Source organism: Zingiber officinale, chromosome 8A (assembly GCF_018446385.1).
Source record: "Zingiber officinale cultivar Zhangliang chromosome 8A, Zo_v1.1, whole genome shotgun sequence".
Taxonomy (NCBI): domain Eukaryota; kingdom Viridiplantae; phylum Streptophyta; class Magnoliopsida; order Zingiberales; family Zingiberaceae; genus Zingiber; species Zingiber officinale.
The window spans coordinates 129,900,728-129,967,246 of record NC_056000.1 but is presented as its reverse complement, the minus strand read 5'-3'; the positions used below and the strand labels follow the sequence as shown (position 1 = coordinate 129,967,246).

At 37.8% G+C, this 66,519-nt stretch overlaps 2 protein-coding genes across 3 annotated transcripts; one reads left to right on the top strand and one right to left on the bottom strand.

Moving 5' to 3' along the window:
• The first annotated feature begins 6,726 nt into the window (after positions 1-6,726).
• Positions 6,727-11,393, top strand: LOC122010233 (L-aspartate oxidase, chloroplastic-like). 2 transcript variants are annotated; one of them, XM_042566698.1, is made up of 8 exons: positions 6,727-6,971; positions 7,428-7,561; positions 7,713-8,073; positions 8,318-8,560; positions 9,390-9,446; positions 9,534-9,614; positions 9,771-9,832; positions 10,056-11,393. In XM_042566698.1, exons 2-8 carry the CDS (start codon positions 7,428-7,430, stop codon positions 11,071-11,073), a joined length of 1,956 nt encoding a protein of 651 aa, XP_042422632.1. In that variant the 5' UTR covers positions 6,727-6,971; the 3' UTR covers positions 11,074-11,393. The 2 variants fall into 2 exon arrangements, with proteins under 2 accessions (XP_042422632.1, XP_042422630.1); XM_042566696.1 differs by having other exon boundaries at positions 7,422-7,561.
• Positions 11,326-12,721, bottom strand: LOC122010234. The gene is made up of 7 exons (XM_042566699.1): positions 12,375-12,721; positions 12,222-12,293; positions 12,074-12,141; positions 11,865-12,009; positions 11,712-11,792; positions 11,537-11,626; positions 11,326-11,463 (listed from the first exon to the last, which is right to left on the bottom strand). Exons 1-7 carry the CDS (start codon positions 12,594-12,596, stop codon positions 11,419-11,421), a joined length of 723 nt encoding a protein of 240 aa, XP_042422633.1. The 5' UTR covers positions 12,597-12,721; the 3' UTR covers positions 11,326-11,418.
• Positions 12,722-66,519: the final 53,798 nt, after the last annotated feature.

Sequence of the window (66,519 nt, the reverse complement as noted above, 5' to 3'; positions counted from 1 at the left end):
TATTATTTTGTTTCAACCTTTTGGTTTAAAAAAAATATATTGTCCTTTGCTGTGAAGCAAATGGAGAGAATCATCACAATTATGGTATAATTTAATAAATTTATCCTTTCTCTATCTTTATAACTCTTTGCACCTTTTTCCTTTTATGTGGATGAGTGATGCTCTTATTGCTAAACAAGCAATTAGTATTACTTGGATGAATTCCATAACTCATGGTATAGGGCACCTTCCTCTTTTTCTTCTCGGTTAGTTGGAGACAAGAAGAGATCAAAAGTGATCAAGCTGATCCAGGGGCGGAGCCACCCTTGGGCTAGGGTGAGTTCCAACCCCACTCATTTTTAAAAACTTATAAGTAAAATTTTATTTCAACACATCCTCATTTTATTTTAGTCTATATGATTTATACTATTTTCATTTCAGTCCTTAATCCTTATTTCTCCTAATTGAATTGTCAAAAATTTTAATTAAATATAAATTTTTCCTTATTTGCTGCTTCACCTCTCTACATATATTGATCTATCTACCCCAGAGTAGTTAGTGTCGCCGCCTTCCTTGTCTCTCCTCGCACGCGTCTAACCGCGACTTGACTAACATAATCGCGGTAAACTTTCTCCTTATTAACGCGCTATATTTGTGAGACATTGTCGCAGCCATAGTCGCAACCCTACCATCGCTACCTTCCTCTCTGGCCACCACGACATCACATTTATTGCTATCCCTATTGATAATTTTATCATCGCTGCTCTCCTTGCCACAAGCGACATCGACTCCGCACTATTATCATGACTCGGTCGCAACCATCGTCACCAGAATACCAATACCGATGATCAACCCCAGGTAACTTTAAATCTTGGCTACACCCCTGAGCAGATCTAAGCGCAACACAAAGTGACGTGGAAATAAAAGAACAATTTTATTTTATTTTTAATTATTTTTTGTTGAGTTGGGATTTTGACGGTAGTTTTGTATTTACAATGTTAGGCCTTAAATCTATTTAAACACATGTTTAGTTGTTTTAAAGGTTAGTTTTTGGAATAAGAATTTACGGTCACGCCGTTTTTTCTCAATTGCATATCTCTTGGTATTATGCAGAATTAACAGGGTTTAGAAGATCACTTCCATCTACTGCATCAGTTGGTATTATAGTGAGGTTGATCTTATAGAGTCAATCGTCGTCTCCTTCAGGAACGACGAATTTTACTTTTCTATTTTCTGATATTCGTGTGTGAATTAACAAGGTTTAGAAGATTATTTTCGGTATTTGTACACTAATCAATAAATTCAATAGTTTTCTAATACACCAAGAAGATCACAACGGATTGACAATGCTTTTGATGATGGTATGACCAACAAATTGAGGGTGAATTTTTTTGCCATGGAGAGAATGATAAGGAACAAAAGAATAATTTTAATCTTTTTATTATTTTTATCGAATTAGGATTTTAAAAGTTTTTTCATCTTAAGATGTTGAATCTATTTAAACACATGTTTAATAATTTAGTAATTTTAGGTTTACTTTTTGGAATAAAAATTTACAATCGTTGTTCTTTTGAAACGTCAAGTTTGATTATTCATGTCTTCATATTCTACTAAATCAATATAATTTTAAAAATTATTTTTAGAATCAACGGAAAAAATAGTTTGCACAAATAGATTTGTGATAGGTGGCTCCGTATGCCTAAGTGGTAGTTTTATATTAGCTCAATTGTAAAAGTATGGTTTATATGAAAATTTTAATGTAATGAACCACTTTGCTTGACTTTAACTCGGCAAACACCTGATCACTTAATGTCTAACTAAATCATTTTAAATTATTATTAAATCGATTAAGCCGATTGTACTGATGTCGGGTCGGAACGGACAAATTACTTGGGATGGACAATCTGACAATCAAGTTGGGATCGGTCAAGAAACGAATCTATCGAACTTTTGCTGGATTTGGAAATCTAACACCAATAGTTAGCGGTGGTAGGGCCCAGTGTTGGTCCAATAGCGTTGAATGCTTTAGGCAAAAATTATGAAACCCATTCGGGTTGTGTGATTGGCCGAGATGGTCGCTTTGTCCAAACGCAAATCTCCTTCGATTTTAAGACCACAAAAAAAAACAAAAACGGAAAAAGTTTTATTTATTTATTTATTTTAAATCTGACCGTGCGTGTTCGTCCTCTGCCCTTCACAACTACCGGAAAAACAGATGATCATGCGGCTCAGTTCATAAAGATATGAGATAACGGTTCAAAAATTGAAGAAGATGATTCGCTGAATAATATTAGTTAGAATCTTAGAGTTAATTATTTGATAATTATATTATGAATTTATTGTATCATATTTTTATATAAATAAAGGTATTTATTTTAATTATTATACTTCTTTGTATTGGTACCTAATAATTAAGTATAATAGCGTCATTGAGTAGAGGATTATTACCTATATCAATCGGTTAGTTGAACCGATAGTGAGATGATATAGGGAACACTACTCTTAATTATTCCTAATCGAGTATTAACATTCAGAGACAATGTTAATGTGACGAGACTAGCATGTAGGTCAACTCGATGACTTGATCTCACAAGTCATGGATATAGAGATATCAAGTTGATATATGAGTATGCATTGGAGAATGTATATTGAATGACCCGCCATGAGAAAGTATCATGGATCGTTATATGAGTGTCATATACTTTCTCATGTGGCTATTAGTATGACTATTAGTCCTTGGATATGAAGTCACCATGGTTCCCTGCATAAGGAGTTACGTACTTTGGTTTCGTTAAACGTCACCCGTAACTGTGTGGACTATAAAGGCGATTACTGGGTATGTAACAAATTATGCGGAGGGATGTGAGTGATGTAGATGAGATCTATCCCTCCTATATGACGAGAGTGACATCGATATTCTTGATAGAGTGAGACCACGAAGTGCATGGTCATGCCCAAATGAGTCAATATGAGATATTGAGCTCATTTGATTTAGTGAGTCTACTTGGAGTTCAAGATTTAGATTGGTCAGTAGATGACACGGTCTATGCCTCACATTGATCAATCTAGATGTCTAGGATAGAAGAACACTTGTCATATATTGTGAGGAGTCACAATTAGTAGTCACAAGGTGATGTTGGATCTCAACATTCTTGTAACTTGGGTAGTAATGATGTGTTGCTAGATACCGCTCATTACTTATGCTCCTAAATGGGTTTAGGGGCATTGCCAACGTTACAAGAACCTATAGGGTCACACACTAAAGACAATTAGATGGAGATTAGGTTCATATGATGAACCAAGAGGATTATGTTCATGTATTGAACCAAATTGGATTAAGAGTAATCCAAGTTAGGCTAATTGAGTTGGACTCAAGTTGATTCATGTACTCAATGAGTCTAATTTAGATTATGACTCATTGAATCAATTTAATTAAATGAATTAGATTCACTATATTAAGTTGGTTTGAATCAAATGGTTAGATTAGATCAACCATGAGAGAGATTTGGTCAAGTTTGACTTGACTTGAGAAGGAAGATGAAAGGTCAAGTTTGACTTGACCATTTGCCACCTCATTTGTGAGTTGGCAATAGGAGGACTAATGATAATGTGCCACATCATCAAAGCTAGCACATGTGCGTGCCACATCATGGAGGTTACAAACCCCTTTCCATTTAATGTGGTCGGCCACATTAATTGTAAGGGAGTTACAATTGTGGCTGACCACTCAAAATGAATGAGAATGAATTTTTTTCATTCAAGGCATTCATTCTATCTTCTTCCTCCTTGAGCTCTTTCTTCTCTCCCTCTCATCCTATCTTGGCCGAACTCTACTAAGGTGCTAGCACACTTTAGTTTGGTTTTCTCCCTCTTTTGTTCGTGTGGATACGTGTAGAGGATTGTCTACTTTGATAATCTTGAGATCCGACACTTTGGACGAGCGGGATTCGTGAAGGGCGTGCATCAAGGGTAAAAACTTTTAACCATCTAGAACTCTAATGTAGATCTAGAGTTAGTAAACTCGTACTCGAAGGTTTTTCGAAATTTTATTCTTCGCACGGATCCGGTGACAGGGGTTTCGGGGTTTCCGCGACGCGAAAAAGTAGTTTTCGCGGTCCGAAAAGTCCAACAAATAGACGATCAACTTTGGGGTTTAAGAAAAAAGTCTTAGCTAAAGATGATTGTCTGATTAACTCGATCAATAAAAGAGTAGTTGAGTGGATCATCTGATCGGCCAGACGAATGGACATCATGGACTGATCAGCCGAATCGACAAACTCGTAGCTGGTTGTTTCGGTCGGTGAGAAAACGAGCCGTTCGGGCCACCCGTCCGTCCGGCGCAAGGAATGATATTACACAGGAGGGGACAAGCAAACAAAATAAAATACTCCGTCTATCATTAAATATGAAAAAGTCAAGACAAAGAAGAACATTCCATCTATCATTAATACACAGAAATAAAAATAAATAAGTCTTCCTCTGATAATTAATATCATTAAATAGGGACAGATGAACCATCACAAATAAATATATAAAATGGTACGCTAGGTATGTGGAAAGGTAAGATATATCTATTTCTTGATTACTCATTCTCTTTTCATGATTCTGACTTGAGCGTTAGATGGCCAATGCCAGGGACGCCTTCCCTGGTTGGATTTTGCTTTGCAGGATCATTTTTTGAGGTCTTCATACCGTTAGTAGTCGTCTCATCCTCAGCTTTCCAGTTTCCCTCATTCAGACAGGATCGAACCGGGTATCCAGTCTATCTGATAGGACCGTAGTTTCGATCGATTGAATTATTCAATATAGCTAGTTAATCGTGCTATCTTAGAGTGACAAAGAAGACTTAGCTCTAAAGAGTGCTGACTTATTTTTAATTATTCATCAATACTGAGGGACTTGGTGTTCAATTGATATAATGATCACGTCGAATAATCTTTTGATCGTGACGATCAACTGAGGGACTCATTTTCCTAGGATTAACGTCTTTGCCATGCGTTTTTAATTGTGTATTTATATTTATCTCTCTCTATATTCGTAGGATCGACTCTAGTGAGACTGTTGATGTAACAATTTCACATTTTTTTGAGGAATAATTTTGTATTAACTTTAATTAGCATGCCAACCGACTGTTTAGACCTAGAAGCTCCATTTTATTTACCGTATGAATGATGATAGTGACAGAGGTGAAACTTTGTAAAGGATTTCCTCATGTCTGTCCGTGTAATTATATTTCCATTGAACTTTGTTTCAACTACCGACGGTTACAAGGGAAGTTAATATTACTTACTATATTTATAATGAAAAAAAGATGACATTGCCACCCTACCCACTTTTCTAAAATTGTCCAATACACTCAAAAGAAGTTAATTATGAGGACTTAACGATCATCCTAAATTTAGAGGACATAAAATAATTTAAAATAATATTTATATATGTCAAAAATTAAATCATACCTCTACAATGGTATGCCTTAGCATCTCCCACTTGGTTGAAGAGGAGAAATCAACTTCGACTACAAATTAATTCTTACACTTTTTGACTACCAATCAAATTCACTGGGTCCCACTCTCTCACAAGTGGGATTGCGCCATGAGACGAATGCAACCCCACGCAGCAAGGAAAATTGCGACCAAGCCCCCCATTTCCTAACAATTCTCATTGTGATCCTGACATTGTTGGGAAAAGTTTATGTTCTATTTATGAATAGTTTAAAATTATTAAAGTTTGTATTATATTTCTTGAAACTTAACAAAAAGTTGGGGGAAAAAAATTAAAAGTGCATTTTTTTAAATTGGATTCTTCGAGGAGCATTTTTTTTATTTATTATAAAAATATTATATTTCATCTTACTTTTAAAATTATTTTTATTTTTAACATTGTTGAAGTAGTTCTAACTGTTATATTATAAACACTAACATTAATTATATCATAAAGTAATACCGATCAATATTATATTATAACATATAATTCATAATTTTTATAATATAAATATTATATTTTTATAATTAATTCCACAAAAATTTTCTACTAATCACTAAGATAAATTTAAAAAATACATATGACGGCCAACACAGAAACCCAGAAGTCCAACATCCTTTAGTTGCGCTTTTCATTTCGAGAAAAAATTCTTACAAATATATCATAGCTGGGATCGAATCACGGATACCTGAGAGACAACTTGAATGCCATATCACATCACCATAGATCCGGAGGCAAATAGTATAGTAATAGTCTTAGTAATTATTGATAATCCCCATTAGCCTCATTGACTATTCCCTGGTATGACCACCTCGACTCTATGAAAATTTTCTATTGGCCACCAGGATAAATCGTGAAGCACATACGGCGACAAATCCAGGAGCCCAGTATCTTCGATTGCATCCCCTATTTAGAAAAAAAATTTCTATAAATATATTATAATCGTGATCAAATCATGAATGCCAATATGAATATCTTAACATGGCACTATAGCCCCGGGATAGTAGAAGAACCCCCAAAACAAATGTAATTTTGAAAAGTAAATTGTATAGTAATAGGATAGGATAATAAATGATAAAGAAATATTCCTTTCGTAATTCTAAGGGGCGCGCCTTTTTTATTTTTTATCCTAGAAAGTTTAAGGGGCTGTACTAATCTGTAAATCTAGAATGTCTGTGGCGGCGATATGGAAAATAGGCAAGTGGTTCGGCCGCGTGAATCTTCCGGGAAGGATGTGGCGCCCCGGCCGCCATCGAAGAATTCACCCATTCCATTTTGTTTTTTTCTCTTCCCTTTTCTGTCTTCAAATGCATCTTCCGTTTTGGGCGTGGATGAGCGATTCATCCATCCGTCCTCGCGAATCCAATTAGGTATTCTCTGCTCTCCTTTGGGTTGTCTGCCTTCCCTTCCCGTCCCGTCGCCTTGTTTGCTTGCGTCGCCGGCTTCGTCCGCTTTGAGTTCCTCGAAGAGAATTCGAACTTCGGCGAGGAGGATCGAGACACGCTCGATAGGTAAGACCTTCCGGTCCCAGAAAGATTGGGCCTTCAGCCTTCATTTCCATTATAGCGGAAACTGCTTTGTTTTTTTTGTGCGGCGGGTTGTTCGGGCTTTATTATCTTAAGATCCATTTCGTTGTCTGACCTAAACGTGTGATGCCGTCGCCAGATTTGTTTTGTACTGCCCTTGCAGGGAGGTCTTCTCTCTCTCTCTCATTTTTTAGAGTTTCTTGTACCACTATTGCTCTCTTTTTAAAGACACGATCTTTATTGGCTGGGTTTATAGCTTTTGGGCTTTCTGTTTATTTATTTATTTATGGTGAAATCTTTGAAGTGCGAAGTTGTTGAATTTAGACAGTCTTCTTCTGAAGTCTTCCGTAGCATCTATATATGCTCTCCTTAACCCTGGTTAAATTCTCTTCAGTATACTTGGAATTTTGGCAATTTGAAATTCTATTGGTGCAGGAGTAGATGGCGATTAGTCTCTTAGATGGGAGTGTCAATTTGCGAAGTGGATGGAACTTAAACATCAAGAACGATTATCAACATTGTTCTGGATTGTCTAATTTAGCATTCAAGACATGTCTCCTAACGGATGCTTCACGGTACATATCTCACATCCACATCAAGTCAATTGTTTCTTCTTGTTCATAAAATTCAAATGGGGTCATGGTTCATTTCTGAACTCTGATACATGGTTACCAAAGGTGAAACAATCCTACTACATTTAACAACCTGTATTATCTTCTCTGTCAGGTTTTGTACCATTTCCAGGTTTGGGCATGGGACAACTGTTCGCTCTGTCCAAACTCTATTTACTAGGAGGACTGCTGCAGATAGACATACTAGAATTGCGTGCTCGCAAGACAGCAATTGTGATACAAAGTTTTTTGATTTTATAGTTGTTGGCAGTGGTGTTGCTGGACTGCGGTATGCCTTAGAAGTTTCAAAGTATGGATCTGTTGCTATAATTACTAAAGCTGAACCTCAGGAGAGCAACACAAATTATGCTCAAGGTGGAGTTAGTGCTGTTTTGTGCCCTTCAGATTCCGTAGAGAGCCACATGCAAGACACAATCATTGCTGGGGCTTATCTTTGTGATGAAGAGACTGTTAGAGTAAGCTTCCTTGGTGTTTCTAATTTCACAATTTTATTCTTGATTCAGGCATATTGGTATCCTGTAGCTTTTTCTCTCTTGATGAAGTATGATCCACGTATGCTCATTGTGTATATTGTGATGGTATTTTAGTGGATAAGAATTCCGAAGCAGTGATCTGTGGCATCTTTTTAATAGTAGATGATTAGTTATTACAGATATCTGAGAGGATTGTCCAATTACCTTCTAACATTGCCAACTCCAGGTTGTATGCACAGAGGGCCCTGATCGGGTAAAGGAATTAATTGCCATTGGTGCTTCATTTGATCATGGCGACGATGGGAAGTTACATCTAGCTAGGGAAGGGGGGCATTCTCATAACAGAATTGTCCATGCAGCTGACATGACTGGGAGAGAGATTGAACGTGCATTGCTCAAGGCTGTTGATGATGAACCAAATATATTTTTGTTTGGTCACCATTTTGCAATTGATCTCTTGACTTCTCAGGTATGTTCTTATGTTACCGCATGCTTAATTGCTATGGAGGTTATCCAAGGTCTATCCATCACTTGTACTTCATCAAGAGCCGTAATTAAATGCCATCTCAAGCTGGACAATCGATACTGATTCAATCTCTTAATGGATAGGAAATTAATAAATAAAAAAACTGTAACTTCCTAATTGCAATAATTCTAAATTACAGTTATCAATGATTTTTCCCCTAAACAGTGTCATACCTGTCTTTTACTACAAAAGAAGAAAATTATGACCTGTAAATTACCCCCGGTTATAGGTAGTGCCTTGGATGAGATAAAAGTAGGTCAATGATGAAACTCTTGGGTTATGGATGATTTATTTTGAATGAGAAGCCAACTACAGGGTTGAATTCACTTGGGACCCCACTGAAAGAAGCTTTACCAATTACCATCCGAGAAAAGATCATCAGCAAATCTTCTAGTGTTTTCTGTTCTGGTACATGTTTATGCTGACCAACCAAATTCCATTTGTGATCTTGCATAAAATCTATTTTCTTTTTGTTGATCGTTCTTGTCTGGTTAATCAGGTATTTGTTGTCAGCTAGAGGAATGCTCTCTTTGGCAATAAATATTCATATGTTTAGACTAATTTTAACACTAGCTGTCTAGGTGCAATGCAACCATAAACCTTTCTTTCTCATCCAGGCATGGGACTAGCATTGGTGGGATTGTTTCTCATGGACATATATTAGTGATAAATTCATATGTAACTACACCTTGGCAATTCTCTTTACCTAGAAAAACAGTGACTATGTACCGAAAAGCAAGTGAATCACATAAAGAATTTCATGTTTTTTCAGGATAATGGCGAATCATATTGCCATGGTGTAGATACATTGAACACAGAAACCCAACAGGTAGCAAAATTATTTCTGTATAGAAGCTGTTTATCTGTTAATTCTATTCTAGTTATTGATGCCATTTCATGGTTGGTTGTTCTTTAGATTGTCCGTTTTATCTCTAAAGTGACACTGCTTGCCTCTGGTGGAGCTGGACACATATACCCTTCAACGACTAATCCCCCTGTAAGTATCATTTAGCCTTAATAGTTTTCAATGAGTTGAAGTAATTTGATTCATTCCTTGTTATTCTAGAAATAATTAGGAAAGAACAAATCTGATCTCGGGTTGCACAATAACACATTTGCTTAGTGTTGAAACTGCTATGCATTTTCTGCACAGGTAGCAACTGGAGATGGTGTTGCTATGGCACATCGTGCTCAAGCAGTGATTTCAAATATGGAGTAAGTGTCTATGCTGAACTAAAGTTGATAGCTTCGTCACCTTTTCTCGTTAAGAACTGTAATCAGCTCTATATAGAGTTCTACTCTGGATCAAATAGAATATATATGTTGAATGCTTGCTCTTGCAAAGTTTAACAAAGTATGCACTTATCATAATAGTTGCATTATAGCGATAATTTCTCTTTACTTCACTATTTAACATATTGTCATCTCCATTAACAAGATTTGTGCAGTTCCACCCAACAGCTTTAGCTGATGAAGGCCTCCCAATCAAACCTATTAATAGACGAGACAATGCTTTTCTGATCACGGAAGCAGTCAGAGGGGATGGAGGCATCCTTTATAACCAGTCAATGCAGAGATTCATGCCGCTATATGATGAGCGGGCAGAACTAGCTCCAAGGGATGTAGTTGCGAGAAGCATCGATGATCAACTAAAAAAGCGTGGAGAGAAGTACGTGCTACTTGACATAAGCCATAAGCCAAGAGAACAAATTCTTTCACACTTCCCCAATATTGCGGCGGAGTGTCTCAGATATGGATTGGACATAACTTGCTCGTCAATACCAGTCGTTCCAGCTGCTCATTACATGTGTGGTGGCATTCGTGCAGGGTTGCACGGAGAGACAAATGTTAAAGGTCTCTATGTAGCTGGTGAGGTTGCATGCACAGGATTGCACGGAGCTAATCGACTTGCAAGCAACTCATTGCTCGAAGCACTAGTCTTCGCTCGACGTGCAGTACAACCCTCAATTGACCATATGGCAGGATCAAACCTTGATACCCACTCTTCAACATTGTGGACCCGTCCAATGCTTCCGTCGTCCCTCAAAGGCCATGCGATCCAGGAGATTTTGTTTAGGACAAAGGCAACTAGAGTCGAATTACAATCTATCATGTGGGAGTTTGTCGGTATAGTACGCTCCACAAGTCGGTTGAAGACTGCGGAGTGGAAGATTGGAGAGCTGGAGGCCGACTGGGAGGACTTTTTATTTCGGAGAGGGTGGAATCCGACAATGGTCTGTCTGGAAGCTTGTGAGATGAAGAATCTTTTCTGCTGTGCAAAGCTTGTTGTGAACAGTGCTCTCGCAAGGCATGAAAGCCGGGGGTTACATTTTACAGAAGACTTCCCTTTTCTTGAGGAGAGTAAGAGGAAGCCGACGATAATCTTTCCAACTTCTATGAAGTTGACATGGAGTTCACAGCAGGTACATAAGCTCATAGCCGGTTTGCCTCGATGAAACATAAACATAATCGACAAATGGATCCTCGGTCATTATTTCACAAGATTGTTTCCTTCAAGAAACTAGCTTATGCCATATTGAAGCAGTACACTCAAGATTCACACTCATTTTTGAAGTTCACCTGTTCCACATGGCTAAGAAGCTCTATTGTACCATGATTTTAAGCATCATATAAGTAGTGGATAGTGTTGTATTTTAGTTGTCTGGTTTGCCATGTTGAAGCATTTTTGCGAAGAAACTCTATTGAACCATGATTTTAAACATAATAAACACAAGCCCAAGGGTTCTTGGCTTCTATTTACAGATCAATTCAAGCATCATTTGAATTGCTTCTCTTTAATGTCAGTGCATTTGGATGCGATGTGAGTAAGCAACTTCTCCAGCTGCCTGCAATGCCAATCTCAATCAAGCTCAAAAGAAATCTTTGTGGAAATGATGGAAAACAAGCACCAAACTTCACCTGATGACGACGGCACTGACGGAGTGTTCTTACTGTCCGGAGCATCACGACGACAGGCAAAAGTATTCCAGCAGTCCTCAACACCAGCAACTGAACAAGTGAACGAGAATTACGATCATGAAGTGCTCCAGAAGCTGATAACTACGATAGCTAGATCTCAGATCCAGAGTTTTACTGAGAATAAGGTGAATGAGTACTGCTCAGGTCCGCCAATCAGGAGAGGAAGGCAATGACGAAGAAACAAAAGAACCACGAACTGGACGAAACAGAGATGATGACAGTTGATATCAAAATCAAACGGATGATGATCAGAGAAAGGAACACTGACTGTTATGGCTATGGCTCGACAGCAAATTTTGCTCCTCGAATGGTCGTCGTCATGGTGGTGCAAAGAATCATCAGGCTCAGAAGGAGCAAGTGCCAGGATTTGAGAATCATGAAGATCCTCCTGTCTTGTGATCTCCCAGTTTCCTCTAAATGAGTATCGCCCAGGTCAAAGATCGACATGGATGAACCATGGAGCAGATAAGAAAATACCTGAAGTTCATCGGAGCAGTCCCATACTGAAGTAACCTCGGTGGAGCCGTATATCCTGGCTCGAATTGCTGAAGTTCATAACGATAAAAGCTACTGAAATAGAAAACATCAACTGTCAATTCAAGATTTTTGCTGGTCGAGGTTTCACCTGCAGGCAAATCTCGCACACAGTGTCGCCCTTTTCGTTGCACCATCTCTGGACACATTTTCTGTGAGCAAACTGGCAGTAGGAAGGAAGAAATTGCAGGATTCAATTGAAAAGATCCGGCTGAATCTTTCGAGAAAAGTAGTTCTTTTTTACCTTCAAGCTACCACGGCAAGAACAAGGAGTCTCCATATTGAAATCTTCGTCTTCTTCTTGACAGATTCGGCACTCGAGTGATTCCCCTACGGAGATCCTGTCTCCGGCGATCCTGTTCCGGGTGATTTCTCTGCCTTGGTCTTCCTCCTTGCTCCCGACGGTTGCTTCGAGCGTCGACTCCGTGAGGAGCCGGCCCGCCAACAGCGCGAAATGGTCGCCCATTTTTTCTGCAATCTTTGAATGAAGCAGTTCTCTTCAACTCCGAAGACAGCATCACCCCGTCATCGACAACAATCTCAGAAAGAAATTGCAGGAAAAGATTGCGAGAAAACCGAGATATTCATGATCATCACTGAAAATGGAATGCGAAAAGGTAGCGAGGAACAATAGACATGAAAAGGAGATTAAAAAAAGGGAGGGAAATAAGCACAAATGGCTTCGAACAACGCTAGCAACGAGGTAATATCAACGATCAAACGGACGTGAGCAAGAAGGTAAGCGCATAGACCCGACGGAAACAGAGCACCAAGAAGAACGACGCAATGGGAAAGTGCCGACTTGGTCAAGGAAATTAAACGGCCGAAGAAGGAAGAAGAGGAGGAGACTTGCGAGGAAGGAATTGGATGTGACGAGGCGAAGCAAACAGAGGAGGAAGCAAGAGATGAAGTGAGGAGGAGGTGGAGGTGCTACAAGCCACCAAAATGGAAGTCAAAACTAAGACACGCTCTACACCAAAAACCAAAAAAAGGAAAAAAAATTGATAATCTTAATTAATCTCTCATTAATTATTTTTATATGATCCATCTGGTCCTATGGAAATTTTTCATCAATCAACAAGATAAATTAGGAAGTGCACACGACGACTAATTTAGAAACCAACATCCTTTAATTAGGTCTCCCATTTGGAGGAAATTTTTTTATAAATATATTATAATTGAGATTCAAACAGTAGATACTTAGGTGACAATCTGCATATCCACATCATTTAGAAACTTTTCTAAAAGGGAGTAAATAAAGAACTAAGGGGATGCTTGGTTGGGAGGAATAAGAGTGGGAAATGATAAAAGGATTGAAAGTGGATGTTTGGTTTGAGGGATTGATGATGGATCTCACGGATTCAACCTCCCAAATATAGAAATAGACCATTACCTAATAAAATGGGAGGAATGAAAATCCCCGATTCTCATTCTGTATTTCTATCCTTCTTATTCCTATTTCGATTCTCTTCCGGGAACCAAGCACCCCTAAAGTTAATCATCAGAATAATTTTTTAATTTTTACCGTAATTTGACGGTTGGTCAATTCTACAAATCAACCATTTAATAACAAATTCGGCTTATGTCTTAGGGGTTTCAATGGGTGACTCATGATTCCAATATTTTTAGAAATAGTTAATTATTCATCTATAATATCTAATCAACTAAAAATATGTCTTACTGTCCCATCATTTTACTCAGAGCGTTCAGTTAAAAACGAATTGATTGAATTAAATTAATCAAAATTAAAAAAAAATATTTTTTATAAATTAAATTGATTAAATTTTTTATTAAAATCAAACAAATTAAATCGATATAATATCAATTAATTTGATAATCGAACGAATTAATTATTGTTTTTATGTCAGCGGTTAGATTTAATCATTCATATTGTTATAAATGCTATGCAACTTATTGTAGATGTGATGATATATTCATGAGTTTTTAAGTTATCACACTCAATTGGTGGCAAAAGGTGAATACGCTCGCCCCCAACGTCTCCGTCAACCCGTCCCAAAGTTAACACGGAGGAGATAAATCACAGACGACTACTAACCTTTAAAATAATAACTAACACATATAAGTTATCACACTCAAGAGTGATCATAGGGATGTCTTTTCATTACTTCTCAGTAAGCCCTATGAATAAGCATCTTTGTAATGTCATTTTATACTATCAAAGAGTGAAGTAAAATTCTTCTTCTCTTCTTCTCTTTAAATTCCTTGAATTTTATACAAGCTTAACATCAAGATCATATTCGACAATCACAACTTTAATTTATGGTAAATCTCACCAAACTTAAGTGTGTGGCTCTCAACATTTTGGAAAAAAAGTATTTATCATGGATTCTTGATGCTGAAATCCATTTAGATATAATTAAAGAAAATAATGGTCTTTATAAAATCGAGCCAAGGCAATGATTTTTCTCCATCATCATCTCCATAAAAATTTGAAAATCGAGTATTTTACAGTAAAAGGTCCACTTGAATTGTGCAAAAGTTTGGAGGAAAGGTTTAACCAGTAAGAAATGATAATACTCCCTAAAGCCCGTTATGATTGGATTCATTTGAGATTTCAAGTTTTTAAGTCAGTTAGTGAATACAATTTAGCCATTTTCAAAATTAATTCTCAATTAAATTGTGTGGAGAGAATATTATTGATTGTGATATGTTAGAGAAAGCACTCTCTACTTTTCATGCCTCAAATATGCTCCTACAATAATAACAAGAAAAAAGTTTTAAACAGTACTCAGAACTGATTTCTTGTTTACTCGTGGTTGAACAAAATAACGAGCTATTAATAAAAAAAAATCATGAATCTCATCTAACTAGCTTTAGTCCATTTCTTGAAGTGAATGCTACAACTCACAACAATTCTGGACATGGAAGAGAATGTGAAAATAATTGTGGTTGAGGACATGATCATGGCCATGGCTGGAATGTTTACCATAATGATTAACATTCAAATCATCAGAAGTGGAAAAATAATGAGACAAAATAAGGAAAAGGTGGATCTAGTTAGAATGTTGAGAATAAATGCTATAGATATGGAGTGATGGGACATTGGTCGCATACCTATTGTATGCCAAAGCATCTTGTTGAGCTTTATGCAGCTTCATTGAAGGAAAAGAAGAATAATGTACTGGGAAATGCTCTATCTCAAAATAATGATCCTAATAATATTTTTGAGGGTTTTAAAATTTTACCCCAACTAAAAGTTGGTGATTTTCTGGATAGCGCTAAATTTGATGATTTTAATTAATGTAATTGTTTGCATTCATTAATATATATAATAAATTCAAGTTCATTGTTTGTTTGTTTATTTATTTATTATTTTTTTTTTTTGAAGACATATGGATATTATTACATCTAAACTTGGATCAAAGCTCAAAGAGGAGGATCTCTGTCTCCTAGATAGTGCACTACACATACAATTCTCCAAAATAAAAGATATTTTTCTCATCTTATTATGAAAAAGTAAAATGTGACTACTATATTGGATAGTATAACCCTAATCGAAGGCTTCTACAATGCAAACATTTTACTTAAAAAAGGGACTAATGTCTTGATCAGTAATGCATTATTTTCACCCAAATCCCATCAAAATCTATTAAGTTTCAAAGATATTCTTTTTTAATGACTATCAAAAAAAATTATTATGTTTCAATTCTATCCCTATTTTATTATATTAATTTTAAAAATAATTATCTTAGGTATTCTTTGTGTTGCAACGAAAAATACTAGCACTGCCGACTCACATTGCCTTACGCTAGCACTCCGTTGACATTAATGTCGACATCGACGCCGACGTTGATGTCGACTTCGACGCCGACGTTGACGTCGACTTCAATGTCGACGCTGACGCCGATTTCGATGTCGACGTTGATTTCGACGTCGACGTCGACTTTAACAAATGAGTTACGATTGGTTGAACTAATAAGTTTTAACCAATAAATGTATATAAGGTATGTAAGATACACAAGGTACTTGAACACATAAGTCGTTAATAAAAATAAGGATAATTTTATAATTTTATATATTTAATTTTTATTATCTTCATTTTCTTCTAAAATACATCAATACATATTACGTTAATGAACCTTCCTTACCAAACAAAGAGTTAGACTTTGTCTCTTAATCCTCTTCAAATTGAGAGGAACGAGAGATTAAAAAGAAAGGAAAATTCAGAAACAAAGATAATAAGAAAAGATTAATTCAAAATTAAATTTAATTCTAAAATTAAACTTAATTCTTTTTCCATCCAAACCTTTTATAAATCTCCCATCGAGTTTTGATCACATTTAAATCCATTTCCACTAACCCGTAATCCATCTCATTAGCCTTAAATTTGGTTCAAAATTAAACCATGTTGATTCAATAACCAAACCCCTTTGTGCAATAACCATATCTCTTTTAATTAAAAAATCAAACCAATTTAATTCATTAATTAAATCAAAGAGTATCCAACTCGTCTTCAAAAGACATGGCCTAACCATTCTTTCATTTCGGTAATATTTTTTCATATTTATCCTTTATCTAATTCAACCAAATTTAATCTCTCTCGATCTGAGAATCTAATTCTCAAACTCATTTTATGTTTCTCATATAAACTCGTAGTATAATATCAAGAAAGGAAAGTTAGAAAAAGAGATTACCTAGAGTAATCAATCCTTATGTCATCTTGACCCTCTCACGAAACAGTGTGAATTAGAAGTTCAATAGATCATTCATTTGTAATAGATTGCAAATCAATTGTCATATAATTTTTTAAATCCAAAAAGAGTAACAAAATCATATATTCCAGTAGAAAATGCTTCTATCAAAATTGATGTCTCTGAAGGATCCTTCCTAACAAATGAATCTAAACCATGCCTAAAGTGTGAAAGACTAATAGGTTCGAAGAATAAAAACCCTCAAAAAAAAAAAAAAAAAAAAAAAAAAAAAAGAGAAACAAATGGATAAATTAATCGTATAGAAAAATAAATAATTTCATTCAAGAAGAAAAACTTCCAAAAGAAGTTGAAAGAGATAGTCAAGAAATATTAATAAATTACATTTCTACAATGAGAACATGGGATCAAGCAAATACAAATATTGATATATTTGCATACAATGTGGCAATTGATATTCTAAATGAGAACATTGAACCCCATGACTTTAAAGGAATGCCAATCAAGAAGGGATTAGCTAAAATGAAAGGAAGCAATTTAGACAGAACTAACATCTCTATCAAAATGTGAGGTTTTTGAGTCCATTGTAAAAACACCTGAAGGTGTTAAACCAATAGGATATAAATCGGTATTCATACGGAAAAGAAATGAGAAAAATGGAATTGTACGATACAAAGCTCGACCAGTTGCATAAGACTTTTCACAAAGACTTGGGATTGACTATGAAGAGACATTCTCCTATAATGGATGTTATTACTTTTCGTTATCTTATTGGTTTAGTAGCACAGAGAATACTTCATATGTAGATGATGGAGGTTGTTACTGTTAGTGCAGTTGGTACCAATGATCAAACTTGAGTTTTGTTGAATGATAAGTGAATTAAAGTTAGATGTGTTGTTGATCTAACATTGTTACTAAGTGCGCAAGGTTGATTAACTTGACGAGTCAAGAGGATCAGACACCAGGTAGGGAGTTCAAATGTGGGATTTTGACAGGAGGTTGGTGTTAGCAATTCGAGTTGCAAAAACCGCTTTTTGCGTTGCGGAAACCCCATGGATCCATGCAAATATAAATAAAATTATACATGTACATGTTTTGTCTACACTAGATCTACCTTAGATCTACATGAAAAAGAAGTATATCCTTGTAGCGATGCCCTTCGCTTATCCAGCTTGTCCAAACGGTTGCCGGATCTCATATAGTGTCAAGTGTACACTCCTCTACACGTATCTACACGGACAAAAGGTGGAGAGAACCACTTAGAGTGTGCTAGCACCCTTAAGTGATTTCGGCAATGGAGGAGAGGGAGAATAGAGAAGAGAGGAAGAAGAAGAAGGGAGAATCCTTGAATGAGAATTCACTCACCACTAATGTGGTCGGCCACTTAATGGAGGTTTTATACCTCCATGTAATACCAAGAGTCATGGCTCTTGGTCTTCCTCATGAGGTGGCACATAATGATGTAGCCTTGATGATGTGGAACACCATCATTGGTCGGCCCATGCCAAGTCACCATGACGTGGCATTTGATCAAGTCAAACTTGACCCTTCATCTTTCCTCTCAAATCAAATCAAACTTGACCTCTTATCTCCCATGGTTGATCAAATTTAACATTTGATTCAAATCAATTTAATTTAATGAATCTCTATTCATTGGTTTAAATTGACTCAATGAATCATAATCTAAATTAGACTCATTCGACACATGAATCAAATTGAGTCCAACTCAATTAGTCTAATTTGGATTACTCTTAATCCAATTTGGTTCATCACATGAATCTAATCCTCTTGGTCCATCATATGAACCTAATCTCAATCCAACTGCCCTTTGTGTGTGACCCTATAGGTTCTTGTAACATTGGCAATGCTCCTAAACCCATTTAGAAACATAAGTAATGAGCGGTATCTAGTAACACATCATTATTACCCAAGTTACAAGAATGTTGAGATCCAACATCACCATTGTGACTACTAATTGTGACTCTCACAATATGTGACAATGTCCTTCTATCATTGACATCTAGATTGATCAATTGAGGCATAGACCATGTCATCCTCTAATCAATCTATGTCTTGAACTCCAAGTAGACTCACTCTAATCAAATGAGCTCAATATCTCATATTGACTCATTTGGGCATGGCCATGCACTTAGTGGTTTCACTCTATCAAGAATCATAATGTCACTCCCGTCATATAGGAGGGATAAATCCCATCTACATCACTCACATCCCTCCGTATAATTTGTTACACACCCAGTAGTCACCTTTATAGTCCACCCATTTACGGGTGATGTTTGACGAAGCTAAAGTATGCAACTCCTTATGTAGGGAACCATGGTGACTTCAGGTCCAAGGACTGATAGTCATACTAATAGTCACATGAGAAAGTATATGACACTCATATAACGATCCATGATACTTTCTCATAGCGGGTCATTCAGTATACATTCTCCAATGCATACATATGTGTCAACTTGATATCTAATATCCATGACTTGTGAGATCAAGTCATCGAGTTGACCTACATGCTAGTCTCGGCGCATTAACATTGTCCTTGAATGTTAATACTTGACTAGAATAATTAAGAGTAGTGTTCTCTATATCATCTCACTATCAATTCAACCAATCGATTGATATAGATAAGAATCTTCTACTCAAGGACGCTATTATACTTAGTTATTTGGCACTAATACAAGTAAGTATAATAACCATAAGAAATGCCTTTATAAATATAGGAATATGATATATCGAGCCCATACAACAATTATCACATGATCGGCTCTAGGGCTCTCACTAACAATCTCTCACTAGCACTAGTGCCAATCAGTATAGGCTCTAAGGCCCAATGACCCAGTGTGACCATCATGCTTTCTCTGTGCCAAAGCCTTGGTCAAGGGATCAGTGATGTTCGCCACTGTGGGTACTCTACAAATTTTCACATCTCCTCTATCGATGATCTCTCGAATGAGATGGAAGAGCCATAGTATGTGTTTGGTCCGCTGGTGTGAGCGAGGTTCCTTAGCTTGCGCAATTGCTCCATTGTTGTCACAATAGAGCTCTATAAGATCAGCTATGCTAGAAACCACCCCAAGCTCAATAATGAAATTACGGATCCAAACTGTCTCCTTTGCCGCTTCTGATGCAGTAATATACTCGGCCTCTGTTGTAGAATCAGCAACTGTGTCCTGCTTCAAACTCTTCCAGTTCACAGCACCATCATTCAAGCAAAACACAACCCAGATTGCGATCTATAATCATCCTGGTCAGTTTGGAAACTGGCATCACTGTAACCCTTTATAGCTAGCTCTCTATCGCCTCCAAATATCAAGAAATATTCTTTAGTCATTCTTAAGTACTTAAGAATATTCTTAACCGCTATCCAGTGACGTTCACCTGGATCTGACTGGTATCTGCTCGTCATGCTCAAAGCATACGAAATATCAGGACAAGTGCATAGCATAACGTACATGATAGATCCTATGGCTAAAGCATAAGGTATCATCCATGCGGTCTCTCTCCTCTCTAGAAGCGGGACTTTGAGTCTTCGAAAGACTCACACTATATGACATCGACAGAAATCCTTTCTTGGAATTCTGCATGGCAAACCGTAGTAATACCATGTCAATATATGTACTTTGACTTAGGCCAAGCAATCTCTTAGATCTATCTCTATAGATCTTTATGCCTAGAATACAGGCTGCTTCACCTAAGTCCTTCATTGAGAAACAATTCCCTAGCCAAGTCTTTACAGACTGCAACAAAGGGATGTCATTTCCAATGAGTAGTATGTCATCCACATACAATACAAGGAAGACAACTATGCTCCCAACAACCTTCTTGTAAACACATGGTTCATCTTCATTCTTGATGAAACCAAACTGTTTGATCGCATCATCGAATCGAAGATTCCAGCTCCGAGAAGCTTGCTTTAGTCCATAAATGGACTTATGCAGCTTGCATACTCTGCCAGTATGCAGTGGATCTACAAAACCCTCAGGTTGTGTCATGTACACATCATCGAGCAAGTTTCCATTCAGAAACGTGGTTTTGACATCCATCTGCCAGATCTCATAATCATGGTATGCTGTAATAGTAAGCATGATCCGAATGGACTTAAACATCGCTACTGGAGAAAAAGTTTCATCATAGTTAATACCATGAATTTGCTTGAAACCTTTTGCTACCAAACGACCCTTATAGGTAATAAGTCCATCCATGTCAGTCTTTCTCTTAAAGACCCATTTACACCCAATGGGTTTGACGCCTTCAGGTGGATCAATCAAATTCCATACTTGATTGGTGTACATGGATTTCATCTCGGATCTCATGGCCTCTAGTCAATTTTCAGAATCTGGTCGTATCACAACTTCCTGATAGGAGGTAGGCTCATTCTCAACGAGCATAATGTCGTCATGGTTAGACAAGAGAAATAAATATCTCTCAGGCTGACGACGTACCCTGTCAGACCTGCGAAGAGGTAGGTCTACTTGAATTGGTTATTGCTCCTCAACTCCTTGTGCAACAATCTCATCGTCCACAACATTTTACGGTTCTAGTTCAACTTCCATTAAGGCTTCAGTCCTATAGTCCATATCTTGAACTTCTTCAAGATTGAATGTACACCCACTAGTTTTTCTAGAAACAAAGTACTTTTCTAGAAATACCATAGTCTTAGCCACAAACACTTTGTGGTGACTGGGAATGTAGAAGTAATATCCCTTCGTTTCCTTGGGATATCCTATAAAATAGCACTTATCGGATTTGAGTCCTAGTTTGTCTGAGACTTGACGTCGAACGTAAGCCTCACAACCCCAAATCCTCATAAAAGACATCTGGTTATCTCTCCCAGTCCATATCTTATATGGTGTCTTTATCACAACTTTGGATGGAACATGGTTAAGTGTGAAGGTTGCTGTGTCTATAGCATATCCCCAAAAAGATATAGGAAGATCTGTGTGACTCATCATAGATCGTACCATATCTAATATGGTATGATTCCTCCTTTCGGATATATCATTCCACTGTGGTATTCCAGGAGGAGTGAGTTGGGATAGAATCCCACACTCAGCTAGATAGTCACGAAACTTATGGCTAAGGTATTCATCACCTCAATCCGATCGAAGTATTTTAATACTCTTGCCTAGCTGGTTTTGTACTTCATTCTTGAATTCTTTAAACTTTTCAAAGGATTGTGACTTATGTGTCATCAAATACACATAACCATATCTACTGAAGTCATCAGTAAATGTAATGAAGTACCTATAACCACCTCTGGCAGTGACATTGAAAGGGCCACATACATCACTATGTATAAGTCCTAACAAGTCAGTTGCTCTTTCGCTGTATCCACTAAAGGGAGTCTTGGTCATCTTACCCAGTAGGCATGACTCGCATGTCTCATATGATTCAAAATCAAATGAGTCCAACAAACCATCTTTATGGAGCTGGGATAAGCGATTCTCATTTATATGACCTAAGCGACAATGCCAGAGATAGGTTCGGTTCATTTCATTTGACTTGAACCTTTTGGTACTTATGTTATAGATGTGGTTCTCTAAGTCTAGAATGTAGAGTCCGTTTATCAGAGGTGCACTACAATAGAACATATCTTTTAAATAAACGGAACAACATTTGTTCTTTATTATAAAAGAAAAGCCTTTCTTGTCTAAACAAGAAACTGAAATGATGTTCTTTGTGAGAGCAGACACATAACAACATTCATCTAATTCTAGTACAATCCCAAAGGGCAGAGATAGAAAGTAAGTTCCTACAGTAACAGCAGCAACCGGTGCTCCATTGCCTACTCGTAGGTCTACCTCGCCCTTCGTCAATGCCCTGCTATTTCTCAGCGCCTGTACATTAGTACAAATGTGAGAAGCATATCCGGTATTTAATACCCATGATGAAGAAATAGAGAGATTGACTTCTATAACATATATACCTGAAGTAGAAACCTCATTTCTCTTCTTCTTAAGATCTTCCAGGTATACTTTGCAATTCCTCTTCCAGTACCCGATCTGACCGCAGTGGAAGCAGGTAGCATCCTTGGCAACACCTCCTTTAGGTTTCATTACCTTACCTTTGCCATTGGCTTGGGACTTTCCCTTACCTTTAGGCTTGCCCTTGCCTTTATGCTTTTGCACCATCAAAATGGAGTTGGGCTTTACCTTCTTAAGGTTGAGCTCAGCAGTTCGCAACATGCTTAGCAGCTCAGGCAGTGACTTATCAATTTTGTTCTTGTTGTAATTCATGACAAATTGACTGTAACTTTCTGGCAAGGATTGCAAGATCAAGTCAGTGGCCAGTTCTTGGCCAAGTGGGAATCCCAACCTCTGTAGGTTCTCTATGTACCCAATCATCTTGAGTGCATATGGACCTATGGGAGTCCCATCTTGCATCTTGCACTGAAACAGTGCCTTAAAGATCTCGAATCTCTCGTGCCTTGCTTGTCCTTGATATAGTTGACGAAGATGCTCAACCATATCATAAGCAGTCATCAACTCGTGTTGCTTATGAAACTCAGAGTTCATGGTTGCGAGCATGAGGCATGACACATCTAATGCATCATCTTGATGCTTCTTATAAGCATCTCGGTCGGCTCGCGTGGCAGTGGCAGGAGGTGCCTTCGGAATGGGCTGCTCCAGGACGTACAGTTTTCTTTCTTGTGTGAGAACGATTCTCAGATTCTTGTACTAGTTCAGGAAATTAGCTCCATTAAGCTTGTCCTTGTCAAGGACAAAACACAGGGAGAAAGTGTTTGTGTTTGTCGACATGACAATCTACAACATAAATAAAACAAAAAGTAAATATCATATTCCACTAATCATTTAATTAGACCTTTAACTAAATGATGCTCCCACTGAATTATAGGACTTTTGTAGAATCAAGTCATGGATGTGGTCAAACCACACTACTAGATTCATACCAATTAGCTATAATTCTCGTGGGCCAAGATCCACATCATACTACGCCTTGAGTTAGCTTTGGCTAAATCGCCCAAGACTTAGTATGATCGGTAGATAGCTAATTATCAATTACATCTCTATGCAACTCTTGTTTATCCAACTGTTGGGAAATGCCTATAGTTTTACTCGATCCAATTGAGTTAACTAGTTATACTCAATCTAATTGAGTTTGTACTCACCCAAGCTTTGATAGGCGAGACCAAGATTGTCCCTCCGCACCCTACCAAGATAATATACGTTGCTCTGCTTTGGCAGATTCAACAACAACAAATGATCGAGGTAGTGATGGGTATCAAAAATTGGTAGGCATTTCGAGTTGACTTGATTAAGATCTAATCTAACTATGAATGTGTATCATATACGCATTAAGGCACTAATTGCCCTACATTAGCATGCATCCCATACACACAAGCAAATTAAATTGTGATGAGGTCATGGCCCTACTACGATCTTCTCAAGCCAATGAGAAGATCGGACGGTCAACCTAGGGATAACGACTTCTTCAAGCACCTCCTTTGACCGCCATGTGTTGACAGCATCCTGCTCGTAAATCCTTCTTGAGTGGACCTTCCATCGCTTCATTTTGTAAATTACAAATATAAAACTCGAGTTACATTCGAGTCTAAAGTCTATTTACAACAGGAACATAAATAAAGGAGGCACGACGCGCAGGTCACATATCATATACAACACGCACAACACTAAAATGGCGCACAGACCATATTATGAATTACAACACAATTTTAAACCAATCAAATTGGGAGTTTGGGCCATGACCATCACAATATCATACATAATTCTAAATTATGTATTTTACATAAATTTCTATAATTTTACTACTGTTTTTATCAATTTTATGAGTCACAATTCCGCGGCGGTCCCGTTTAGCAATTTTCGGGCACGATCGCGAGACAATGCCCCTTGCGAGGTTAGGGGCAGCGCCCCTTCTCGCGAAATAAATATTGTGAGTGCCCTATCTTGATCTAATAACGCCTTAAGTCGCTGTCCCAAAATAAAATAATTTTGTTTGGGCGAGACCTTGCCGTTTCGGAAGGTTTTTTTCGGTATTTGAAGCCTACAAGTGTCCAAGCACTTGTTGCTTCGCCTCTACGAGAAAAATACTCACAAAATTTATAAAAATAGAAAAATTATAGAAACTTACAGATCTAAATCCTTTTTCGTAAAAACAAATACAAACATGTACATGCTTCGCACGTGGCTTTGATACCACTATTAGCAATTCGAGCCGCAAAAATCATTTTTTGCATTGCGGAAACCCCGAAGCTAGCCACAGATTCGTGTGAAGATAAATAAAATTGTACATGTACATATTTTGTCTACACTAGATCTACCTTAGATCTACATGAAAAAGAAGTATACCCTTGTAGCGATGCCCTTCGCTTATCCCGCTCGTCCAAACGGTTGTCGGATTTCGTAGAGTGTCAAGTGTACACTCCTCTACACGTATCCACACGGACAAAAGGTGGAGAGAACCACTTAGAGTGTGCTAGCACCCTTAAGTGATTTCGGCAATGGAGGAGAGGGAGAATAGAGAAGAGAGGAAGAAGAAGAAGGGAGAATCCTTGAATGAGAATTCACTCACCACTAATGTGGCCGACCACTTAATGGAGGTTTTATACCTCCATGTAATACCAAGAGTCATAACTCTTGGTCTTCCTCATGAGGTGACACATAATGATGTAGCCTTGATGATGTGGAACACCATCATTGGCCGACCCATGCCAAGTCACCATGACGTGGCATTTGATCAAGTCAAACTTGACCCTTCATCTTCCCTCTCAAGTCAAGTCAAACTTGACCTCTTATCTCCCATGGTTGATCAAATCTAACATTTGATTCAAATCAATTTAATTTAATGAATCTCTATTCATTGGTTTAAATTGACTCAATGAATCATAATCTAAATTAGACTCATTCGACACATGAATCAAATTGAGTCCAACTCAATTAGTCTAATTTGGATTACTCTTAATCCAATTTGGTTCATCACATGAACCTAATCCTCTTGGTCCATCATATGAACCTAATCTCCATCTAACTGCCCTTTGTGTGCGACCCTATAGGTTCTTGTAACGTTGGCAATGCTCCTAAACCCATTTAGAAATATAAGTAATGAGCGATATCTAGCAACACATCATTATTACCCAAGTTACAAGAATGTTGAGATCCAACATCACCATTGTGACTACTAATTGTGACTCTCACAATATGTGACAATGTCCTTCTATCATTGACATCTAGATTGATTAATTGAGGCATAGACCGTGTCATCCTCTAATCAATCTATGTCTTGAACTCCAAGTAGACTCACTCTAATAAAATGAGATCAATATCTCATATTGACTCATTTGGGCATGGCCATGCACTTAGTGGTTTCACTCTATCAAGAATCATAATGTTACTCCCGTCATATAGGAGGGATAGATCCAATCTACATCATTCACATCCCTCCGCATAATTTGTTACATACCCAGTAGTCGCCTTTATAGTCCACCCATTTACGGGTGACGTTTGATGAAGCCAAAGTATACAACTCCTTATGTAGGGAACCATGGTGACTTTAGGTCCAAGGACTGATAGTCATACTAATAGTCACATGAGAAAGTATATGACACTCATATAACGATCCATGATATTTTCTCATAGCAGGTCATTTAGTATACATTCTCCAATGCATACCCATGTGTCAACTTAATATCTAATATTTATGACTTGTGAGATCAAGTCATCGAGTTGACCTACATGCTAGTCTCAGCGCATTAACATTGTCCCTGAATGTTAATACTTGACTAGGAATGATTAAGAGTAGTGTTTTCTATATCATCTCACTATCAATTCAACCAATCGATTGATATAGATAAGAACCTTCTACTCAAGGACGCTATTATACTTAGTTATTTGACACTAATACAATTAAGTATAATAACCATAAGAAATTCCTTTATAATTATAGGAATATGATACATCGAGTCTATACAACAATCATCACATGATCAACTCTAGGGCTTTCACTAACAGTTGGGATGTTCGATTCCCGATGGGTTGAAGTCCGAATGTGTGATTTTGACATGAGGTTGATAAATCCAATTTTGTTATGAAATGTGTATCAAAAGAATTAAGTGACTAAATTCATTCTATACTAATGTAGCATAGAGATAACTCAGGTCGTCTCCCAACGAATGTAAAAATGATGGTATCTTAGGATTGATTTGTTATTGCTTTTTGGATTTTTAATAAGAAATTGGAGTTTTGGATTTTGTTGAGTTCTTAAACTAAGGAATGAAATAGCAAGACAATTATGAAACTAAATCTAATGCAATAAAAGAGATCCTATCTATCTATTAATCATGAACCCACAACATACTATCACTCTATGCTATGTATTACACCATTAACAGATCCAAATAGATTGGAAATTGAACAAGAGCACAATAAGAACAAACCAAACTCAAAGAATTGGATACTCATTAGATCAAACTAACCATTTGTCAGATGGTAGGAGATCTACTCATATTCATGAAGATGAGTAGATAAGAAATAGATCCACAACTTCATATAACCTAAATAATTCAAATCTTTGCAACCGGATAACATCAAAATAAATTCAGATTCATATCTCCATCAGTGGAGCTAACAAGAATTCAGATGAACTTACAGAAATAAATCAAAGCTTCATCCAATCTCAGCTAACTCAAATCTATAGAATTAAGTAGGAAAACAGAACTAAACTAAATTGGAAATTACAGTAACAAAAATGTAGAAATGAAAATAGAAATTTAAGGGAGGAATGATAAATCGAGGTGAGTTGGGAATCCCAAGCACTCACAGATTAGTAAAGAACCGATTAATTCAGACGATCGATTCTTATCCAATGACAACATCAGTGTTAAATTTAGAAATATCGAAATCAGTAGCAGCAATAGAGAATTAATGGAAGTAGAAGCAAACACTCCTATCCAATTGGATGTACTCAGAGCTTCAACGAAAGGAAGATAGATGGCTAGAAGTCAAAGGAACGCCGATGATCGGTGGGAGGAAGATGGAGAAGATGAAGTCACACCCTCTGCCTCGCCTTCCTAGAATTTTGATCTCTTGGAAATCGTCGGTGGATGGAGAAGAGCTCGGAGGATGATGATTGAGGAAGGGAAAAGCCCCTTAAACTCTGTTGATGGTGCTCTGATCGTCTTCTTCCTCTCCTCTGCCTCCTCGCACGCGATCCCCGTTCCACGAAGCTCCTGTAGCAATTTGATGAAAATCTCGTACTATAGCTTCTCATAGATTTTAAAACTGATCTCAGATTTGGATGGACGACTGAGATTCTCCCAGATCTTGATCAATGGTTGGATCGGTTCAGATTCGATTCAAAAACTCCAGATATTGATCTATGGTCCTGATCTACCCTCTCTATGACTTGGATGGAACAGATCTTTGATGGATGACACAGATCTCCTCGGATCTCGAATGGACGACCTAAATTGTTTCGAACCTTGATCTCCCCAATTAATCTCAGAATTAGTCCATCATCCTTTGATGCCTACAAAGATAACATTCAAATATTAACATCAAATATCATAAATATGAGAGAATTTTAATTAAGTCCAAAAATATATACAACTTGTGAAATATGATATAATCATGGATTTAGCACATAATCAACTCAAAAACTCAAGTATAGGATCCTAAATAATATGACAAAATAATAGTTATAAAATCTCCTACACTTATTCTTACACGTCCTGGGCAAGCAAACAAAATAAAGAAACAACTAGAATCCATCTCCTTAATAATTTCCTAGCAATACTTAGAAGATAGTAAAAGGAATTTAACTAAGACCATCTAAAGATCAAAACAATCATGAATTCAATCCAAACAATAATCAGTAGGTATGGTGATTTCAATCCAATTGAAAAATTAAGCAAGATGCAATCTCACAAGGTATTCACCTATTCTAACCCTCATACTCAAACATGTATAAATGGTGCTCACTTAATGTCACTCACAACACTTCACTACCATATGCTTGCTCATTTTCTACTTCTCTACCACCATAAAACATAGCACACATGACTCAAAAGGATTTATTATGAATTGCAATAGAGTCAAAAAGATACTAAGTGGAGCAAACAAAATGATTGAAAGAAAAGGAAACAATGAGAGAGTGAGAGTATTGGAAGAATAAACTTGATGGGTTAACCACTTGGTGTGCATCAAAGAATATCTTGTAGGGGATAGTTCCTGTTCAATCCACTATAGTTCAACTTTAAACCAAACCAATCTCACACAAGCAATGAACCCAATTATTAATGCAATGATTTCAGTTTCCTTCTGCCTCTCATTCTTTTGATGACTCATCTTTCAAGTAGCTTCAAGAATTTAGTAGTGTTACTAACATTAGCTAGGAGTTCTCCAAGTAGTGTTACTAACATTAGCTAAGAGTTCTCCAAAGTGTAATTCAACTATGCATTTCACATTTCAACAACTAGATTCAAAAGGTTAAACTCAAAACTAAAAATAGTTTCTGGATTATGGGTTTCTCAAGTTACAGTTTCAAAACTTCGAATTGAAAGGAGTCTTGGCTTGAAGCATGAAGAATTCAGCTTCAAAAGGCCTCAATGAGCACTGAAAAATCAAAATCATTGAACCCTAGTAGTTGCTATTCAAAAATAGATTTGATAATTTTTATATTGCAATTCAGAATTGTAGTTTCAGAATTTCATATTTAAATGAATTTAGGGTTTGAATTCATTCCTCGAGCCTTTCCTCTTGAGCATACTGATCAGAATGCCAATGTGTAATCACTTCAGTTTGAACCTTTCAGTAGAACATTTACCAAACTCTGGATAAAGTTTCAGAATCTGTAAGTTAAGGTAATTTCATCCTGTATCATGGAGAGTTCAGCTTAATAAAGACTCCCATTTAGCACAAAGATGGTAGTAGGTTGTTTTCTAATTTCTGCTGAACAAAAATCTCAATAAAATTTGGTACCAATAGGTTTTAAATGTCAAATTATAGAACCTCTTAATTTCTATCAATTCCTGCTCCTAATTTTCTATGGCCTTCAAATTCCTCAATGGCTTAAGGAATTTGGCATCTACACTTCCATAATCTTTCAGAATTTGATGTGGGCTTTTCAAATGTTGTACTACCATCAAGCAGAATAAAATTTTAGAACCAGTTTTAAGGAATCAACTTCAGTCCAGAATCAGTTTCAAAAATCTAATTCCAGGAAATTGTAGGTTTTGGATCATAAAAGGATCTAGAAAGAAAAGAATACCAAATGACACTAAAGAAATAACTCCAGCTCAAAGTATTAAGGTTACCAATATATGAAATTTCAGTGATGACTAACAGTGCCATTTGGCAGTTACAGTTTTGAGTTTTTCAGAATTTGAAAATCCAAAGAGTCTTGCCTTGAACCATAAAGAGTTATGTTTGTCAGTGTATCTCGTTTAACAATGAATAAATAGGAGATTGAATTCTAACCAAAGCTGATCGGAAACATCACCAACAATTGGCACAAAACAAGTTTGAGATGCCAAGTTACAAAATTTCTGAATTCCTGTCAATTTCACTTCTTTATTGAATTCAAACTCCACAATGGCTTAAATGATGATATCTATACTCCCCTGATCTTCTAAACTTGATGTACATTTTCACAATGACTACAATATAGAAATAGCAAATATTGAAAAAATGGGAGTCTATCGCATGCAGAACAAAATTCTTCAACTGTATTTCTGACACTATTCTTTGTGCACTTCTTTATAAGCATAGATTTTGATTGCGTACCAATGATATACATTGAGCCTCTTCCTGATTAAGAACCTACACAAAGAGCTTGGCACACAATGAGCTTAGGTTGATTCTTTAATTCCAGAGACTGCCCTGCAATTTATTTATTCTTGTTCTGATTAGCTTAGGGTCTCTTTTACAACTTGTTGCAACTTGGAATTCATTCCCTCCACATGGTATTGGAAGATCAGATTTTCCTCTTGGATTCCTTATGTTCAGGAGCTTGTACAAGTTGTTAAGATGAAGAAACAACTAATCCCTGCATTGATCAGAAGCTTATACACAGACTTATCAAATACTGGATACCAAAAAGTGACTGTTCAGATTCAACTTTGCCTTAAGAATATACCAACCCAGTAGAAGAATATCAGATCCAAGTTCAGTAGAATTCCAAGATTTAATCACATAAGATAATTGAATAGATTTCAAATCATTTCAAACTGAAATTGCAAATCTGTGTCTGATCTGTAATCAGATTGCTTCTTTTTACAGCAACCACCAAATTCTTCTTCCCTAGCATTACATGCTCGCCGATCCTACTATACAAACTTGTCATAATGTTACCTTCAGCTGCTAGGAAGCTTCTAAAGATGAGGGTTCTGAATTCCCAACTGTCAGATCGACTAAATACTTTTAACCAAACACCTGAGAACTCTCAGCTGCACAGATTCCAGAATTGCAGCAAAAGTTCAAAACTGGCTTCAGAAAATTATAAATTTTGACACTTGACAGGATTGGAGAGATTGTAACACCAACTAACAATGGATGGATAGAAACTTCACTTGAGGTTGTGACTGATAAGGGGCTGCAATTCAACTTGGAACCAAATAATTTCTTCAATTTTTTATCTTTTGTTTCTGTAAAGCAACCCTCTACACTCCAATCTCAGAAACGAAGTTGATAATTCCTTTGTTTATCAAGTTCACTTCATTGGTAGAAAGGTTTTGATCTTTTCATAACTATTAGACACTCAAATTGATATTCTAAAGCTTTCTCAATAGCAACCGTAGGAGAAAGAAATAGATTTAGGAAATTCTATTTATCAAGTTCAGAATTACTATCTTGTGGACTTAGCTTCAGCAATCTACACTTTCATCAGCTGCAGCTCTTGCATTCAATCTGTAAAAAGGACTCAGCTACACTATCATCAATTTCAGAACATTACTAAAATTAAACTCCCCAATTTCTGTAGTGCACAGTTGCAAAATAACAGCTTGTACATTTCAGAAATCAGAATTAGAAATAGATAGTATTAGAATTCACATTCATTCTATCAAAAATCTTCAAGACCTCTGATTTTATCCAAATCCTCCCCCACACTTAAAATTTTATCCATCTCGAACAATCCAACTCATCAAGAAAATTAACCAAAATTCTCAATGGATAAAAGCAAAGCAAGGCGACAAAAGATTTATTCAACTAGAGTTCAAAAGGAAAAGAATTCAAAGAATGGGGATAGAAATCAAAGCATAGGAAAGAAATATCCTTCATCATGTTCATGCATATAAATGTTATTGTGATTTCAAAAAGAAGCAAAGCAAGTTCTAGAGTTCAATTGTCATGAGTGCATATCACACAAAAAGATAATAGAGTATAGACTTTAGTTAGTCCTCTCTAGGTAATTTTTGGCAATCAAACTCAATTAATCAAAATGGAACCAATCACCACACTAACCAATAACATTCAAGTATAGAATTCAATCATGTTCATAGGCCTAAAAATTGACGATCAAACTTAAAAAACTTCTACCATCTTAAAAATATTACTAGAACAATTTCATGGAGAATTTTATTCAAAATGAAATGCTATGTAGACTAAACAAAAGTGCAAAGTATGTAAGCAAAATGCAAATGTAATGTATGAAACTAAAGAAAGTATAAGGCAAAAAATAAAAGCAAAGAACGAACTCCTCTTTTTTCCCGGTGGTTGCAAATGATTTAAAAGTAGCATCTATTGGTACAGCGGGTCCGGCAAGAGGGGGGGGGGGGGGGGAATTGCCTGTCAAATATAAAAATAACCTTTCCCGATCTCTTAACTCTGATTAGTAGCAATTGCACAATTCTAACAAGTTAATTGAACAACTACAAAATAAATTAACAACTTATAGGAAAGAGGCAAAAGAGTTACTTGGTTACAACCTAGGTGGTTGTTAATCCAAGGTAAATAAAAGCAAAAAAAAATCTCCTTTGTTGAAGGCGAAGAAACCTCTTACACTCATTGAATGCTCAGAAAGTTGTTAGGAAATTAATACAGAAGTTTATGATTATTTTCTAGGTTCAGGGGTCTCTTTATAGCATTTGGAAAACTCTATCTGCAACTTGAAGGCGTCTCCAAAGAGGTCTAAAGCGTCTTCCATTGGATAAGTTTTATCCGCTGTGGATAAAACTCTATCCGCGAATAACGACTATCTGAAGGTGCCTTCAAAGGCTAGAAGGCGCTTTCCTACTATTCATCAAAGCACCTTCCAAGCCATGGAAAGCGCCTTCTAAGAGGCATCCAAGGCGCCTTCCATGGACCGGAAGGCGCCTTCCATAGGGCAACTTAGTTCAATAGCTGATTGCTTTGCGTGGGTGATTCTCTGGCTAATTGGAGTTGAGCTCACCCGAACCCAACTCCGACCTTCTCCTCGAGCAGCCTTCCTCCCCGGCTTCTCGTCCCTCGGACGGCCGCGCGCGTACTTCTTGTAACGACCCAAAATTCCTCAGTATGAGTCCTAATAGTACTTAAAAATATTTAGAAATACTATAGAAATATTCTAGAGATTTTTAGAAATTTTTAGAGTATTTTTATGCAATTTTTGGAGTTCGTTTGGTATTTTTACCAAAAGAAAGAAGTTGAAAAAAAAATAAAGAGGTTCGGCTGAGGATCGAACCGGAGACCTCCGGTTAAGAAAAGCCTTAAGTTGTCTCGGCTGACCAAGTGCCCAAGCGAGCGTTGCTGATTAAAGGAAGAGTGAAATTTATTTAAGTAGTAGTTAATAAACAGAAAATAAATAGGAATAAAAGGGATTCGGCTGAGGTTCGAACCCGCGACTTTCGGCTCGACCCGAATCTTAAGCGAAGCGCGATAGCCAAGTGCCCAAGCGGGCCGTGCTATTTAGAAAAGATAGGGAAATTTATTTAAGAAGTAATAGTTAACAGAATGCTGGAGTTATAAAGGGAGAACTTAGGGGTTATGTTCGAAAAAAACCTAAACCCCTCCTCTCCTTTTCTCTCTCGCTCGCGACGGCGGAGCTCGGGTGGAACCGAAGGAAGCTAGGGTTTTTGTCTCCGGCGGTCGGCCAAGGTTCAATCCGAGGGATTCTTCACGCGGTTGCGACTCTTCCGACAAGGTGAACGCGTAGGCACAAGAGGAGGCCGAAAAGCTCGAGCTAACCGGAAACCCTAGAGCTCTTCTTCTCGGTTGTGAGTCCAAGAAACAAGGTAAGAGCTTCCTCACCTGCAGTAGAGTAGCTTCGGATTCATGTTGGCCTCGTGTTTTTGGTTTTGAAGTATGTTTTGGAGGAGGTTTGTTTTTTTAAGCTGCTACCGTGAGTTTTATAAAGAAGAAGAGAAGAGATTCGAAAAGGACTAAGCATGTAGTTAGATTTCCCCGCTCTTATAATCTGCACCTTATGTTTAGATTGTTTTTATTTGTTGCTATCTCAATGTACACAGTCGGTTCATATTAAGTCTTTCAAGTTTCGGGTTGTTTTGAAGGTTGCTGCTATGAAACTTAATGCAGAATTGTTAGATTTGGAGTTTAACAAATTGGTTAGTTATGAATAGCTATGTGTAGCATGTTGGGTTTCTTTTGCTTCCTTGCCGTGGCACTACAGATAGTTTCAACAAGTATTGATTTCTGTTGCTTTGTGAAAGTAGGAGTCTTTCAACAAGTTTACATAGAATTTAAGCTTCAGTAGGTTTTAGTGTTGGTTGTGCTATGTTTTTGACATGAACGACCTTAGGTTTGGAGTTGCTGTGCAGTTCGGGTTGTGCATGAAAAGGTTGTTGTGCAATTCGATTTTTGTGCTATGTTTATAGATATACACTGCTATAAGTCTTAGTGAGCATGCCGTGGGTTGTTAAAGCTTCAACAGGTTTTTTTTAGTGATGATATGTATGTGAACAGATTTTGATTTGTTTAGCATTGTAGATTTTGAATTGTTTAGCATTGCAGTTTTGGATGGTTTAGCATTGGAAGATCCAATTAGATCTCTAGTAGCTTAATTAGATTTGCAGATTTTTGATTGTTCAGCATTACAGATCTGAGTCTCTTTATTCTAGCATGTGGTTTGATTTCTTTTGTTACCGTACCAAGCTTGAACTCTATTATGATTAGCATTGCAGTTTTTGTTAAGTATTATAGTATAGATCTGGTTAAGTATTATAGTATTTTGAGTTTAAGAGAAGTATAAGAAAGATAAAGAAAATAAAGAAAAAGGCCAAGGCCTTAAGTAGATCCCAAAATCAAGACTTTAGGGATTTTGACACACAAGATGTTTGTTAAAATGCCGAGGCATTATATATTAGAAGTAATAAAAGATAACAAGTATTTTACTTTTTTAAGAGGCTAGTACCCGACTTCCGAGGTTGTCGTTAAACAAATCCAGGTGACCAATTCCGAGGTCTTGACCCTGGTAAGACCGAGGTCTTTACACTCGTAGGGTTGGTGGGTCGCTACCACAGTTGCTATTAGGGAGCGCGCTTTGGTACTAAGCCTGGGCCCAAGAAAGAAGTTTATTATTATTTTGAAGTATTAAAGTATAAGTTTTTAAACAAAAGAAATAAACTTCACATAGTTTAAAATTCAGCAAGTTTAGTTTTCTTATATACTGACATGTTGTTTAGATTTGTTTACATGTTTAGTATTTCAGTATGCTATGTTTCTTTTGCTATTAGATGAGCATTCAGTTTCTAGATTTCTTTCAGCTTACATGCATACTCGAGTTTTGTGAGTTAGATAGCGCTTACTAAGCAATTTTGCTTATATATGCATTTTCCTCTTACTGCAGATAAAGGAAAGGAAAAGCTATAGCAAAGGAAGACGACAAGGAGGTGCGCACGGATGTGTGATGCCTGGACTATAGAAGCCTTGGGATTAGCATTAGAATTTATTAAGATTGCCATGTATTTAGAATTCTCTCATTTAAATGGTTATGCACATTAGACCTATTATCTGAGTTGTATAATGGTTGCATGCATGTTCAGATTAATACATATATTTCATCATGATTAGATTAATTTATAGTTTTAGTTGAGAACAGATGCATGAGTTGAGTGTATAGATGAGTCATTTAGTCTTCCGCTGCTAGTTAATTGCATGTTTTGAGTTTTTGAGAGTTTTAAGTATAGATATTTTCATGCGAACAATTTTAGTTAAGTATAGTTAGTAGTCCAGTAGCGCTCCACCCTCGCAGACTAGTAGTGAGGAGGGTGGGGTGTTACACTTCTTGTCCGCTGGTGTACTCTTCCACAGCATTTCATCCTTCAGATGCACTGAGTCCGTCGACTCCTTTCCTGTGCTATCTTTTTCGCTAGTTGCGTCTTCCGCTCAACTTCTTATGTTTCTAAACTCCTGCACACTTAGACACAATGATCAAATACAACAAAACCTAACTAAACTTGGTTGAACACATCAAAATAACCACAGAGTACTAACAATCTCTCCTTTTTGATGTGCATCAACCCAAGTTCAAGTTAGTGTTAAACAAACAAAAAAAATAGTAACATGATGAATGAATTGGAATTACAATGAATTACGCAAGTGAATGAATTAAGCAAGTTAATAAAATTGCAAACAACTACTCCCCCTTAACTTATATCTATGTCTCCTCCTTTGATCACATAAAAAAAATGGAAAAAATAACATAAACTGTTAGAAAAATTTTGATACAAATTTCTAGGGGTACATAACAAGAATGTTCAGCAAGCAGATATTATTTCTGAAAATATTGCTAATTTTATTAGATGTGGAAAACACATAGTTTAATGGCATAAAAATAAAAATTTTCAAATATCTATTTACTTTAAATTTTTAATTTAAAAATATGATTTTTGCAAAGTAATTCGTAATATTCAAAAAATTTAAAAACAATTGTAAGGACAGAGAATATCATGTTTCATCACAAAAAAGTAAAGTTTTCAAAATTAAATTTGAAATTATTTTTAATTTTTAATATACCGTTTTTGTTAATAAATTAATAGAAAGTAACTTAATGGAAATTTTTTAAAAATATTTTTATAATTAAAAAAAATGAAATTTAGTCAAATAAAGATTTTGGAACCCAATATAGGTTCCTACATACTGGATTTATTAAATATTTTGTAGGTACATAATTTCTAGGGATTTTCCTGATTTGTTCCTGGTGATTTCTAATGTACCAGTTGATTTTACTATAATTTCTATTGTTATTTGTACATTTTGATTTTTGACAACAATTCAAATACAACCATGTATAGTCCACTACAAAAAAACCTGCAAATACCGATGGCATTCCCGACTGAATGACTGAAATTTAATTCAGTCGGTGTTTACCAACTGAATTTAATTCAGTCGGGATTTACCGACTGTATTATCTTTAGTCTGTAATATTCTGACTGAATATATATTTCAGTCGGTAAATACCGGCTGAATATAATATTCAGTCGGCAAATCCTTTAACGGGTTCGGGTATTGATGTTTATCGACGGAATGTTAATTCCGTCGGTAAATACCAATATTCGGGCACTCTGATTAGTGTTAGGGGTTACCGACGGATTGTAACATTCCGTCGGTAATTACCGACGGAACCATAATTCAGTCGGTAATTGCCGACGGAATTGTGATTCCATCGGTAAATGCCGACGGAATTGAATTCTGTCGGTAAAACAGAGTAAAAATTAGGGCACGGTGCGACTTTCCTCTCCGCGCGAACTCAATCTCCTCTCCTCTCCGCATCCTCGGCGATCGGCAACCAGCAACCAGCGATCTCGGCGTCCAGCCTCGTGTCCTCTCCCGTTCTCCGTGATCAGCAACATGCGACTCTGGTATGCTCCTCTCCTCCCTCTTCTCTTATGTTTGACGCGCACGCCGCCTGCTACGCAGGCGCCTTCTACCCAGGCGTGTGCTCCGTCGGCGGCTGCTCCCCAGGCGCCTGCTCGTGACAGCCGACCGCCGCATGCCCCTGCTCGCGGCAGCCGGCTGCCGCGTGGCCGGCCGCCCAGGGCTTGATACATCAGTCCCCTACTCGCAGCAGGCCTGCCGTCGCAAGCCCCTACTCATGGTAGGCAGGCACCGCAAGCCCGTGCTCGCGGCTGGCCACAGGCCCGTGCTCGCGGCTGGCCGCAGGCCCGTGCTCGCGGCTGGTCGCAGGCCCCTGCTTATGTTCTATGAATTAGATTTGTTTTACTTGCATTATCTTTTATTTAGTAGATTTAGTTTCATTATATGTATTGTTATTTCATTTAATGAGCGTTTATGCAACAACATAGAATTTTGGTAATATGATAGGAAGATCATGAGATGAATCTGAGCTCATAATGCTTTATTAGGTAACAATGTATATAAACAAAGCTTGGATGTACAATCGATTAGAAAATGGATTTCTTAGAGCTGATTTTATTGATGAAGTTGAACAGTTCGTGACCTTTGCTAAAAGTCATCCAGAATGTATGAATGGTGCCGAGCTACGATGTCCCTGCAATCATAAAAAATGTCAAAACAGAGCTTTCCGTGATGAGGATACCGTAAAAATACATTTATGCAGAAATGATTTTGTGCCAAATTACTACAATTGGTACTGTTACGGAGAGCCTTATTTATATGAACCAATTGGGTCTTCTGGTGGTTCGTTATCTGGGACAACTGTTACCTCTCCTGAAACATCAACTAATATTGATATTACAATGCAATCAATGGTTAATGATGCGATGAATGTAGTTGATTATTCCAATATAGATGAAATACCAACACCTGAATATCAACAACTATATGAGATGTTAAAGGCTAGTGAAAGAGAAGTGTGGGAAGGCATTCCTTCCGATCATTCTCAACTATCAGCTACTGCAAGGTTATTGAATATGAAAGCAGAACATCATTTTTCTGAAAGATGTTACAATGACATTTGTCAATTGATGTCAGAGTTGCTTCCCGCTGATAACATAATGACTGATAGCTTCTATGAAACAAAGAAATTGATCAGAGGTTTAGGTTTGCCTGTAGAGAAGATTGATTGTTGTATAAACAACTGTATGATATTTTGGAATGAAGACAATGATCTGAATTAATGCAAAATCTGTACTCACCCTCGTTTTAAACATCGTACTCGCATACCAGGGAAGAAGAGGAAAAATATTGCTTGGAAAGTGATGTATTATTTTCCGTTAACTGCTAGACTTCAACGCTTGTATTCATCTATAGTTATGACTTGCCGCATGACGTGGCATCATGAGCATGAGCATGAGCATGAGCACGAAGGAGGTATAATGTGTCATCCTTGTGATTCTCCTGCATGAAAACATCTTGATACTGTATTTCCCTCTTTTGCAATGGAACCACGTAATGTGAGATTGTGACTTTCTAGAGATGGATTTCAACCATTTGATCAGTCAGGACAACAATATTCATCTTGGCCAGTTATATTAACTCCTTATAACTTACCGCCATGGATGTGCATGAAAGATGAATTTATGTTTCTTACCGTGCTTATTCATGGTCCAACCAATCCCAAAGATAAGATAGATATTTTCTTGTAACATTTAATTGCCAAGCTGAATGAATTATGGAATATAGACTCGATGACTTATGATGTTGCAAGTAAAACAAATTTTACATTGTATGCTACCTTATTATGGACGATAAGTGATTTTTCAGCATATTCAATGTTGTCTGGATGGAGCACGACTGGTAAATTAGCATGCCCACATTGCATGACAGAGTCTGATGCATTTTCATTATCTTGTAGTGGGAAGGTATCTTGGTTTGATAATCACTGTAAATTTCTACCAGTTGATCACCCTTTTAGGAGAAATAAAAAAAAAATTCTAAAGAATGTTGTAGTAAAAAAACCTCCCCCAACAGTCCATGCTTCAGGTGAATAAATCATTGAACAAATTGATAGTTATGGATTTCTCCCAGTATCTCATCCTAATTCTGAAGAGATAAATAAATATCTTGTTAGGATGTGCAAGTGCGGTTGGAAGAAAAGGAGCATTTTCTGGGAGCTGTCTTATTGGAAGTATCTACTCATTCGACATAATATAGATGTGATGCATGTTGAGAAAAATTTCTTTGATAATATTTTCAACACTGTGATGAATGTGCATGGAAGAACAAAGGACACTGCAAAATCACGTGAGGAATTAAAAGAATTAGTCAACAGACCAGAGTTACATCAGAATGAAACAAACAATAAGTTTCCAAAAGCGTGTTATACATTGGACAAAGATGGTAAACAAGCTTTATGTAGTTGGTTAAAATAAATTAAATTCCCAAATGAATATGCTTCGAATATGGCTCGATGCATTGATATGAACAAGTTAAAGATGTTTAGAATGAAGAGTCATGACTGCCACGTGTTCATGCAAAGACTTATTCCAATAGCTTTTCATGATTTACTTCCCAATAATGTTTGGCAAGCACTTACGGAGTTAAGTCTGTTTTTCAAAGATTTGACAGCGAGGTGTATTATGACAACCGATATGCTTCGGCTAGAAACAGAAATTCCTCTCATACTTTGTAAGCTGGAGCGCATATTCCCACCTAGTTTTTTTTTGATTCAATGGAACATCTGCCAGTACATTTACCATATGAGGCATGAATAGCTGGTTCTGTTCAATACAGATGGATGTATCCCTTTGAACGGTTTTGAGAAAATTAAAGAATAATGTTCGTAATAAAGCAAAAGTTGAAGGGTCAATATGTAATGCTTATCTGGTTGAGGAAGCATCTTCCTTCTACTCCTATTATTTTGCTGATCATGTTAAAACCAGACGGAACAAATGTCCTAGAAATTTCGATGATACTCGGAATATAGACCCATCGATGGTTTCTATTTTCTAACTTGCTGGTAAACCAATGGGTGCATCTGTTTCTAGATGGTTAACTCAACAAGAATACCATGCTGCAAGACCATACATACTCTTAAACTGTCATGAGGTCAAACCATACATCAAGTAAGTTAACTTCCCCACTTTAACTTTAATCTTGTTGTATTTGTTTTCTTAATATCCAAATTGCCTCAAATTAACCTTAATTCACAGCTTGTATGAACAACAATTATATCTACAAAATCCATCAATGAGTGCAAGTCAGGTTGCTGAAAAGTTAGAGACTGAATTTACATTATGGTTTTAAATATATGTAAGTTAGAGAAATTTTCATAATTCTTCATAAAATTAAGTTCGGTCCTAATTTATATCATACATCTTTTGATAGGTGAAAGATAGCAGAATATCAAATGTGCAAGATGATAGAATATTGAATCTTGTATCAGGACCCCTTCGCCAAATAATGGTCTACTCTGGTTACTATGTTAATGGTCTTAAATTTCATGTGACACAACGAGATTCACGGAGATTAACTTATAATTCTGGTGTTTGTGTAAAGGGATCTATCGACACCAATAACACTGAGTTTGATTACTATGATAGACTTGAGGAAATTATAGAGATTGAATATCCAGCATTACCTATAAAAAAGTGTGTGTTATTCAAATGTTCATGGTATAATCCGACCTCAAGAATAGGTATCAGAATACATCCAAATTATAATTTAGTTGAGATTAATGCAAATAGAAGGTTCAATAAGTTTGAACCTTTCATTTTTGCAATACAAGCGGGTCAAGTTTTTTATCTTGAATATCTTACGAAGAGAAGAAGAGATAGTGAATGGTTGTCTGCTTGTTGTATGAAGCCTTGTTCGATCATAGAAATGCCGAACACCATTACTGCTCAAAACCATGATGCATTTCAGAATGATGAAGTAGAGAGACATTCAATTGATTCACAACTCCCATCTACATCACAATTACTTGTAGATGTCAATTCCACTGACGAGGAGCTAGATGATGGAGAGACATCTGGCAGTGAGGATTTTGCTGACATAACAGAGTCTAGCGATGACGACTTACAAACTGTTGATGTTGAGTAGAACTGTTTCCAGAGTTTGACATTGATTAAATTTTAGCATTATTGTTCATCAAGTAAGGTATGCTTCAATCTTGTTTTATTGCCTGATTATCATGTTTGTAAACTTTATTATGATGTGTTGTAATGCTATCTTGTAGATATTATATCTCATGGCAAATCATCCAGCACCACCACTTCGTGGATCTACAGTTCTTAGGGTTGTTGGAGAGTCGTAAGTATTTTTTAATTATTAGTAATTCATGTTCTTTTTTTAAACATATAGCTTATGTTTTAAAATTCTTTATATACAGATTTACTCCTGACGACCATCGAGTATCCACATACATTACAAAAAAATTTAAAGAAAGAGTCTGCATTGCTGGTACTACATGGAGACATGTAGATAGTGAGACTAAAGATTTTTATTATAACGAATTTGTGGTAAGTAACTTGAATATGTACAATATATTTAATCTTTAATATACTAAATTTTTAATTTCTAATTGCAGAAAAAATATACATGGGAGGAAGGACACGAGGTAGAATTTGCAGCGACTTGGAATATTTACTGTGCCAAGTTATACAAGGACCTTTTATATTATATGAGAAAGGATGGCACTAGACCAGCTTATGTATCCGACGAGATTTGGAGTTCATGGACGACCACTTGGTCTGCAGAAAGATGGCAGACAAAGGCTATAAAAGCTTGAGAAAATAGGAATATAGAGCCATGTGACCCGAGTACCGGATCTGCTCGGCATACATCAGGATCTCGATCTATTGTTGAGCACGCCATGGATATGGTGAATTGAATTTAATATTTTTTAAATTAAATTTTTATTTATTAACAAGCTTGTATATTTGTGAACCAACTTTTTTGTGCATGCAGGAGCGTTCTTTAGAAAGACAACCCACTTGCCTGGAGGTCTTTCTTAAGACTCACAAGAGAAAGGATGACACATATGTAGATCTTCGATCGAAGAACATTGAGGTTTGAATTTTTAACTTTATTATAATTAATTGTTATTCATTATTAATTAACTCTAGTAATTGTGTACAAGATATAAATTGTATATTTTTTTTCTACACAGGAGGAAATGACAAGTAGAGTTGCTCAGGCATCTCAGCCACCAGTAGAGGGAGGGGACTTACAGGATCTATCCACCCAGCAAATAAATGAAATTTATTATGATGTTGTGGGTGGAAGGACAAAGAACTCCTCCCTCTACGGTCTTGGCTCCTAGACCAAGGTGGTATTTGATCGCTTGAGGACTCCTAGGGGTCGTGTCAGTTCCTCTTCTTCTTCTTCTGAGGTGGAGTCATTAAGAAAAAAAAAATCAAGAATTGAAGACTCAGATGACTACCATGGATCAGAGGTGGGAGGAGAGATGGGCTGCTTAGGAGCAGGCATTGCCCCAGATGCGAGCAGCCATTACTAGATGGGACCGATCATAGCTGCCCCAGTCACAGGATCCCCAGTCAGAGCATGGTATTGAGTCACAGGAGACTCGAGACCCATTAGACCCTGCTGATGATTAGATTTTTCTGAGGTATGTTCAATTACAACTAAATTTTTTTCTTAGTGCAATCATTCTAGTTGTTATTAATTCAATATTAATGTTGTTTGATTGTGAACCGAACATCTGGTTTACTTTCTTCATCATAAAATTTCTCATAACCATTGCATAACCATTTGGATTAATTGTTTATATTTTTAAATTATACTATTAACTATTAAGAATGAGCGTTTCTGTAAAAGCACTTCTCACAACTTTTGCTTAGTCTCTTTTTCTTGTTCTTCTCAAATATGTTTGATTTTTTTTTCTTTTTAATTCACCAGACTTTTTCATCCTTTATTTTAATTATTTTTGTATTTCTTTTGTTATAATTTTCTTTTTATTTTTTTTATCGTATACCTTTTTTTAATGTTTTATCTAGTCCTCTATTTTTTACTTGTTCAAGTTTATTTTTAATTTCATTCTTATTTACTTTATTATTTTTTCTGTCATTTGTCTTATTATAATGTTTCTTTATTGTATTTTTAATTTTTCTTCTCATGTTCCACTCATGTGCAGTGTACAACTTAAGTTTCGTTTTTTGTTAAAGCATGAGTTGTGCATTCCATCTACTTCTCATCTTTTTCCACAGTGCACTTTCAACTTTCAGTTTGTTGCTATATTGCTCTCTTCTAATCATTTGTTCTTGCACTATTGTCTGTCTGCTGCGTACTTCTAAGTTTTTGCTTCGTCTAGTGTATTTTCAAATTCCATATACCAAATGCATGCTGAAAATAAAGCTCACACTACCATGAGCATGCTGCATCCATCTTGCTTTCCACTATGCTTGAATGTGATTCATTGATTCCTTATCTCTTATAAGATAGAGTAGCCATTACAATTTCATATTCTTATTAGGTTTCAGATTCTTAACAAATTTAGATATTTATCTTAAATTGTATTGCATTTTGCAGGAGTCCATATTGATACATTCACCATCGTACTATCATTGGATATCTACAATATAATACATGCATTTTATTACATGCAAAATTAGTTATATAGTACAATTCTTGAGTTATATATTCCATTTATATCGATTCAGTCTGATTATAATCTCTTATATTTGACTTTTACAGGATTATATTTGGATATATGTGTAGGTGATGTATCATGGTAAGTTTGGATATTTTGTATTTGACGTTGACTTGTCAGTACTTTTGGATGTTTATGATTGTCAGTACTTGATATTTGGTTATGTTTTATTTTGTATTGAATTTGGAGATATGGCCACTTGTTAGTATGTTTTGTATTATTTTTTAGACAGTTTTATCATTTGTTTGTGAGCATATTGTATGTTGTGTTGGTTGTTGATTGTGTGGATTGTGATTATATATGATTTGTGTTTGTGTTACCATCGTTTGTGATGATTTTTATTGTATAAAAATTGTATATATGATAAGTGGGAAATGCAGAGCAGATATTTCAAAATTTTTACTGGAAATTACCGACGGAATTTCGCATTCCGTCGGTAATCTATCGAACTGCACCAGGATATTTACGATACATTGCCGATGGAAATGTTAATTCCGTCAAACATCACCGACGGAATTTAAATTTCCGTCGGTGATTCCCGACGGAATAATGAATTCCGTCGGTGATTTACTGACGGAATATGATTCAGTCGGTAAGCTCCGTTACACGCCGTTTGCCCTTTGCCGATGGGTAAGTTTTCTGTCGTTAATATATACCAACGGAATTCATACATTCCATCGATAATTTCCGACTAAATATATTTTTCGTCGGTAAATTGAGCCCCGACCCAATTCTTCCCGATATCAAAAATTCCGTCGGTATTCCGTCGGAAAGCTCATTTACTGACGGAATGCCGACGGAATATTCAGTCGTTATTCGTGACTATTTTTGTAGTGGTCATTTTCTAGTTTTTCTATTCGTGCTTTCAATTTATCATTCTCTATTCTTAGATTATTATACATTATTATGGGGCATGAATTAGCTAAGGTTAGTTTTATCTCAGGATTTTCTCTATCTAGTTTTACTAAGTCCTTGGAAAGTACTTTAATAAATTGAAATGACTTTTCATGAGTTAAGGCGCGTACCTTACTTACCTCGTGTTCTGATATTTTCTCTTCATCGTAGCTTTCTTTTGATGATCCTCCCCTTCATCGATGCTCATCTTTGAGCTGCTTTCATCTTCTCCTTGATGGTCGGCCATTAAGGCTAGTCTAGCGTAGGCCTCGATCTCGGACTCGAAGGATGAAGATTCATCCCATGTTTCCTTTAAATTCTTGAGTTTCGATCTTGTTGGTCCTTTACCCTTGTCTTTCTTTAGTTTTGGATAGTCGTCCTTGATGTGCCCTTCTCTTTGATCTTGTTTCATCTGCGACTTCAATTTGTTAGTTCTAATACATTTATTAAATTTCCTTACCAATAATGCTGCTTCATCTGTGTCTATGGATGCTTCGGAGTCTCAGGCTGGTTCGCCTTTCTGGGCTTGCAGTGTTAGGTTTTGACTTGGTCCCTTTCTTTGTCCTGCACATCGAGACTCATGTAATTCGAAAGTGGAAAAAGGTTTTCTAATATACTTACCTCGAGATCTTTGGAGATATAGTAGGAGTCTACTATAGACATCCATTCCGATGTTCTTGGGAATGCATTTAAAGCATACCTTTGTGTGCCCCAATTAGTTATCATTTCTCCGAGGTTTGTTAATCTGGTGATTAGCTCTTTGATTCTTCTATGTAGATGAGCAACCAATTCTCCTTCTTCCATTTGGAGGTTTGCTGATTTGGTTCCGGAGCAGGTCCCGTCTTGCAAGTCTTGCAAGTTTTGCTTCTAACGTTTCTTCATGTTGTTCCAAGAACTTCTTCCAAAGATCTTTTGATGATTCATAGGTTCTGATTTAACTAACTACCTGGGGTGGAAGTACGCTCAGCAGGTGGAACTCGACTCGCCGTTTACTACGAAGTCGATTTGTTCTTTTTTGGTCCACTAGTATTCCTCCTTTTCATTTCCGTGTTGATCTTTGGGAGCTGCAAAATCATATTTTCTTATTAAAAGCAATTTAAAATTGGTCTTGAAAAATACCTTCATTCATTTCTTTCATATTGTAAACTCCTCCTCAAACTTAGGTGGGTAGATGCTGGGTCTACCCATCGTCTTTTGTACTTCAGTAGGCAGTTAGTACTTCTAAAGTGGTTAGACTTTGATACCACTTGTTGGTGCAGCAAGGCCGGCAAGAGGGGGGGGTGAATTGCCTGTCAAATATAAAAACAACCTTTCCCGATTCCTCAACTCTGATTAGTAGCAATTGCACAATTATAACAAGTTAATTGAAAAACTACAAAATAAATTAACAATTTAAAGGAAAGAGGCAAAAGAGTTATTTGGTTACAACTTATGTAGTTGTTAATCCAAGGTAAATAAAAGCACAAAAAAATTCTCCTTCGTTCAAGATGGAGAAGCCTCTTACACTTATTGAATGCTCAAAAGTTGTTAGGAAATTAATATAGAAGTCGATGATTATTTTCTACATCTAGGGGTCTTTTTATAACCCTTAGAAAACTCTATTTGCAGCTTGAAGGTGCCTCCAAAGAGGTCTAAGGCGCCTTCTATCAGATAAGTTTTATCTATTGTAGATAAAACTCTATCTGCAGCTAACGACTATCTGAAGGCACCTTCAAAGGCTGGAAGGCGCCTTCCAAGCCATAGAAGGCTCCTTTCCAAGAGGCATTGAAGGCACCTTCCATGGACTAGAAGGTGCCTTCCACAGGGCAACTTAGCACAATAGCTGATTTCTTCGCGTGGGTGATTCTCCGGCTAACCGGAGTTGAGCTCACTCGAACCTAATTCCTACCTTCTCTTTAAGTAGCCTTCCTCCTCGGCTTCTCGTCCCTCGGATCGCTGTGCGCGTTGTTGGTGCAACCTTAGGTCAAGGTTGACCTGGTTGACCCGACTCGAGTTGACTTGACTCGAGTTGTATTTTGATGTTTGACTTGGGAAGATTGTTGATGCAACCTTAGGTCAAGATTGACCTAGTTGAGTTGCATGTTGATGTTTGACACTCGTGGAAGAGTTGTATTCTTGATGTGAGACAAGAATAGATGGTTGGGAGATTATTGGTGCAACCCTAGGTCAAGGTTGACCTGGTTGACCTGAAAAGTCCAAGTATGGAGACTTGGCAAACGGAAAAGTCCAAGCAGGGAGCTTGGCACGCGAAAAGTCCAAGTATGGAGACTTGGGAAAAGTCCAAGTACGGAGACTTGGCACGGGAAAAGTCCAAGCGGGTAGTACGCGGAAAGTCCAAGTATGGAGACTTGGCACGGGAAAGTCCAACAGGAGTTTGCACGGAGAAAGTCCCGTGAGTGAAGCATGGAAAGTCCCGTGAGTGAAGCCGGGAGGAGAAAGTCCCGTGAGTGAAGCCGAGGGGAAAGTCCTAACTGGATGTTAGGCGGTGGAAATCCGGTGAGTGAAGCTGTGAAAGTCCCGTAAGTGAAGCCAGCAGGAAAATCCAGATGGATCGGGATGATCGGACATCCGGTGTTGAGGAAAGTCCAAGTAGGTCAAAGGATTGACCGGACACTTGGTGGAGTTCTAGCACAAGGAGTGACCAGATGCTAGGATGAAGTACCAATAGGTCAAGGTTGACCGGATATTGGTTTGAAGTCTTGGGACTTGGTTTGGGCCAACAAGCTCGGATCGGTCACCGTGCCGATCCAGGATATTTGTTGCTCGATCGGCCCGTGACCGATCGATATCGGTCAAGTTTCGTTGATCGATCGGGTGACCGATCGCCAAGCAACGAGGCAAGAGAGGCCGATCGGTCCACGCATCGATCAGATGTCCCGAGGGGACCGATCGAGACCGCGCGCTTGGAGAAGTAGAAGGGAGCGGCCGTGCCGATCCAGCTATCCGGGGCACCCGCGCCATGATCGCCCGCGCCGAAGCCGGGGGGCACGGCGAGCCCGGCCGGGCCGGCCAGTTCGAGCAGCAATTCGGTCATCCGCTGTTGCAGCAACGGCTCGTTTCTTCGCTGTATTCTTCGCAGGTATAAAGGGGTCGAGGGCTGCTGCTGCGCGATATCTCTTCTTCCTTCTTCCTGTTCTAAGTGCTGCTGTGCTTGAGCTTTGTTGAGCTCCTCCGAAGCTTCGCGTGAGTTTCATTCTACGACTGGGTCAGCTGCTGCTGCTCGCTCTTCCGTGAAGTTGCTGCTTCGTCAACGGAAACCAGTCGAAGGCAAGCTAGCGTTTGTTTTTACATTCATATTGCTCTTGCTTCTTGCTGTATTTCTTGTACACTTATCTTGCTGTTGCAAGAGACTTTGTGGTGAGGTTTCTCCACCCACAAGGAGTATATTATTAGCCGGTTCTCCGGGGACTCATCCACCGACGGATTGATAGGGCTCGTCCACCTCACGGACACGCCGAGGAGTAGGAGTTCATCTCCGAACCTCGTTACATCCATCGAGTTTGAGGTTTGATTTCTTTCTTTGTCGCTTCTATTGTTTTATTTCCGCTGCGCTAACTCGACATTGTAGAAAGAAGAGATCGATTGGGGTCGGCTATTCACACCCCCCCTCTCTAGCCGTACGAAAGATCCTAACAAGTGGTATCAGAGCGAGGCCGCTCTTCATCGGATTCACACCCGTGGGAGCACAAGCTAGAGATGGATCAATTTGGAGAAGACATCACCATTCCACCCTTCTACAACGACAACTTCGCATATTGGAAGGTAAGGATGATGTATTTTCTTAGGACTAATATGTGGAACTGGTTTTGTGTACAAGAAGGGTTTACTCCTCCAATGGATAAAGAAGGAGAGCCTCTAGAGAAGAACAAGTGGACGAAGGAACAAGTCCACCAATTCACGATCAACAATGAGGTAACTAAAACAATTGAATTTTCATTACCTACTAGTGTTTTGTGTAAGATAGGTAAATACAACAATGCCAAGGAGTTGTGGAACAACTTGGCAAAGTTCCATGAGGATAGCTCAAGTTCAAGCCATGAAGAGGAGCTAAGTGAGCCAAGTAGCTCACATCATGGAGGGAGCGAATTGGGAGTTGAGGGCTACTCAACATCCAAGGAAGAAGAGGAGGAGAGTTCCTCTTGTTCAAGTTCGGAGCAAGAAGAAGAGGCATCTACCTCCGGAAGGGATGAGGAAGAGAGCTCACACCCATGCCCAAACCTAGGTAACTCAAGCATTTCAATTTCAAATAAGTTACATATAATATGCTTTGAGTGTAGGGAGTGTGGACATTACAAGAGCAAATGTCCAAAGAGAGTTAGGAAGACTCCACCGGCACCAAAGGTCAAGGAAGCCGGAGTCCCAACACGCAAAGGCAAGAAGCACGTGGTGTGCTTTCAATGCAAGCAACGGGGACACTATAGGAGCCAATGTCCGAAGGGGAGGAAACCTCGCAAGGACAAGAGATCGAGCACATCGATAGGGGGAGCTAAGGCAAACCCTAAGGTATCTTTTAAGGCTCATTCGTGCAATTCTAGTAGGATACATGCTAGTAATTTTATTGCATTAGTCAATAATGATGAGCATGTTAACACTAGAAATCAACACATGTGCTTAGGTGCTAAACATGTCAACCTAGATAGGGATACTACTAGGAATGCTAACCCTAGGTTTAACACTTCTAAGGTTAAGGAAAACCTAGGTAGAAACCCTAAATCAACTAGACACATGCCTAGGAACACCTCAAGAAAGAATGACAAACCAAAACTTGAGGTATTAGAGAAAGAAAATCAAGTCTTGAGGTCAAGACTTGACTCTCTAGAAAAGGCTCTTAAGGATTTGACTCTAGGGTCTAGGGGTCAAAAACCCAAGTCCAAGGACAAGAAAGGTTTGGGTCACAAACCTAAGTCCCAAATGGTCAAGCCCACCTATCATAATGTTCCATTCGATTATGGAACAAAACCTAGGGCTAGGAAGACCATTACCAAGGTTACAAGGGGAGTCACCCCTATAGTTGACCTTGATGAGACCCAAATGACCAAGGCTTCAAAGCCTAAGAGGGTCATTAGGAGGGTTGCTAGGGAAGTTATCCCTAGTGAATTTTTAGTGAACCCAATGAGTTCAAATAGGTATTGGGTTCCTAAGAGCATCTTCTCTATCCCATAGATGGGTTAGAGAGTGTCAACTCCAATAAGAAGGGTAGTTAACCCAACTTTGAGGAAATTGACACTCAAGGAGCATTTTCAAGGTTTTTGGGAACCTTTGAAAATGAAATGGAATAATCTTTATCATTCACTCCTTGGAAGAGTAAGTTGTGCCAAAGTAAGAATATATTAATCTTACTTTAAATTGACACAATTTGGAAAAACCTAGAGAAATATCGAATTGGGATTTTGATATTCTCTTAAGGTCCGGGCCTTAACTTAGAAGTGCTACTCTTGTAAAATCTTAAATGGTATAAATCAAACAAGAGATCAAGAAATGCCAATTTGGGTTTTGACATTTTCTTGGAGCACTTTGGGCAATCTAGGGTTAGATTTTAAGTTAGCAAAGTGATTAAGGATACTTAGATAGGTAATCTAGGTATATTTATCTATGCTAACTTACCATGATTGGTTGCCATATACCATGCCATGACATCATATTTATCTTATTATCATTTGAAATGTCATGATAATGCTTAGGTTATCTATATGTCATGTGTTAGTTTAGTTTCAAACTTTATGCCATGACTTCATGACATTGGCACATGTTTTCATTTATGATACCATTTTATGCCATGTCATCATCTCTTGCATTAATAATCAATTGAATTGATTTAAGGACAAACATATAATTTGATATTGAGATCAAATTGGTGTTTAGAAAATGCATGAGAACTTAGCCTAAGTTGACCTTAACCCATATCTCACATCAAAATTGACTTGGATGTGTTTGATACACTTTAGATGTGTGTGAGATATTAGGATCATGAATTAGGATCAAGGTGCATAGCTCTTGTACCTAGATGAGCCTAATTCAAGATATGAGGGATCATAGGGAAAGCTTGTGTACAAGTCATGTACATTTAGCCCTAAGATTATGGTCCTAAATTCAAATGGTTTTAAAAGCATTTTAAAATTGATTTGAAAAACCTTGATGAAGCTTTCCTAGTGATAGCATTCTTCATTGAGCAAGATGATACAAAGATGACTTAACTTTGAACTATTTCAAAGTTTTCGAATTTTGTATCAAGATTTGAAAATGGAAACTATTTTCATAGAAAACTATTTTTCCATGATAATGTATGTTATGAGGAATGTATCCTCAAAATTTCACAATTTTTCGAATTTTCTGGAATTTATTAGGGGTTTCTGAATTTCGGGAGAAGAAAAATCAGAAATCCCTGTGATCAGTGTCTGGATCGGTCGCTGGACCGATCCAGGGAGGGCTGGATCGGTCACTGGACCGATCCAGAGTGCTGTGGATCGGTCTGGTGACCGATCCAGTGAGGTCTGATAGCGTGCCAATGTGCTGAAATTCGACTGCATGTCTGAAATTTCGGCTGACAGTTGGTTTTTAGATTTATAAAGGTTTGAAACTCTCCAAGACATTGTTGGTGCAATGGTCAAGGGGGAGTTTTTACTCCTTGAGGATTAGTGATATGGGATTATCATTAAGTGGATTGTTGAGCTTAGTATCAAAGGGAAAATAAGAGTTTCAATGAAAGGTATGGGACTTTCATTAGGAAGAAACTTTTGACCTTGATATCCTCCTTTTACTTTTTGATGTGTGTCAAAGGAGAGTTATTGGAGAACCCAAGTTAGGTTATCGGGTTAACCTAAGCTAGGGGAAGAATGTCAAGGAATGTTCAAGGAAGAACATTGGAATTCTTTTTGATGTGTGTCAAAAAGGGGGAGAACTATTGGAGAACCCAAGTTAGGTTATCGGGTTAACCTAAGGGGAGAATGTCCGGAGAATGTTCAAGGAAAGAACATTGGACATTGGAAGATGGTTGGAAAACCTAAGTTAGGTTATCAGGTTAACCTAACTTGATTATAGGTTTTGTCAAACATCAAAAAGGGGGAGATTGTTGGTGCAACCTTAGGTCAAGGTTGACCTGGTTGACCCGACTCGAGTTGACTTGACTCGAGTTGTATTTTGATGTTTGACTTGGGAAGATTGTTGATGCAACCTTAGGTCAAGATTGACCTAGTTGAGTTGCATGTTGATGTTTGACACTCGTGGAAGAGTTGTATTCTTGATGTGAGACAAGAATAGATGGTTGGGAGATTATTGGTGCAACCCTAGGTCAAGGTTGACCTGGTTGACCTGAAAAGTCCAAGTATGGAGACTTGGCAAACGGAAAAGTCCAAGCAGGGAGCTTGGCACGCGAAAAGTCCAAGTATGGAGACTTGGCACTGGAAAAGTCCAAGTACGGAGACTTGGCACGGGGAAAAGTCCAAGCAGGTAGCTTGGCACGCGGAAAGTCCAAGTATGGAGACTTGGCACGGGGAAAGTCCAAACAGGGAGTTTGGCACGGAGAAAGTCCGTGAGTGAAGCCAGCAATCGGAAAGTCCCTGGTGAGTGAAGCCGGTTGGAGAAAGTCCCGTGAGTGAAGCCAATGGGAAAGTCCTAATCGGGATGTTAGGCGTGTGGAAATCGTGAGTGAAGCCGTGAAAGTCCCGTAAGTGAAGCGCAGGAAAATCCAGATGGATCGATGATCGGACATCCGTGTTGAGGAAAGTCCAAGTAGGTCAAAGGATTGACCGGACACTTGGCGTGGAGTTCTAGCAGTCAAGGAGTGACCAGATGCTAGGGATGAAGTACCAATAGGTCAAGGTTGACCGGATATTGGTTTGAAGTCTTGGGACTTGGTTTGGGCCAAACCAAGCTCGGATCGGTCACCGGCCGATCGGATATTTGTCTGTTGCTCGATCGGTCGGTGACCCGATCGACATGGTCAAGTTTCGGTTGCCATCGATCGGCCCGTGACCGACCGATCAACAGAGGCAAGAGAGAGCCGGTGATCGGTCCACGCATCGATCTGTCCCGATCGTCCGGGACCGATCGAGAGACGACGCATGAAGGAAGAGTTACCGATCGGTGCGTGGACCGATCGGCTGATCGGTCCACGCATCGATCGAAGCACGCGAATGTTACGTGCACTAACGTCGATCGGCGGGACCGATCGGCCTGGTGATCGGTCCTTAGACCGATCAGGGTTTGAGACGCAACGGCTAGTTTCTTCGCTGTCTTCTTCGCAGGTATAAAGGGGTCGAGGGCTGCTGCTGCGCGAAGTCTCTTCTTCTTTCTTCCTGTTCTAAGTGCTGCTGTGCTTGAGCTTTGTTGAGCTCCTCTGAAGCTTCGCGTGAGTTTCATTCTACGACTGGGTCAGCTGCTGCTGCTCGCTCTTCCGTGAAGTTGCTGCTTCGTCAACGGAAACCAGTCGAAGGCAAGCTAGCGTTTGTTTTTACATTCATATTGCTCTTGCTTCTTGCTGTATTTCTTGTACACTTATCTTGCTGTTGCAAGAGACTTTGTGGTGAGGTTTCTCCACCCACAAGGAGTATATTATTAGCCGGTTCTCCGGGGACTCATCCACCGACGGATTGATAGGGCTCGTCCACCTCACGGACACGCCGAGGAGTAGGAGTTCATCTCCGAACCTCGTTACATCCATCGAGTTTGAGGTTTGATTTCTTTCTTTGTCGCTTCTATTGTTTTATTTCCGCTGCGCTAACTCGACATTGTAGAAAGAAGAGATCGATTGGGGTCGGCTATTCACACCCCCCCTCTCTAGCCGTACGAAAGATCCTAACACGCGTCCTTCTCGTCCGCTAGTGTACTTTTTCGCAGCATTTCGTCCTTCAGATGCATTGAGTCCGTCGACTTCTTTCCTGTGTCATCTTCTTGCTAGCTACATTTTCGACTCGACTTTTTGTGTTCCTAAGCTCCTGTACACTTAGACACAAGGATCAAATATAACAGGACCTAACTGAACTTGGTTGATCACATCAAAACAACCACGGGTACTAATAGCATCCATGCCGGTAGTGGAATGGACCTTCCTGGTGGTTGGAGTCGATTAAGAAGTATCATCCACTTAGGAAGTGGAATGCTATTCATTGAAGTTAAAACCTCTCCCACCACATGCTCCTCGAAAATTTGCCCTAGAAGTTGAAGACGATTCAATTTAAACATCCACTCCGGATGCTTATAATCTCCTACAAAATCAATGAAAGACAACACCTTTCGCAAGCATAAAAAAATATTAGTTTCTACACTACATGGTTCAAGAAATGTACCACATCTAATAAAGCCAATTAATGGTATCTCCATGAAATTTTCTGAAGAATCACAAGAAACACTAACCTTGTCATGTTGAAAAGTACTTGGAGGTTCTAGAATGGTGACTGTGACCTCCTCTTGGGGTTCTGGCTCTAGCTCAGGTGGTGTATCCAAGGAAAGTGATTTTTGGGGCTCTGCTTCCACAGCACAAGTTGCTACACTCTCATCATCAACATCTGGTTTCAGTGATTGTGCAACTGGAAGAGGTGATTCTTAGGATATTATTTCTACTATGCAATCCTCTACACTCTCCTCATAATCAACATCAGTACCTACATCATCAATAACATCTAAAATAACAATATCGGCAGAGTTAGAAATCCTTACAACTACAGCATCACAATAAGAAATACTAGAGGAGTCCTAAGGAGTAATGGAAACTAGATCAGGTCTATCAAAAACACTATAATCCCTCTTCTCAAGTACCTTGATATCTGTAGGAATGGTCTCATTAGCACTTATGGTAACCGGTTGTTCATTTCTAAATTGCTGAGGGTTGATGGTCATGTTTTCCAAAAGTTTTATGTCTTCATCAGGAGTTTTCTCAATCAAGGCCCCTCCACTAGCTTTATCCACCATGTATAAATCAATCGACAATAACACATCATAAAAATGTAGAACAAGCAACTAATCATTGATCTGATGTTGATGACAACTGGAGAAAAGTTCTTTGAATCTCTTTCAATATTCATGCAATGTCTCCTCAAATTGTTGAATATCGCAAATCCTCTTCTGCATAACTATATAATCATTCTGAGCTCCTCGTGGGCTTCGATATGCAGGATATGGCTCAATAAACTAACTATATACAACCTCATACCTGAAATGTGAATGATCCACCCCATTAGAATTATAGGTATTAGGAAATGACTAATACCTATTCTATTGCTCCATAGGTGGGTAGTACTGATGTTCAGGCTGATAGAACCGAGTCTGAGGCTAATAATACTGATAATATGAATCCATGGTAGAAGAAAGTTCCTGCTCTTACACTGAAACACTAGCAAATAAGATCAACAGATAGGGAATATATAAAATCAAATATATAGATATATGAACATGAAAATAATTGAAATAATCTTTTTTTTTCAAATTTTTATGTAAAAAGAGAAAATCAATCCTAAGATTATCAAACACCGTTAATATTCCCCGACAACGACACCAAATTTGATAAACCCAATTTTATAGTTAAATGGGTATCAAAAGAATTAAGTGACTGAATTCATTCTACACTAATATAGCATAGAGATAACTCAAGTCGTCTCCCAACGAATATAAAAATGATGGTATCTTAGGATTGATTTGTTATTGCCTTTTGGATTTTTGATAAGAAATTAGGGTTTTGGATTTTGTTGAGTTCTTAAACTAAGGAATGAAATAGCAAGACAATTATGAAACTAAATTTAATGCAATAAAAAGATCCTATCTATCTATTAATCATGAACCCACAACATACTATCACTCTATGCTACGGATTACACCATTAACAGATCCAAATAGATTGAAAACTGAACAAGAGCATAATAAGAGAAAAACAAGAACAAACCAAACTCAAAGGATCAGATACTCAATGGATCAAACTAACCATTTGTTAGATGGTAGGAGATCTACTCAGATTCATGAAGATGTGCAGATAAGAAACAGATCTACAACTTCATATAACCTAAATAATTTAGATCTTTGTAATTGGATAACATCAAAATAGATTCAGATTCAGATCTCCATCAGTGGAGCTAACAAGAATTCAGATGAACTTACATAAACAAATCAAAGCTTCATCCAATCTCAGCTAACTCAGATCTACAGAATTAAGTAGCAAAACAGAACTAAACTAAACTAGAAATTACACTAACAGAAATGCATAAATAAAAATAGAAATTTAAGGGAGGAATGATAAACTGAGGTGAGCTAGGAATCCCGAGTACTCACAGATCAGTAAGGAATCAATCAATTTAGACAATCGATTCTTATCCAGTGACAACATCAATGTTAAATTCAAAAATACCAAAATCAGTAGCAGCAATAGAGAATCAATGGAAGTAGAAGCAAATACTCCTATCCAATTGGATGTACTCAGAGCTTCAACGAAAAGAAGATAGCTGGGTGGAAGTCAAAGGAACTTCGGTGATCGACGGGAGGAAATGGAGAAGATGAAGTCGTGCCCTCTGCCTCATCTCCCTGGAATCACGATCTCTTGGAATCGTCGGCAAATGGTTGAGAAGGGAAGAAGAACTTGTTAGTACCCCCAAGGTAGTTTTGATGTGATCAACCAAATCAGGTTAGGTCCTGTTGGTTCTTAATTCCTGTGTCTAAGTGTACAGGAACTTAGTGTTGGACCGCGTTGGCCGGCTAGAAGGGGGGTTGAATAGCCCTGAAAAAGTAAAAGAAAACTACCCTTCTCGAACTCTCAGAATAACACTTGCATAAAATAAATAAATAGAAAATAACAAAAAGAAGAGGCATCGGATTTGACTTGGTTACAACCGGGGAGGTTGTTAATCCAAGGAATGTGTCACACTAGTATCTCCTTCAGGCGGAGAAGCCTCTTACAGTAATGACGCACAGAAAAATGGAAGCTAAACTCTAAAAAAGCATACAAGTGTTGGAAATGCTAATTGCTTGAGTTCATACAGCTTCTTGGACCAAGACTATATTTATAGCCTTAGTTGGGGCGCCTGGAAGGGTTCCAGGCGCCTGCGAGGGGATAAAACTTTATCCCTTCTCGCATAGATTGCGTTTGACCACGAAGTTAATAAACTCCAGGTCCGAGCACCCGGAATGGTTCCAGGCGCCCGGACCAGGAAAGTCAATAGAGTTGACTTTTTCTGTCCAGGCCCTCTGCTCCGGTTCCATTCACCTCGGTTCAGATCTTCCGCTCTGGCTCGTTTGAGTGATTTCAGCCAACCGAAATAAGGCTCACCCGAACCCAATTTCGGCCTTCTTGAGCAGGCTTCTGCTCTGGCTTCTCGTCCCTTAGAATCGTCACGTGCTTCCTTCTCGTCCGCCAGCGTACTCATCCGCTGCTCTGTTGGTTGCTATTCGGAAAACCTAATGGGTCCACTGTACAAAAATTTTGTACAAATGTCTGAACCTTTTCCTAGCTACCATGTGTTCTTTTAAATTAAACTTAGATCGCCTGCGAAACTTAACACGTTTGATCCAAAGTTTAATCTATTTGTTCTTTTAGGTTTAGACTTGGATCTCTTGCGGAACTTAACACTTTCGATCCAAATCACCTAGGTTATTAATTCTATTAAATATTAATTTCCAAAATTGGCTTCCAGTACTGACGTGGTGAGGCACATGGCCTTCTTGGATATGGGAGCAACCACCACCGACTAGATAAAGCCTTTTAAGGAAAGCTAATATTTAATTTCCTTAAATAACTTTAGGTCAATCGAAAAGAACAATCAAATTACAAGGAAAAATAAAAACAAAAGAACACAACATCGAAAATAAATTCGAAATACTAGAATCGCATGTCTCTTGTATTTGGTATTATTTCCAAAAATAACTAGTATGATGCGGAAAGGAAAAATACTAGTTATACCTTTTAGAAAAAACTCTTGATCTTCTACTGTATTCCTCTTCTAACCTCGGACGTTGTGTGGGCAACGATCTTCCAAGATGAGGACCACCTAGCACCTTCTTCTTCTTCCTTCAAGTTTCGGCCAAGCACCAAAATTCAAGGATGAAGAACTTTTTCCACCAACTAAGCTCCATGGGATGCAAGCTTTCTCTCCTTCTTCTTCTTCTTCTCCAAGTAGTATCCGGCCACCACAAGAGCTCCAAGCAAAGAAGGGTTTCGGCCACCACAAAGAGGAAGAGAGGGAGAGAGGATGGCCGGCCACAACACCAAGGAAAAAGAGGGAGAGAATAATAGAGGTTGTGTCTCATGAAGGCACCCCAACCTCCTCTTTTATAATCCTTAGCTTTGGTAAATAAGAAAATTTAATTACAATAAAATTTCCTTAACTTTCCTTGACATGAATTAATTAATAAAAATTAAACATAATTTCCTAAACATTCATGTCTTGGCCGGCCACATCAACAAGAGCAAACAAGACAATTTCAATCAACAATTAAAATTCCTTATTTGTCTTCGGAATTTTTTTTAAAAAAAATAAAATTTCCCTTTAAAATCCCTTCATGGTTGATAAAAAGAAATTTTTATAATTTTAATTTTTCTACATGTGAATAATTTATAAAGAATAAAAATAAAATATCTTTCTAATCTACAAATAAGGAAAGAGATATAATCTCTTTCTTTAATCTTTTATAGATCCTTTTTAAAAGATATTTTAATTTTAAATCTCTCCAATAAATTATATCTCTCACATAAGAAAAATTTAAATTTAAAATTCTTTTTAATTTAATGGGGGCCGACCACCTAAGCTTGGGTTCAAGCTAGGGCCGACCACCCATGAACCAAGGCTTGGCCGGCCCTAGCTTGAACCACAAGCTAGCTTGGCCGGCCCCTACATCATGGGTACGAAGGTGGGTATAGGTGGGTATAGTACTCTATATATAAGAGGCTACGATAGGGACCGAGAGGAGGAATTGGTTTTGGTCTCCCGATAAAATTAAGCATCCCGTGTTCGCCCCGAACACACAACTTAATTTTATCAATAATAATTCATTCCACTAGAGAACTATTATTGAACTACCGCACCAATCCCAAATTACATTTTTGGGCTCCTTCTTATTATGAGTGTGTTAGTCTCCCTGTGTTTAAGATGTCGAATGCCCACTAATTAAGTGGGTTACTGACAACTCATTTAATTAATATCTTAATCCAAGAATAGTACCACTTAACCTTATCATCATGTTGGACTGAGTCCACCTGCAGGGTTTAATATGACAATCCTTATGAGCTCATCTTGGGGACATTATCAACCTAGATTTCTAGGATACAGTTTCCTTCTATAATCAACAACACACACTATAAGTGATATCATTTTCCAACTTATTGGGCTTTTTGATTTATCAAACTAAATCTCACCCATTGATAAATTAAAGAAATAAATATCAAATATATGTGCTTGTTATTATATTAGGATTAAGAGCACACACTTCCATAATAACTGAGGTCTTTGTTCCTTTATAAAGTCAGTATAAAAGAAACGACCTCTAATGGTCCTACTCAATACACTCTAAGTGTACTAGTGTAATTATATAGTCAAGATAAACTAATTCCTAATTACACTACGACCTTCCAATGATTTGTTCCTTTCCATTTTGGTCGTGAGCTACTGTTTATAATTTATAAGGTACTGATAACATCATCTTCTGTATGTGACACCACATACTATGTTATCTACAATATAAATTAATTGAACAACTACAACTAAATGTAGACAATTTGACCAAATGTGATTCTTTGAAAAGCTTAGGCTTTCAGTATACACTCTAACATGCTCTTCGTCCCTCGGTCGCACCCCGTGTCGATCTTCTCGCTAGCTGCGTCGCTTGCTCCCCGAGCAATCTTCCGCTCTGGCTTATCGTCGTTCAGAAACACCGCACGCTTCCTTCTCATCCGCCGGTGTACTCTTCCGCAACGCCTCGTCCCTCAGACGCACTCTCCCGTGCCATCCTTCTCGCTAGCTACGTCTTCCGCTCGACTCCTTGTGCTCCTAAGCTCCTGCACACTTAGACACAAGGTTAAAACACCACAGGACCTAACTTAACTTGTTGATCATATTAAAACAACCTTGGGGTTCCAACACTTAGGAGCACAGGAAGTCGGTCAAAAGACACAACTGGCGAAAAGAACGGCACGAAAGAGAGTCGACGGGCTCAGTGCGTATGAGGAATGAGGTGTTGTGGAATAGTACGCGGGCGGACGAGAAGGAGGCGCACGACGTTTCCAAGGGATGAGAAGCCAAAGCAGAAAATTGCTTGAAGGCCAGAAGTTGGATTCGGGTGAGCCCTATTCCGGAAGGTTGAGATCACCCAAGTGGAGCCGGAGCCGGAGCAGAAGACCCGAACCTAAGCGAGCAGAGCCGGAGCAAGAACCCGAACCAAACAAGTTAACAAGTTGTTAACTTGGGTCCGGGTGTCTAGAATGAGTCCAGGTGCCCGGACCAGGATTTTTATCTGGATCGTGTCAAATGCAATCCGTTGTAACGGGGATAAAGTTTTATCCCCCTCCAGACACCTGGAACCCTTCCAGGCACCCTGATCAGAGCTATAAATACAACCCTGGTCCAAGAAGCTAAGAAATAACAAGAAAAACATTATAGAACACTTGTAAACAATTTCTTTTGTCTAGCTTCATATTTTTAGTACTTCAATTGCTGTAAAAAGGCTTCTCTGTCTGAAGGAGAGTTTAGTACGCTTTTTATCTTCCTTGGATTATCAACGCCCCCGATTGTAACCAAGTAAATTCACTGTGCCTCTTCCTTTCATTATTTAGTCTTTATTCCTTTTTATGCAAGTGTTAATTTTGTAAAAGCAATAAAAGTTTAAGGAAGGTTTTTTTTTTTAATTTTTCAAGGCTATTCACTCCCTCAAGCCGACCGCCAATGATCCTAACAAGTGGTATCAGAGCAAGGTTGCCTTAGAAGGACTAACCGCCGACTGAAGCAACGAGACGATGGTCGATGCAAGCATTCATCCACCAAAGTTCGAGGGAGACTTCACACAATGGAAATGACTGATGGAGGTATTTTTTAAAATAGATTTTTAGATTATGTTAATCATGAAATGTGGTTTTGTAGCCCCCAAGGACCAACATGGAGATGGAAAGGAAGAGTGTTTATGAACGAAGAAAGAACAAGCCAATTTCGTGGTGAATGGTAAAGCAGAGTTCCATCTGCTAAGCATCCTTCCACCCTAGGAGGTCAATCGAATCAGTAGCTACGACTCCGCCAAAGAGCTCTAGGAGAAGTTCTTGAAACTCCACAAAGGAAATTCAGAAGCAAAGTTAGCAAGCCAAGACATCTTCCAAACCCAGCTAACAAACCTGCGGATGAACAATGGAGAAGAGTGTTTCCGCTACTCGGAATTCCGTTCTGTTTCCCCTGTATAAAAATTTGTACAAACACAGAACTTTTCCTAGCAACTCATGTGCTTTTCAGAAGTTAAACTTGGATTGCAAACAAAACTTAACATTATTAATCCAAGTTCAACCCATGTGTTCATCAGAAGTTAAATCATATTACAGAAATTGATTAAATATCTATTTCAAGGATTGGCTTCCAGGTCGTTGGCGAGGCACTCGACCTTCTTGGGTATGAGATCATCCACCACTTCGTAGTCAAAGCCTTTCAAAAATATTGAATATTTAAACTCCTTACAGTAAATCCTAGGTTAAACTACAGATACCTCAATCAAAACACAAGATCGCTAGCCTCTTGTGTTGGTATTTCAGGATTCATACAAAGGAAAAATAAACTAGTACACAACGGAAACAATTAACTAGTTATACATTTCTTTGTAGCTTAAAGACCTCTTGATCTTCTACTGTATTCCTCTCCTTCTCTTGGACGTCGTGTGGGCGACGATCTACCAAGACGCAAAGACCACCCAAGTCCTTCTTTCTTCCAAAACTTTCGGCCACCAAGGGATCAAAGCTAGGAACACCACCTCTTGTTCTTCTTTCTTCCTTGCAACCCGCCGGCCACAAGATGGTTGAAGCCTCTTGATACCGCTAGCCTTAGGTGAGAAAGCAAGAGGAGAATAAGAATATGAGGGAGTCGACCACAAGGAGAATAGAAGAGGAATAGAAATAGTGTAGATGATTATTTCCTCTAAGGCACCATCTATCCTCTTTTATAATCCTTGGTAATGGCTAAAAAAGAAAAAATTTTTTAACAACAATTAAAATCTCTCTTTTAAATTTCTTATTGTGGATGGCTACAAAAGGAAAGTTTTTAAATTTAAAATCCCCCTTTTAAACATTGTAGATGGTTACAAAAAGAAAAGATTTTTAAAATTAAAACCTTTCTTTTAAATCATGGTTACAAAAAAGGAAAGTTTTAACAAAAATAAAATCTCTCTTTTAAACCATTGTAGATGGCAACAAAAGGAAATATTTTTTAAATTTAAAACTCTCTTTTAAAACCATGTGGATGGCTTCAAAAAAGGAAAGTTTTTAAAATTTAAAATCTCTCTTTTAAAACATTGTAAATGACTACAAAAAGAAAGATTTAAAAAATTAAAAACCCACTTTTAAACCCATCTTGGTCGACCCCTTGCTTGGGCACCAAGCCAATTTTGTGGTGAATGGTAAAGCAGAGTTCCATCTGCTAAGCATCCTTCCACCCCAGGAGAAAGAACAAGCCAATTTCGTGGTGAATGATAAAGCAGAGTTCCATCTGCTAAGCATCCTTCCACCCCAGGAGGTCAATCGAATCAGTAGCTACGACTCCGCCAAAGAGCTCTAGGAGAAGTTCCTGAAACTCCACAAAGGCAATTCAGAAGCAAAGTTAGAAAGCCGAGACATCTTCCAAAACTAGCTAACAAACCTGCGGATGAACAATGGAGAAGAGTGTTTGCGCTACTAGGAATTTCGTTCTATTTCCCCTGTATAAAAATTTGTACAAACACAGAACTTTTTCTAGCAACCCATGTGCTTTTCAGAAGTTAAACTTGGATTGCAAACGAAACTTAACATTATTAATCCGAGTTCAACCCATGTGTTCATCAGAAGTTAAACCATATTACAGAAGTTGATTAAATATCTATTTCAAGGATTGGCTTCCAGGTCGTTGGCGAGGCACTCGACCTTCTTGGTTATGAGATCATCCACCACTTCCTAGTCAAAGCCTTTCAAAAATATTAAATATTTAACTCCTTACGGTAAACCCTAGGTTAAACTACAGATACCTCAATCAAAGCACAAGATCGCTAGCCTCTTGTGTTGGTATTTCAGGATCCATACAAAGGAAAAATAAACTAATACACAACGGAAACAATTAACTAGTTATACATTTCTTTGTAGCTTAAAGACCTCTTGATCTTCTACTGTATTCCTCTCCTTCTCTTGGACATCGTGTGGGCGACGATCTACCAAGATGCAAAGACCACCCAAGTCCTTCTTTCTTCCAAAACTTTCGGCCACCAAGGGATCAAAGCTAGGAACACCACCTCTTGTTCTTCTTTCTTCCTTGCAACCCGCTTGTTGGTTGCTACTCGGAAAGCCTAGAGGTTCCACTGTACAAAAATTTTGTACAAAGGTCTGAACCTTTTCCTAGCTACCATGTGTTCTTTTAAATTAAATTTTGGATCGCCTGCGGAACTTAACACGTTTGATCCAAAACTTAATCTATTTGTTCTTTTAGGTTTTGACTTGGATCTCCTGCGGAACTTAACACGTTCGACCCAAGTCACCTTAAGTTATTAATTCCATTAAATATTAATTTCCATAATCGGTTCCCAGTACTGACGTGGCGAGGCACATGGCCTTCTTGGATATGGGAGCAACCACCACCGACTCGACAAAACCTTTTATAGAAAGCTAATATTTAATTTCCTAAAATAACTTTAGGTTAACCGAAAAGAACAATCAAATCACAAGGAAAAGAAAAACAAAAGAACACTATATCGAAAACAAATTCGAAACTCCAGAATCGTATGCCTCTTGTATTTAGTATTATTTCCAAAAATAACTAGTATGATGCGGAAAGAAAAATTACTAGTTATACCTTTTAGAAAAACCTCTTGATCTTCTACCGTATTCCTCTTCTAACCTTGGACGTTGTGTGGGAAACGATCTTCCGAGATGAGAACCACCAAGCACCTTCTTCTTCCTTGCAAGTTTCGGCCATCAAAACTTCTTCTAGGATGAAGAGGTTCGGCCTCCACCACCATGCTCCAAGGGATGCTAGAAACAAAGCTTTCTTTCTCTCCTTCTTCTTCTTCTTCTCTAAACTTGATCCGACCACCATATGAGTCTCCACAAGAAGGATGAGGTTCGACCATCAAAGAGAAGAAAGGAGGAGAGGATGGCCGGCCACACCAAGGAAGAAAAAGAGAGAGGAAAAATAATAGAGTTGTTATCAATGAAGGCACCTCTACCCTCTCTTTTATAATCCTTGGCCTTGGCAAATAAGGAAATTTAAACAAAAATTTCCTTAATTCTTTTGCCATTGATAAGGAAAATTTATTTAATTAAAAATAATTTTTTTCTCATCAACAATGTGGTCGGCCACTTTAAACCAAGCAAAGGAAATTTAATTCAATCAAGAATTAAAACTTTCCTAATTTGTTTCCAGAAATTTTATAAAAAATTTCTCTAATAATTTTCCCTTCATGATGGTCAATAAAAAGGAAATTTTATAAATTAAAATATTTCTTTTAAACATGTGGATAAAAAGAAAGTTATCTTTAAAAATTAAAATCTCTTCCAATCTACAAATAAGGAAAGATATCTAATCTTTTCTTAATCCTTGTAGAAGCTTTATAAAAGAGATATTTAATTTTTAAACTCTCTTTTAAATCATGAACATGATTAAAAGGAAAGTTTTTACCAAAATTAAAATCAACCTTTTAATCTACAAATAAGAAAAGAGATTTAACTCTTCTCTTAATATTTTGTAGAATCTTATAAAAGGAAAAATTTAAATTTTTAAACTCTCTTTTAAATCATGTTATCCACATGAGAAAAATTTTAAAAATAAAATTCCTTTTTATTTTAATAGGGCCGGCCACCTAAGCTTGAGTTCAAGCTAGGGCCGGCCACATGAATTCACCCATGAACATACCTATGGCCGACCCTAGCTTGGTCTCCAAGCTAGCTTGGCCGACCCCCTATAGGATGGGTAAGAAGGTGGGTATAGGTGGGTATAGTACTCTATAATTAAGAGGCTACGATAGGGACCGAGAGGAGGAATTGGTTTTGGTCTCCCAATAAAATTAAGCATCCCGTGTTTGCCCCGAACACACAACTCAATTTTATCAATAATAATTCATTCCACTAGAGAATTATTATTGAACTACCGCACCAATCCCAAATTACATTTTTGGGCTCCTTCTTATTATGAGTGTGTTAGTCTCCCTGTGTTTAAGATAACAAATGTCCACTAATTAAGTAAGTTACTGACAACTCACTTAATTAATATCTAGCTCCAAGATTAGTACCACTCAACTTCATCGTCATGTCAAACTAAGTCCACCTGCAGGGTTTAACATGACAATCCTTTTGAGCTCCTCTTGGGGACATTCTCAACCTAGTATCTCTAGGACACAGTTTCCTTCTATAATCAACAACACACACTATAAGTGATATCATTTCCCAACTTATCGGGCTTATTGATTCATCGAACTAAATCTCACCCATTGACAAATTAAAGAAATAAATATCAAATATATGTGCTTGTTATTATATTAGGATTAAGAGCACACACTTCCATAATAACTGAGGTCTTTGTTTCTTTATAAAGTCAGTATAAAAGAAACGACCTCTAATGGTCCTACTCAATACACTCTAAGTGTACTAGTGTAATTATATAGTTAAGATAAACTAATACCTAATTACACTACGACCTTCAAATGGTTTGTTCCTTTCCATCTTGGTCGTGAGCTACTGTTTATAATTTATAAGGTACTGATAACATGATCCTTTGTGTGTGACACCACACACCATGTTATCTACAATATAAATTAATTGAACAACTACATTTATCACAAATGTAGACATTTGACCAATGTGATTCTTATTTCTAGATAAATGTTTATACCAAAAGCTAGGCTTTTAGTATACACTCTAACAATCTCCCACTTATACTAAAAGACTAAGTTGCCATATCTGCTGCCATACATCTGATTTCCATCCCTTCAACATGCCCATCAAAAGCTCTTGCCTTAAGGACCTTAGTGAAAGGATCTATAGGTCATCACCTGATGCAATCTAAGCGGCAACAACTTCTCCTCGTTTATACGATTCCTCGTATTGGGTGGTACTTGCGCTCTATTGTGTTTACTTACCTTATAGACTTATGGTTTCTTCGAGTTTGCTACTACACCAACATTATTACAATAAATTGTAATAATTTTTGGACAAACCAAAAATCATATCTAAGTCTATCTTGAGGTTATTGA

Coding starts and splice junctions, on each gene's coding strand:
- LOC122010233 (XM_042566698.1), top strand. CDS start 7,428: ATGGCGATTAGTCTCTTAGATGGGAGTGTCAATTTGCGAAGTGGATGG. Junction 8,561..9,389: donor TTGATCTCTTGACTTCTCAG/GTATGTTCTTAT, acceptor ATGTTTTTTCAG/GATAATGGCGAATCATATTG. Junction 9,833..10,055: donor GCAGTGATTTCAAATATGGA/GTAAGTGTCTAT, acceptor TCCATTAACAAG/ATTTGTGCAGTTCCACCCAA.
- LOC122010234 (XM_042566699.1), bottom strand. CDS start 12,596: ATGGGCGACCATTTCGCGCTGTTGGCGGGCCGGCTCCTCACGGAGTCG. Junction 12,294..12,374: donor CTTGCCGTGGTAGCTTGAAG/GTAAAAAAGAAC, acceptor TCCTACTGCCAG/TTTGCTCACAGAAAATGTGT. Junction 12,010..12,073: donor ACTGCTCCGATGAACTTCAG/GTATTTTCTTAT, acceptor ATACTCATTTAG/AGGAAACTGGGAGATCACAA.